The sequence below is a fragment of the Triticum aestivum genome, chromosome 5B (assembly GCF_018294505.1).
Source record: "Triticum aestivum cultivar Chinese Spring chromosome 5B, IWGSC CS RefSeq v2.1, whole genome shotgun sequence".
NCBI lineage: Eukaryota > Viridiplantae > Streptophyta > Magnoliopsida > Poales > Poaceae > Triticum > Triticum aestivum.
In genome coordinates, this window is record NC_057807.1 from 372,194,997 (window position 1) to 372,266,256 (window position 71,260).

The following is a 71,260-nucleotide window of genomic DNA, read 5'->3' on the forward strand; positions in this document are numbered from 1 at the left end:
AAGACGGCCAGCAAGGCCTGCGTTCATTCACCGGAAGAATGAAACTGTCGAGGCCCCACGGCGTATCGCACTCGGAGCCTCACCAGCTTCGGGGACTACTGTCGAAGTAATGGGTCACGGGTAGGCCAACCCGAGTCCCAGAACCTTTCAAGACATCGGGGCAGGCTGCACCCCGCGAGTCCCAAAGGCAACACAAGACAAGCCGAGTCCAAGAGGCGACTCCAGATAAAGCCGAGTCCTAGAGGCGACTCCAGATAACGCCGAGTCCCAGAGGCGACTCCAAGAGTCCCAGAGGCGGCTCTAAGAGAAGCCAGCTATGAAGAGTCGGCCAGTGATTCTATCCGTCACCTACCCTCGCCATGATAGGCGAGGCGCGGTATGGCCGTAGCATGGCCGTCACCCCCTGCTTACGAGGGGCTGGCATGGCTACAGTGTGCCGTATCGCTGGAGATCTCCAGCGTTGTACGACATTGTTGCCATGCCTGCCCTGACCTCAGCCACAGTGGGTGGCGTACTGTGGCCGCGACGGCCTACCTGTACGACTCAGAGACGGCGGACCCGCCCATCAGTGAGAACATGGGAGACGACGGATACGCCCCAAAGGCAGCCTCGTGGGAGTCGGCCCCCTGGAATCGGCCGGCCACTCCCACGGGCCCCACGAGCCATTAACCAGACAAGACGGGGCGTGGCGACAGTGATCGTCCGATAGACGGCAGCACTGTTGCCACGACCCCATGACCAAGCCTGCGTCATGAGAAGCACGGCCACAGTACCGGACTCGTCGGCGGGGCCCAGCAGTCGGCGGAGAAGACGGCGGCCTGAGAGACAGACGGCTGGGACCCGCGCCCAGCCAGATTACCGTAGTACCCCCCGGGGGGTAGGCCTATATAAACCCCCCGGGACACCCATGCAAAGGGTTCGGAATCCATTAGCCCTAGACAGACCATATAGGAAGGAGAGAGCAAGCCTCGCCTTCTCCTTCTTCCAGAAACAGCTCAAGGAGCCATCTTGTATTCACTTTGCCATAGTGACCATGCGGAAACCCCACAGAGCAGCAGTAGGGGTGTTATCTCCTCGGAGAGCCCTGAAGCTGGGTAAGATCCACCGGCGTGCATGTCTTCGCCTCATCCCGTTTCCAGGCACCGACGACGTTCTACTCGCTCCCACCATGATAAGCCATCCTTTGGCATATGTCGCACCCAACCCCCGACAACGGGCATGGTGCTCTACATGGTCCAACCCTGATCCTGCATGACAAACAGGAATTTTAGCCACACAATGCTCGTCACATTTCTATTGCACAAAAAAACAGTGCCCCAAAACAATACATAATTAAAACAGTAGAGCACTCTGAGCCTACACATATACCTCTGATTACCGCTCACGTGCACACACGTCCTGCTTAAAATCGAACCAGTACACACTTATATTTTTATGCAGTACCCCATGGGTCCCTGAAACATTTGCACAACATCCACTTGGAGCAAAAAGATTTGGATGCAACCTACCCACTCAAGGCCATGCTGAGACGGTGCAGACATTCAGCTATTATCGGTCATTCAGAATTGATCATGAATTCATCTACAATTACATCCTCAAAAATCATCTGCGATCATTTATTAGTGGATTATTCCTAAAATGTTGCCAATCATGGTGTGCACTGGAGCAAATCATAGTCACGGACAAAACCCTGAACCGCAAAAAGAAAAATCTCCACTTCACCTATTTGTCTCCAAGAACATTCCGAGCCCAGGATTATATACATCTAAACTTGTAATGCACCTCTGCTTACCGCTCATGAGCAGACATGCCCTGCTTAAAATCGAAAAGTAGACACTAATATTTTTCTGCAGTGGCCCATGGGTCCCTGAATCATTTGTTCGGCACCTACTTGCAGCGAAAAGATTTGAAGGCATATATACAACTACCTATGTAATTCAGAACAAATCAACAATTCATCCATCTACCAATGTGCCTCAAACATCATCTGTGGTAATTTAACCCAGTGGATTATTCATACAATGTTTGCCAACGGTTCGTACACCAGAAACAAATCATAGTCACATACTAGGCTGAAATGCAAACATATAACTGCTTAAACGATTCTACTAATCTCCAAATTCAAGGTTGAAGGCCTGAACCTCTAACCACAGATGCAGCAGACCAGTGACAATGAACCAAACTCGCAATCCCGGAACAATGGCTCACGCGGATTTCCCACACCACGTTAAATGAAGTTATATATAAAATAAAGTACGTAAATTGAAGGGACCTCGATTAGTTTTGAACAACAAAAGTAGAACATAGATAAGCAACCAATAAAGATGGTGTCTTGCATTACAAATTGTTGAACTCATAGGCTTGTGGAGTGGAAACAATAAGTAGCTGCTTATTTGTACATTTTTGATAATTTCTTGCAGAAATATTTTGCAATCTCATTTGTTCTTTAAATGCAAAGCGGCACTTACTTGGCTTCCTGTATATAGCATCAAACCTAAGTAAAGAGATATCAGGGGATGAATCGGGTACCTGAACAACCAAGAAACATGTGACCAACCGAAGTCGTGCCCAACGGAAATACGAGGCGACAATGGACACCAAGATCAGTAACTGAAACAGCACATAAACAATATAACGTCAATCAAGCGAAAATCATCCAAAGAAAAATCAAAGAAAAGGGGAAGAAAAAGAAAGTGGACAGCTAAAAGCCAAGGAACACACAACAAAAAGCCAAAATACCCATGAAGAAGAAACCAAAAGAGAAGAGATGCAAAAGGAGACAAAATCTAAGACAAAAAAATTGAGTGATATCAGATCCACGGGTGCAGGTGCTCACCTCAACTAAATCCACACGTGAAAGCCTCCAGGCTCACAAACCTACGGCAACCAGGGGCGGCGCCGGGGACAGTGAGGAGTGCACAGTGCTCAGGTAAATATCTGACGGCCCAAGTGCATCGAGCCCGCGATCCGACAACGAAGATCATGCTGTAAATTGGATCTGACGGCCCATAAACTCTAGTGATTGTTAGAGCTTTGTTTTATCCCCCTTGGGATGTTCTAGAAGCATCTTTTCTCCATCCCAAGAATCAGATTCTTTAATGTAAAAAATAGAATAATCTAGATTCTAGAGAGTTGAGCCAAGTGTAATATTAATGGAAGGAAATATAATTTCAAGAATGCATATTCTCCCTGCTGTTATATATTTCATTTATGACGTGCAAAGCATATACAATTTACTAATATTATAGCTATGTATAATCAAATGACTTGTATCACATGAATATATATTTCATGATGTGCAAAGCACATACAATTTACTAATATTATAGTTATAATCAACTATATAATCAACTACTGCAGGACCGCTGGATCACGCCCGATGAGAATAGCAACTAGTATCTTGTTCAGAACTCTTGACACAAAGAAAGACCGGTCCTTGGGAATGAATGTACACGAGTCATAAAGCGGCAAGTGTATGTAGCTCTTCACTCCGTGTACAACGAAGTGTCCGTCACTGTATAAGTCAGGACGAGTAATCCTCACGGAGTTCATGTCAACGACTCTGGTGACATCATCAGTGGAAGGCGACCACACAATCGTAGTCACTGATGTGAGACAAAAGCCAAACGCAGCTGTTCTAAGCCTCAAGGATGGGTACGAGGAAAGCTTCGAGACGGGATATGACCCAAGGGCCATTTGCTTGAGCAAAAGAGCACGAAGCGGGCCTCCGGAGCAAGCGGCCTCGAAGGCAGCATCCGGGACGGCGAAGACGGTGACAGGACCATGCCGGATCGCGAGCATTCTCGAGTCCACCGTAACCGGCAGCGCGGACGCCATGCGCTCGTAGCCGAACAGCCGAAGCACCTTGGCTAGATGCTCCAATTTCTCATCCATATCCACGGCCGACAATCCTGTCTTCATGACCTCCTCCAAGACAGCAGCATCGTGCTTGACCTCGCTCTCGGACGACGACTGCACTATGGGGCCTGCCGGCTCCTGGCGTGGGGAGAAGGAGAGGGACGTGATGTGCTGGGGGCCGGAGGAGGAGGGAACGGTGAGCTGCCTGCTAACATGAAGCGCAGCAACGAGGAAAGGGAGGATCATAGCAAGAAAAGTGGGGCAATTCGCCATGGCTAGCTGAACGCAGGCGGGGCGGAGGTCGGCGACGACGCGTGCGGGGCGAGGTTGAGTATGACACCCGGACGCTGGACGAAGGACAGCGTGGTGGCGCGGCGGATCTCCCAGTGGCAAGGCAGCGAAGAGTGAGGAGGGGTTCGACGGTGGAGAGGCTCACGGGATAGGCGGCGCCGGCGTCAACATGGAGCTGACCGGGGCTCGGCTACCTGGCGGCGGGGAGGTGAGTGGGTGCTGTCCCATACTTCTCCTTAGGGTTTTGACGTTCTTAAGGCCCAACTTCCTGGAGGCCCCCTTCTCCTGCTTTAAAAATTCGTCAGTACCAGCAACTTGGGCCCGGCCCATATACGTGCATTGCTCGCCTTCTGCGCCGCGCAAGGGAACTGGATGTGCCAGCCCACGATTCCGCAAGGGCAACGCGAAAAAAGACCGCCAAAAATACCTGGCGACCTCGTGCTTCCATACGGAGAGACTAACCACTAGAGCAGCTTACTGCTTGTGAATATTCACACGCGAAGTACTTAAAGAATAGAAATGTAGACGCGCAATTTATTGCGCATCACACTGTAGCGTTTATATTTTCTAATTATTTGAAAACATGTTCACATATTACAGATGAAGTTCATGTATTCAAGAAAAAGTTCATGCATTCAAAAAAAAGTTTATGAATTCAAAAGAAGTTCATCAATTTTCAAAAAAAGGTCATCAGTTTGAAAAAGTTCATCTAAATTGGAAAAAGTTCATTTATTTTGAAAAAAGGTTCATCAATTTTTTAAAAAGTTCATCAATTTTGAGAAAAAGGGTTTATCATTTTTGAAAAAAAGTTCAAAAAATGTAAAAGGCTCATCAAATTTGAAAAATATGTTCCTCAGTTTTGAAAAAGGTTCATCAATTTGAAAAAAAAAGTTCATGAGTTTCGAAAAATTCAGTTCATGGATTTAGAAAAGAAGTTCATCTATTTGAAGAAAACAATTACGAATTTGGAAAAATAACGTAGAAAAGGATAGAGAAAAAAGGAAAAAGGAAATAGAGGAATGTAGAAATGAATGAAAACATGTATATTATCACAGCTGCTGCGGTGGTCAAGTTGGTTACGCGTCTACTCCCTCCGTTCCAAAATAGATGACTCAACTTTATACCAACATTAGTACAAAGTTGAGTCATCTATTTTGAAACGGAGGGAGTATATGTGATGACCCGCGACGCTTGTTCGAATCACAGATCGTGCACATTTTTTTGCAGTTTATCTTGTGTGTTTAGGAAACAGAAAAAATGCAATATGGGCCGGCCCAACTAAGACGCGGGGTAGCTGCTGTAGGCGCCGGTTAGCGAAAAACAGTAAAAAACGGAATTGCCTGGAGCGCGAGAGCAACTAATTAACGAGTGCTCCTTCGGGAGCCTTGCAACGATCAGCGTCACTTGGCACGCTCTCGGCCATTTGCCACGTGTCGTGCTCTGGGCGCTCCCTCCGGTTTTTATTTTCTTATTTTCTCACAGGCGTTGTCGGCTTTTTGAATGGTTTTTTCTCCGGGTATTTTCGACGTTTCGGTTTTCTACTGGTCTTCCTTAGCTTTTGGGTTGAAAAAGAAATTTAAAAAAATTATATGAAAAAACGAGTTTTTTTTTCTTTCACGTTTTTGCTTTCGCGAAAGACGCACGGTTGTGTTTTCGCGAGAGTCACGGCCGTGCCTTTCAGAAACAGAAAAAAAAACATGCTTTCTGTTTTTTCTTTCCTTCCGCGAGAGGCACGGTTGTGCTTTCGCGAGAGTCACGCCCGTGCCTTACGGAAACGAAAAAAACATATTTTTTGTTTTTTTCCTTCTGCGAGAGACACGATTTTGCTTCCGCGAGAGGCACGGTTGTGCTTTCACGAGAGTCACGGTCGTGCCTTTCGGAAAAGAAAAATAAACGTGTTTTCTGTTTTTTTATTCTGCGAGAGGCACAACTGTGGCTTTCGTAAAAGGAAAAAAAACATGTTTTCTGTTTTTTTATTCCGCGAGAGGCACGGTTTTGCTTCCGCGAGAGTCACGGCCGTGCCTCTCGGAAACGAAAAAAAACGTATTTTCTGGTTTTTTCCTTCCGTGAGAGGCACGGTTTTGCTTCCGCGAGAGGCACGATTGTGTTTTTGCGAGAGTCACGGCCGTGCCTCTCAGAAACGGAAAAAAGAACATGTTTTCTGTTTTTTTCTTTCCGTTAGAGGCACGATTGTGCTTTTGCGAGAGGCACGGGTGTGCTTTCGCGAGAGGCACGGGTGTGCCTCTTTCGGAAAGGGAAAAAACCTGTGCTCCCGGGTTGTTTTTTTTGTCCGATTTTTTTGTTCGGTTTTTTTCGTGAAAAAGAAGTTCGTCAAAAGCCTATCAACATGGGATCTAGTTTTGGAGATCTCACGCGAGAAATTCAACTTGAAAACGATTCAAAATTTAGACGCACGGTTTAAGTGATAAAACATTTTGGATAAACAGATGTATCAAAAAGGAAAACTCCCGGGTTGCGACAAGTGGCGCACATGCAGCGCGCCACTTGTCGCAACTAGGGAGGTGGAAATGATTTTTTTTTTTTGAGTAACAGGTGAAAATGATAGTTATAACGAAAGTACTCCTCAACCGGTGATTTGGCGGGAGCGCCCTAGCGGAAGTTTCGAGCCATCCTGCTTCTGGGCTGCTAGTGCTACCGGGCCAGCCGTGGACGAAAAAGGAGAAATACCAACTGGCCCAATTGCGATGTACCAGCCCAGCGCCCTGTCTCCCCTGCTCCTGCCCTCCTCAGTCCTCACCCCACAAGCTCACCCCGAAGCCGAGCACCAGAAGAGAACGGCGGAGCCGTCCCTAACCCTACCGCACCTCTGTACCGGAGCCGAGAGGAGGCCGGAGCGCCAGCCCGCTGCCCCCGCGCCCTCACGCAAGCCTCGCGCCTCGTCTCGTCCCTGCGTTCTCGGCATTTCGGCAGGCACGGCTGCAGCCCGCATCAGGCAGGCAACGCGTACGGCGAGGACTGCGCACGGCGCACGCGGTACGTCCACCGATCACCAAGACTGCGCAGCACGATATCAAGTCGTTGCAGCACCGTGACCCCGTGAGTCTACTGCCTTCTCAATTTCTGCCCCCCCCCCCCCCCCCTCTCCCGTTGAGCATAGAGGATGAGCCTTAATGTATGGATTAATTCGTTGTAGCATGAGTACAATTCAACTAGAAGATGACGCACCGTTTTTCTTCTTCTTCTTCGTGAATTTCATGAATTAGAGCAATAATTTTCAGATGCTAAATGCAGTATTTATAAAATAGATGTAGTGGCAGCACTTTTACAATCCAACCTAATTATACTACATTGTAAAAAAAAGACTTAATTGTACTCTCATCATAATAATACCTTTTTAAAACCAATGACTTAACTGAAGCGGCAATTCAACAATAATGCTAGATGCCTAGATGACATCCTTAGAGGAATAAAAATGCAACTTGTACTGCTACCTGATTTTATTCTTGTCTTGATAAATAACTCTATCAAACCCATTAAAAGAAAATGTATTGATGCTCTTTCCAAGCAGCATTGAGTCAAACTTGTGTTCAGACGCACCTTGGAAAGTAACATAATTCCTCTAGGATCAGTTTTGTACAAGTTCAGTGTACTTTGCGCAGGCAAATGGCTACATAAAAGTTGAGTAAAAGAAAATAGTGAACAACAAATTTTAACGGATATAGAAACTGAGCCGTGCAATCAAGCCTCAAGATCCATGTCTTCAAGCTGAAAATCGGCGTCTTAATCATTTGGTGAATCATCATCGTCTTCATCGTTGCTCTCCATGTCTTGATCATATTCTGCCACTTCTAATTCAGCCCTCAACTCTTCATCATGCACAACTAGCCTTGTTCCTGAGTGGTTCCGAGTGTAGGTGATATAAGGGCCTACGGGTCGTGCAATAGACTCGCCAGGATCAGGATGAGCTCTCCTAGGGAAGTTGCGACTTGCTAGAGAAGTCAGCGCACCCATAGCTTCATCAACTTGAGACCAAAGTAGTGGTGTTTCACCGTCCATTACTTGAGCTTGATGTTCATGGACCATTTCAGCATTGGTATCAACCCATTCATTATACCATTGAAATTCTTCTAGGACAAGTGGATTAGGTATCGTTGATTTAGAGCCTTGCTCACGCAGATTTTGAAACCTAGCTTCAATTTTCCGGTTGTAGGAGACATATGATAGCTTGTTCAATCTCTTGTACTCTAGACGGTTTCTCCCTTTGGTGTGGATCTGCAAGCACACAAATATGCGAGAAGCTGCTGAAATTAGCCTATCAAACTAGCCAACTAATGGCTACTTACATGAGCAAATACACTCCTATTGCGCTCGCAGCCAGATGCTGAACACCATAGACTAATGATTCGCTTTGCAAGAGTTTGGAGGTCAAAAGCAAGGCCACCATAAGCACTCCACCAAAGAACTACAAAATCAGCAAGTCCAACATTAAAGAGAAGGCCAAAATAACCAGCAACTAATGGAATAATTGAGTTGAAAAAGAAGACACAAGCTGCCATAAAATTTATACTTATGAGGGCTCTTTTTGTCGTGGTCTTTAATTGACAATGGCTTCAAGAAACATTCACCTTCCGTTCGCTCATAGTCGTCAGCTTCCCTACTTATAGTTGCTTGTAGGTCATCATCGGGCTCCATCTTCCATAGCACATCATTGAACATTCAACGGAGACGGGTAGCTTGCCTTTGTTGGCCTCCCTAATACAACAACGACAAAGCCTTTAGTCTCAAACAAGTTGGGTTAGGCTACAGGTGAAACCCATAAGATCTCGCGACCAACTCATGGTTCTGGCACATGGATAGCAATCTTCCACGCACTCCTATTCATGGCTAGTTCTTTGGTGATACTCCAGTCCTTCAGATCTCTCTTTACGGACTCCTCCCATGTCAAGTTCGGTCTACCCCGACCTCTCTTGACATTATCAGCACGCTTTAGCCGTCCGCATGCGCTGGAGCTTCTGGAGGCCTGCGTTGAATATGCGCAAACCATCTCAAACGGTGTTGGACAAGCTTCTCTTTAATCGGTGCTACCCCAAGTCTATCTCGTATATCATCATTCCGGACTCCTTCCTTGTGTGGCCACACATCCATCTCAACATGCGCATCTCCGCCACATCTAACTGTTGAACGTGTCGCTTCTTAGTCGGCCAACACTCGGTGCCATACAACGTTGCGGGTCGAATCGTCGTCCTAGAGAATGCCAGAAGCTTGACGCCACTTCATCCATCCGACTTTAATTCGATGGTTCACATCTTCATCCATATCCCCATCCTTCTGCAGCATTGACCCCAAATATCGAAAGGTGTCCTTCTGAGGCACCACCTGCCATCAAGGCTAACCTTCTCCTCCTCGTGCCTAGTAGTACTAAAACCGCATCTCATGTACTCGATTTTAGCTCTACTAAGTCTGAAACCTTTCGATTCCAAGGTTTGTCTCCATAGCTCTAACTTCCTATTGGCTCGCGTCTGCATGTCATCGACTAGCATCACATCATCCGCAAAGAGCATACACCATGGGATATCTCGTTGTATATCCCTTGTGACCTCATCCATCACCAAAACTAAAAGATAAGGGCTCAAAGCTGACCCCTGGTGCAGTCCTATTTTAATCGAGAAGTCATCAGTGTTGCCATCACTTGTCCAAACACATGTCACAACATTATCGTACATGTCCTTGATGAGGGTAATGTACTTTGCTAGAACTTTGTGTTGGCCCACGACATGACATTCCGTGGTATCTTATCATTGGCCTTCTCCAAGTCAATGAACAACATATGCAGGTCCTTCTTTTGCTCCCTATATCTCTCCATAAGTTGTCGTACCAAGAAAATGGCTTCCATGGTCGACCTCCCAGGCATGAAGCCAAACTAAATTTTGGTCCCGCTTGTCATTCTTCTTAAGCGGTGCTCAGTAACTCTCTCCCATAGCTTCGTTGTATGGCTCATCAGCTTAATTCCACGATAATTAGTACAACTCTGAACACCCCCCTTGTTCTTGAAGATTGATACTAATATACTCAGTCTCCATTCTTCTGGCATCTTGTTTGCTCGAAAAATGAGATTGAAAAGCTTGGTTAGCCATACTATCGCTATTCCCCGAGGCCTCTCCACACCTCAATGGGGATACAATTAGGGCCCATCGTCTTGCCTCCTTTCATCCTTTTTAAATCCTCCTTGACCTCAGACCGCCGCACAAAACGCCTGCTGGTATCATCAAAGAGTCGCCCAGTTCAATGGTAGAGCTCTCATTCTCCCCATTGAACAGCTTGTCGAAGTACTCCCGCCATATATGCTTAGAGGCTGTTTGGGACTGCTCTGCTCCCTAAAATTCAGCTCCGCTTCAGAAAACACAAGCCAAACGGGGTAGCTCCATGATACGCCACTCCGCAAAAAAACTAGAAGTTGGGGTACAACTCCTAGTTTTGTATGAAGCTCTTCAGGGGGTGCTTCAAAAAACTCTAGAAGCTGGAGTTGGGGGGAAATTACCCACCACCGCCACCAGTAAGTGGATACACCTTCGTTTCCCCCTCTCATCCAATCAAATAGATCCTTTCCACCAAATTTCCTATTCTTGAAGCTGGAGCTAGATGGAAGCCAAACATTTTCTTTTGTAGTGCTACAACTTCTGTATGTAACTGCTCCAGTGTGAATTTAGTGGACTGAAACTGATTTTGATGAAGCAGAGCAGTCCCAAACAAACCCTTATTCTCCTTATCCTTCACTAGGAGCTGGTTTGCAACGTCCTTGATGCATTTGACTTGGTCAACATCCCTCGTCTTTCTCTCTCGGATCTTGGCCATCTTATAGATGTCCCTTTCGCCTTCCTTCGTGTCTAACTGCTGGTAGAGGTCCTCATATGCCCGACCCCTCGCTTCACTCACAGCTCTCTTTGTAGCCTTCTTCGCCATCTTGTACTTCTCTATATTGTTTGCACTCCTATACAAGTATAGGCGTCTGAAACAATCTTTCTGGACATCATCATTCCACCACCAGGTATCTTTAGCTTTGCTTCTACTTCCCCAGGACACTCCAAACTCCTTTGAGTCCACCTTACGGATGCAAATCGCCATCTTCATCAACATATTGTCCGCATCCCCTCCTTCCTCCCAAGGGCCCTCCTTAATGACCCTCTCCTTGAACGCCTGTGCTACCTCCCCCCTGAGCTTCCACCACTTCGTTCTAGCGACTTTGGCATGCTTATCCCGCCGGACATGAATCCGAAAGCGGAAGTCAACAACCACAAGCTTATGCTGAGGGACAACACTCTCTCCAGGTATCACCTTACAATCTAGGCACGCACGCGTGTCTTCTCTTCTCGAGAGGATGAAATCAATCTGGCTAGAGTGTTGACCACTACTAAAAGTCACTAGATGTGATTCTCTCTTTTTAAAGAGGGTCTTAGTTACGATCATGTCGTAGACTAGAGCAAAGCTTAAGATATCTTCTCCTTCTTGATTCCTGATGCGATAGCCAAAGCCCCCATGCACCCCTTCAAAACATGTGTTAGATGTGTACCCATGTGGCCATTGAGGTATTCTCCTATGAAGATCTTCTCGCCAATCAGTACACTCCTAACCATGTCCTCCAGGCCTTCCCAGAACTCCCTCTCGGTTTTCTCATTGTGGCCTACTTGCGGGGCATACACGCTGATAACATTGAGAACTAAGTCCCAACTACCAGCTTGACCAAGATAATCCGGTCCACACGTTTCTTGACGTCTACCACTCCATATTTGAGGCTCTTCTTGATCAAGATGCCTACTCCAGTTCTTCGGGTCCACCCCGTCCTCTCTTGACATTATCTGCACGCTTTAGCCGTCCGCTATGCACTGGAGCTTCTGGAGGCCTGCGCTGAATATGCCCAAACCATCTCATATGATGTTGGACAAGCTTCTATCCAATCGGTGCTACCCCAACTCTATCTCGTATATCATTCCGGACCCCATCCTTGTGTGGCCACACATCCATCTCAACATGCGCATCTCCGCCACACCTAAGTGTTAAACATGTCGCCTTTTAGTCAGCCAACACTCGACGCCATACAACATTGCGGGTTGAATTGCCGTCCTATAGAACCTGCCTTTTATCTTTTGTGCCAGTCTCTTGTCACGGAAAACGCCAGAAGCTTGTCGCACTTCATCCATCCAACTTTGATTTGATGGTTCACATCTTCATCAATATCCCCATCCTTCTGCAGCATTGACCCCAAATATCAAAAGGTGTCCTTCTGAGGCACCACCTGCCCATCAAGGATAACCTCCTCCTCATGCCTAGTAGTACTAAAACCGCACCTCATGTACTTGGTTTTACTTCTATGAAGTCTAAAACCTTTCGATTCCAAGGTTTGTCAACATAGCTCTAGCTTCCTATTAACCCCCGTCCGACTATCATTGACTAGCACCACATCATCCACAAAGAGCATGCACCATGAGATATCTCCTTGTATATCCCTTGTGACCTCATCCATCACCAAAGCAAAAAAGATAAGGGCTCAAAGCTGACCCCTGGCGCAGTCCATTTTTCATGCATTCCAAAAGAAATATCTGCAAATATTGCATATTAATCATAATACTTGCATGTGATCTGTCAAGTATTAGGATTAATATGCAATATTTGTAGATATTTCTTTTGCAATGCATGAAAAATGGACTGCACCAGGGGTCTGCTCTGCCGATTTTATTCTGTGATAAGTTGGCATAAAAGCTAAATAATTCACTGTCTTGCTAAGCCATCGTACATATTAGAGAGAACTAGTCATATTTGTAGAAGAAAAGGTCGATGGATGAAGTATGGAATCTATCCAGGTTTATTGTCGTGGTGGGCGCACGGCAGATGCCAAGGGATGGCTAAAGAGAGGAGGAGGCTCGAGGGCACTGGTGAGCTCCAGAGGCGAGGTCGGCATGAGCGAGCGCGGGACGCAAGACATACCCAGGTTCGGGGCTCTCCGGAGAGATAACACCCCTAGTCCTGCCGAGTGTGGTTTATGTGTAACAGTACAGAGTTGCTCCTAGAGCTGTATGGAGGAAGAAGGAAGGCAGGCCAAGGCTTAGGCTGCTCCCTCTCCTGGTGGGTGGCTAGTTTAGTTGATCTGGTGTTCGCTATGGTTCTCGTCGTGCGTGTGAGTTGCCCGCATGCATGAGGGCTCCTGGGAGGTTTTATAGGCCAACCCCCCAGGGATACAATGGCAATGTTACAAGGCTATGGGGCCGGGTTGTCAGTGTCCGGGAAGCCGGTGCTGGGACCCGCCGGGTTCTCCGGGCGCGGGCCCCGCATGTCTAGGGGCACTGTTTACCGTCTTGGCGATCGTCAGGGAGTGGCTGGGTTGAGTCTGCTACAGTGGCACTCTGTCAGGTCGTCGCTTACTGGCGTCAGCAGTGACGACGGGTGCACTGTTGCCATGCTGGCCCTGGTCAGCGGGTAGGTGGGGCACTGTTGCCACGCCCCGGCTGACCAGAGGCATGGGCGGGTCACTGTGGCCTTGCTCACCGTGAATGGAGGCTCGTCCCATTGTACGGTCGGGATAGGACGGGAGCTGACCCGAGGCCGGGTTGAGGAACACGCCAAAGGGGGAGATGGCTTGTTGGAGAAGTCTTGGTGTTCCGGGTTCGGCCGCCTTGTGCCGGCCGTTGGGGCCAGGTTGAGGAGTCCGGCCAGGTCGAAGAGTTCGGCCCGGTTGAGGGGCTTGGCTGGGTTGAGCAACCCGGCCAAACGTGAGCCGGATTGAGGGGCGATGCTGGCCCCGTTGTTTTCAAGAAGGATTCGGGTTCCGTTGCCTGCCCGGGATTCATCCTCCCGATAGTAGTCCCCGAAGTTGTGAAGGTCCGCCATCTTCGGGTGGGAGGGCCTTCGCAGTTTTCCCCCTGAGGAGGTGAATTTTGCGACCGCCGGGTCCGGCAACACCCACTGTGTGCCGGCTTCCAGAAGCCGGATCGCGGCATCCCAGCGGAGGTGGGAAACCGAGGAGTTGATCGAATCTTGAGGCAATCTTTTGGGCTTCGTGCGGGCGCCACGTGGCGCCTGGAAGCCGGAGGGGCCTGACAGGCCACGCGCGCGACAGGACAGGGCGACGTGCTTCGCCGCCCCGCACCCTCGGCCCATGCGTGCGGATTTATTGCAGCGTCCGCGAGTCGGTTGCCATTCTCGAGGCAGTTATTGCGTGCGTACGTGCGCACTTATTGCGGGGGAGTGGGAGGGGCGAGCGCAAACGATCCTACTTCCCCACGTTTCGAACCGTGGCTTATAAATTGGGGGGAAGGGGAGCGGCGGAAGTCATTCTCGCTCGCGCTCCCCTGCCTCTTCATCCTCTCTCTGCTCCTTGCGACCGCCGTGCGCTGCGACACCCGCCGCTCCGAGCAAAGCTCCGTCGCCACTCTTCTGCATTCCTTTTCTATGTCTTCGCCGATGGCGCTTCCCTCGGGCTCGTGGATGGGCTCGACCGTCACCACGGATGACATCACGTATCTCCGCACCACCAGGCGCTTGCCGGGGGAGACGGAGGTCGCCGTGCGCCTGCCGTAGGGCGAGCGGGAGCCGCGGCCCAAGGGCACCGAGCGCGTGGTGTTCTACCCGCACTCCAAGCGCGGGTTCGGCCTTCCTGCGAGCAGCTTCTTCCGCAACTTCCTGGAGTTCTTCGGGCTCCAGCCCCATCATCTTGGCGCGGGCGCCATCGTGCAACTCTCTGGCTTCGTCACCCTCTGCGAGGGGTACCTGGGGGTCGAGCCCTCAATTGATCTCTGGGTGCGCTTCTTCTCCTTGTAGTAGCAGGGGCCGAAGGTCGGCGAGATGTCCGACTGCGCGGCCGCCGTCATCTACAAGCGGTCGGGCGCTGACTACCCCAAGATGCCGCTGGAGGACTCTGCCAAGAAGTGGCACAACTCCTGCGTCCGCAACCTTGGCGCGGACCGCATCAACCTGCCGCCCTTCGTCGACGCGCTGTCGCGGGCGAAACAGAACTGGGGCTATTATCCCCGGCACCTGTCACAGGAGGTGCTCAATCTGTGCCAGGGTGTCAGAGATGAGGGAGCGGGAGGTGCTCACTGAGACCGACCTCAACACCGCTTTCATCAGGCGTCGGGTGTTGCCGCTGCAGCAGCACACCCACATCATCGGTCAGATGGCCGGACTCCAGGACCCCAACCGCATGTCGAACTTGCGCCTGGGGGCGGACCAGGTCGCCCGTTGGGTCAACGACATCTCCAAGGCCGGGCTGCGGGACGACTGGGAGTTCGGGAAGTCTTCGTACAGCCAGGCGAACCCGGTGCCCGTGGTGAGTCCCTGGTCTCCATACTTTGCTACCGCCCATCTTCTTGTTCGTCCCGACGCGACGCAGGAGGTGCTTCTGAACGCCATCTGGCATCCATATGATCGGCCTGGGCGGGGGTTGAGGGAGGCGGCGACGACGCCGTCTTGGAGGAGGTGCCACGGATGGCGCTGGAGGGAGCGCCTCGGGCGCTGCCGGGCGGGGCACTGCTGGTGGTGGCGCCGCAGGCCACTTTGGCTGTTGAGCCAGCGAGGGTGCCGGAGAAGGCGCCGGCCGCGGAAGAGGCGGTCAGCGGAGAGTACACCCTGGTCCCTAGGCCAGGGGGACGCCGGGTCGCCGGGTCGCAGCCGGCTTGAGGCGGGACCAGTGAGGTATTCTTCGGGCCCCTGACCCAGGAGGAGGCGCCGATGGCCGCCATGAGCCGGCGCCTGCGGGGCCGGACGGACAGGATCCAGGCCTTCGCCCAGGCCGAGGTGGAGCAGACGCGGGAGTTGGAGCGCGCCGTGCTCGTAAGTTCTCCCTTGTCCTCTGTTTTTCTTTTTTACTGCTTCTTCTGTGTGGGGGCGCGCTAGCGCACCCACTGGGTGTAGCCCCCGAGATTCGGGCCAACTACGTAGTAGTTGGGTCGAATCTTAAACTGTCATCTTGCGCTGATCATCGCTTCTTGCAGCAACTGGATTCCTACCGAGTCAGCGTCTTCAACCGGCTCCTGGACAAGCACCGACAACTCAAGGAGTAGTTTGCCGCCAAGGAGGAGGAGCTCCGCCTTTCCGCAGGTATTTTTCTTGTGTGCTGCTTTTAGTGAGGGCGCGCTAGCGCACCCACTGGGTGTAGCCCCCGAGATTCGGGCCAACTGCATAGTAGTTGGGTTGAATCTTAAAGTGGTCCTTTGTTTCTAAGTTTTTCTTTTGCAGCCGAGGTGTTGTCTCGGAAGACCCAACTGTTTCGAGCCGGCTTCCATTACGACCGGCTTGTTGCCGATGCCGGCCGGCTTGAGGCCGAGGTGGCGAAGGCGAAGGCGGAGGCGACAGGAGCCCGGTTGGCGCTTGATGATGCCAGCCAGCTGCAGGAGCGGCTGGTGGGCGACAAGAGCCGTCTTGAGGCCGAGGTGGAGCGTCTCAAGGCGGAAGCCGCCAAGGTCGTGGAGGCATAGCGGGCCCTTGCCGAGGCTGATGAGCAACGCGGCAAGCTGGCCGACGACAAGGGCCATCTCCAGGCCGAGGTGGAGCTCCTGAAGGCGCTGGTGGCCGCGGCGGAGCAGGACCGTCAGGGGGAAACCCGTCGCCGCGAGGAGTCCGAGAAGGCGGCCGAGGCCAAGGACGCCGAGTTGGAGGCGGCCCTTGCCAAGGTGGCCGACTTGGAGAAGACGCTCCAGGAGCGTGACCGCACCATTGCCAGGGAGCGGCGCGGTACGTTGCTTGAAGCGTAGCACCTGGAAGAGTCCTTCCCCAGTAAGTGCTTTCCTTGGGTTCTGCCGGGCTGGAATCCTGGCTTCTTTTCCTTGGTGATTGTTCTGACTTGCTCTACTTCTTGACAGGGGCCTTCCCGGAGACGTGCCAGCTGGCGGAGGAAGCCGTGCGCTTTCAGCGAGACCCGCAGGGAGTGGTCGGCTCCGGGACCGACCCGCAGGTGGCTTGGACCTTCCCGGATATCGTGACCGCCGCCGAGGCTCATCTGCGAGACTTGGGCGAGCAGATGGGGCGGCTCACTGAGGCTGGCGTAGTGATGATGGCGGCCCTATGGCCGGGCTCCCTTGCGCCAAACAACTTCACGCGGTTGTCGCGGTGGTTGGACGCGGGCCCGGGCCGGCTCCACGAGTGGCGCGTTTCTGCCGCCCGTGCCGGCGCTGAGATGGCGCTCAGGTTTGCGATGTCTTGGCATCCGGATCTGTCGCTGGATGCATTGATGGGCTAGTGAGCCAGCGCGGAGAACCAGCTGCGGGCAGAGGCCGGACGGATCGCGCCCGGGCCAGCTACATTGCCGGGTTCGCTTTTCACGATGAGTTCCAGCCGGAGCGGGCAAGACGGCGGAGTCGTGCCTGCTGACGACCGCGGCCTGCTTCTGAACGACCCGGAGGGCAGCTCCGAGGAGACGGGTGTCTACGGCGACGCAGATGCCGAGGAGGAAGACACCGGCACCTCGGCGAACCCGGAGGCCACCGAGGGGGAGTCGGCAGCTGCGCGACCCGGTGCTGGGGGTGCTTGAAGCTGTCCTGTTTAACTTAGTAGAGCTTTCCATTAGGTAGTAGGTCCACCCACCCACTGGGGGTATTCGGGTGTAATGAACTCTGGCCTTGGGCCTGTCTTTTAAATTTGTGATGTATATATTTCGTGGGTGCTTGCGTTTTTGCCTTTTGTCTTTTGAGCCGTTTTCTTGCGACTTTCCCCTCTTGGGCTCCCCCCTGCGAGTCTGACGGCCGAGGCTCCAGTCCGTGACAAGGAGTTCGGTCTTTGAGAGGAGCGTGCGGTATTTAGGCTTTCAAAATGTTGAGCGCGAGCGAAACACCCACTGGGCCAGCTGGCGACAATCCGGCGAAGCCGGTTGGCGCGGTAACTTAAAGTGGCGGGGCCGGGTTGGGCAATCTGGCGGTCCTTGACTTAGTATTCGTGGTGCGCTGGTGCTTTGGCCCGTTGTGCTTGCTAGCCGACAGCCGAAGCTGGTTCTGTGGCCTAGGGCGAAGTGGAGGGCCGCGACGACCTCAATGCGTCAGGAACCACTAAGGAAGGCGGGGGGTGGCGACCAAGCCGGCCAGCCCCCGAGCCCCCGGGTCGAGCAAGTCGAATCGGTGGTGGGGTAGATTTAAGAGAGAAAAAATGCACAAGTGCGGGAGACACAATAGCTTGGTCGAAAAGGGCAGCCCTCGAGCGTCGTTCGAGGACTCCATGGTTTTCATACGATTACAAAAGGCTGTGCACACAGCTAACTGTAAAACTGGTGGAGGAGTTCTGCGTTCCATGGCCGGCTCGTTTCTTCGCCGGCAGTGTCTTTCTTGCGCTTGTTTGACTTGCGGGCGTCGATGAGGTAGTAGGCGCTGCGGTCGCACAATGCCTTGCTGACGATGAAGGGGCCCTCCCATGGGGGGCAGCTTGTGCTGGTCGGCTTGCTGCTGGACGAGTCGGAGGACAAGGTCTCCCTCATGAAATGCGAGGGGCTTGATCTTCTTGTTGTGGTAGTGCCTCAGGCCTTGCTGGTAGATGGCTGACCGGCTTAGCGCCAAGAGGCGTGTACATCGCAACGCGCGACGAGTCGAACTCGACGTCAATCGGGATGACGGCTTTGGCTCCGTAGACGAGGAAGAACGGGGTGAACCCGGTCGACCAGTTTGGCGTGGTGCGGAGGCTCCAGAGGACGGCCGGCAACTCGTCGAGCCAGTAGCCGGGCGAGCGGATGAGCGGCTCGATGAGCCGCGGCTTGATACCAGATAGGATGAGGCCGTTGGCCCGCTCGACCTGGCCGTTGGACTGCGGATGTGCAACGGAAGCCAGGTCGAGGCGAATGCCGGAGACGGAGCAGTATTGCACGACCGCGCCCTTGGCGAAGCTGGTGCCGTTGTCCGTGATGATGCTGTTCGGCATGCCGTAGCGTACCGCGATGTCTTTGACGAACCGGACGGCTGTCGACCCGTCCAGCTTCTTGATCGGTCGTACTTCAATCCACTTGGTGAACTTGTCCACTGCTACCAGCAAATGCGTCATGCCGCCGCGGGCGGTCTTGAAGGGCCCCACCATGTCGTGTCCCCAGACCGCAAAAGGCCAGGCGATTAGGATGATCTGGAGTGCCGAGGCCGGCTGGTGGCTGCGCTTGCTGAAGCGCTGGCATCCCTCGCACTTGAGGACAAGCGACTCGGCGTCTTGAAGGGCCGTGGGCCAGTAGAAACCATGGCGGAAAGCCTTGGCCACCAGGGATCATGAAGCAGCGTGGTGCCCGCACTCGTCCTAGTGTATGTCGAGGAGGATCTCAATGCCCTGGTCCTGCTCGACGCAACGCTGGAACACGCTGGTGGAGCTGCGCTTGACGAGCTCGTTGTTGATGATGTAGGTGGACACCCGCCGCTGCACTTGCCGGGCCTTGGTCTCGTCCATGGGGAGAACCCGTTCTCCAGAAACTCAAGATGGGCAGGGCCCATGATGGAGCCGTCACCACGGCGAAGACGGCCACCATGGCGGGTTCCGGGGCGGCAGCCCCCGAGCCGGGGTTGGGGACGGCGGCGGCCGGGTTGAGGATGACGGCGGCCGGGTCGACGACTGCAGTGCTGGAAGGTGGCGCCGGCGTTCTTCAGGTCGAACGACATGATGATGTAGCAGTACGCCCCAAAGGGCGTGATGAAGGACGTCTTCAGGGTGTCGGCCGAGTCCAGCTTTATCTGGTGATAGCTGGAGTAAGCATCCAGGAAGGACAGGAGCTCACAGCCGGCGGTGGAGTCGATGACTTGATCGATCCGCGGGAGGGCGAACGGATCCTCGGGGCAGGCCTTGTTTAGGCTGGTGTAGTCAATACACATGCGCCAGGTCTTGTTCTTCTTCAGGAGGAGGACTGGTTTGGCCAGCCACTCGGGGTGAAACACTTTCATGATGAAGCCGGCCGCCAGAAGCTTGGCGACCTCTTCATCAATGGTTCTTCTCTTCTCCTCTGAAGAAACGTCGTAGGGGTTGGCGGACAGGCTTGGCGTCCTTGCGGACGTGGAGTTTGTGCTCGGCGTACTTTCTCGGGATACCCGGCATGTCCTTTGGGGTCAATGCGAAAATATCCCGATTCTCACGGAGAAGTCGACAAGCTCGCCTTTCTATTTGCTGTCGAGGCGGGTGCCTACGACAACGTACTTGCTGCAGCTTGGATCTTTCGGGTTCAGCTTCACCTTCTCGGTTTCCTTGGAGGGCTTGAACGAGGCCTCGTCGGCCGGCTCCTCGGCCGGAATCGGCACGGCCAGCATCTCGCTGGCTAGGGCGACGATTCGGTCGAGGTGGCGCCGCTCCTCGGTTATGACCAGCGACTCGGCCAGTTTGGCGCCATCTCGGGTGCACTCCAGGGACTTGCGATAATCGCCAGCGATGGTGATGAGGTCCTTCGGACCCGGCAGCTTCATCTTTAGGTAAGCGTAGTGGGGGACCGCCATGAACTTGGCGAGCGCGGGCCGGCCCAGTAGCGCATGGTACGCACTAGACACATCCACCACCTCGAACCAGAGCGGCTTGTGTCGGAAGTGGTCGCTGGTGCCGAACAGGACGTCGAGCCGGATCCGGCCGATCGGAGAGCAAGAGAGGCCGGGAACGATGCCGTGGAAGATCGTCCGGGTCGGCTCCAGGTCTTTGGCCTCGAGGCCGAGCTTAGTCATGGTGTCGCGGTAGAGGATGTTGATGCTGCTGCCGCCGTCGATGAGAACCCGGGAGAACTTGTACGTTCACCGAGGCGCGACGATGGTGGGGTTGAGGACGAGGGCGTAGCCACCTGGGTTCGGCATGACAGCCGGGTGGTCTTCCGGAGTCCAAGTGACCGGGCGCTCCGACCAGTGCATGTATTCCGGCTTGGCCGGGATGACGATGTTCACTTCCTGCCGGAGCAGGCGCTCGCTACGCTTGTCGTCACCGAGGCTGGTGAAGACGACGTAGGTCGCGTTCTGGGCAGGATAGACGTCGTCGCGCTTCGCGCCGCCAGGCGGAGGAGGCAGAGGCGGCTGCCCCGCTCCCGGAGCCGGGGCCGGAGGAGGCGGGATGTCGCCCCTCATGAGGCGCTTGGTGATGGCGCATTGCCGAAGCGTGTGTGTGGATGGCCTTGCGCCGCTGTGATGCTTGCAGGGAGTGTCAAGCATCTCCTTGAAACTCATGGCGGGCCGCCACACCGTCTTGCCGGTCTGCCGGCGTTTGGCGGCCGGGTCGGCCGCGGGCGCATGCTCGGCGGCCGTGACAAGCCGATTGTCGTAGCGCTGGGCCGGCTGGTCGGCCTTGCGCTTGTTGTTCTGCTGGTTGTGCTGCTGCCGGCTGCCTTCGCCGACCGGCTTCGGAAGGGGGAACCGGCTTTGCTTTGCCGGCTTCGTCCAACGCCACCTGGATCTTCATGGCGGAGTCGGCGTTGGCGTACTTGTCCGCTGTCACCATGAGCGCGGCCATGGTGGCCGACTCGGAGTGTAAGAGCTTGTGCTTGAGGAGGGTACCATCTCGGCACCCGTTGACGAAGTACTGGATTGCTTGGACTTCATGGACGCCCTCGCAGCTGTTCCGGAGCTCGGTCCAGCGTGCAAGGTACTCGCGGCCGGTTTCCATCGGCCCCTGCATGCACACGACGAGCTGGTTGGGACGGTCGGGTCGCCGGTAGGTCCCGGTGAAGTTGCGTACGAAGGCTTGCTCAAAATCGACCCACGCATTGATGCTGCCCACCGGCAAGCTGTTCAACCATGTGCGGACCGACCACTGGAGCATGAGCGGCGCGTAGCGCACGACGAGCCAGTGGTTGCCTCCCGCGATGCCGATGGCGGTGGTGTACCAGTCCTCCGGCTTGACGGTGTCGTTGTACTTGAGGGTGTCACGGGGGAGCGTGAACCCTTTGGGAAAGGGCTCGTCCTGGATGCGTGCGCCGAAGCACGCCGGCCCGACAGCGCCGCTCTCCTCCAGCTCCAGGGAAAGGGCGAGCCGGTCGAGGCGGTGGCGGGCGTTGGTGTCGTTGATGCCGCGCGGGCCCAGCCGGCCGGCGACCGCGCCACGGGCCAGGTCGACCAAAGCCGGACGTCGGTCGGGTTGCAGGGGAGGGTCATGACGGCGCCGATCTTCCAGGGCCGTCTTGTCACCCAAGCTGCCGGCAATCGTCGGGGCGGGGTTGCGCCCGGTCCGGCTACAGCCGGAGTGCGCCTTGCCGGGTGGTGAAGACGCTGTGTTCTGCTGGTCGCCGGGACCGTCGGCGCGGGCGGAGCTGGATCCAGCCGGCTTGGCGAGTTGGTTGAGGCGGTCCTGCTGCGCGTTGGCCGCATCGAGGAGGTCGTTCACCCGCTTCAGGCGGTCTTTCAGCTCTTCGCCCGCAAGCTGATGCAGGCCGACTACAGCCGCTTGGGCGGCATGCATGTTCTTCACGGGAATTTCGTAGACGGGGGATGGCGCCGAAGGCGCGGCCGATCGCGACGCCCCGGGTCCGTATGTCGGCGACCCGGCTTGGCTCGGCCTCGGCAGGCGTGAAGCCGTAGGCAGCGTTGCGCTCCAGCTGAGCGGAGTCCAGGCGACGCTGCGTGGCGGCGAGCGTCTCGGTCAGGTCCACCAGGCGCTAGCGGTCCTCCTCGACCCAAGTCCGGGCATCGGCGATGTTGGAGGCGTCGACGTCGGTGGCGATGGGGACGCGAAGGCTCTGCATCATGGCGCGCAACGGGTTGGGCGAGCCGGCCCGATCCGCTGGACGAGGAGGAGGCACCGGTGTCGGTGATGAAGACCTCCACACAGAGGTCCATTGCCCCGGCAGGAGCGTTGCCGCCGAGGGAAAGGGGGAGTCGGAGAAGTCAAGTACCTCGCTAGGGTACTCGTCGGCCGCGGGCGCATCGAAGATGCGCAGCGTGGCGAAGGAGGCGGCGAGCGCGTCGATGACATCGTCCGCCAGCGTGACGGGCTCGTCGGAGTCGGAGGGGAGCCCCGTCTGGAGCATGCTTCCGGCCAGGACCTCGAGCTGCCCCACGGTGGGCGCCAACTGTCATGGTGGGCGCACGGCAGATGCCAAGGGATGGCTAAAGAGAGAAGAAGGCTCGAGGGCACTGGTGGGCTCCAGAGGCGAGGTCATCAAGAGCGAGCGCGGGACGCAAGACATACCCAGGTTCGGGGCTCTTCGGAGAGATAACACCCTTAGTCCTGCCGAGTATGGTTTATGTGTAACAGTACAGAGTTGCTCCTAGAGCTGTATCGAGGAAGAAGGAAGGCAGGCTAAGGCTTAGGCTACTCCTGGTGGGTGGCTAGTTTAGTTGATCTGGTGTTCGCTACGGTTCTCGTCGTGCGTGTGAGTTGCCCGCATGCATGAGGGCTCCTAGGGGGTTTTATAGGCCAACCCCTGGGATACAATGGTAATGTTACAAGGCCGTGGGTCCGGTTTGTCAGTGTCCGGGAAGCCGGTGCTGGGACCCGCCGGGTGTCAGGACTCGCCGGGTTCTCCGGGCACGGGCCCCACATGCCTAGAGGCACTGTTTGTCGTCTTGTCGATCGTTAGGGAGTGGCCGGGTTGAGTCTCTACAGTGGCGCTCCGTTAGGTCGCCGCTTGTTGGCGTCAGCAGTGACGACAGGTGCACTGTTGCCATGCTGGCCCTGGTCAGCGGGTAGGTGGGGCACTGTTGCCACGCCCCGGCTGACCAGAGGCATGGGCGGGTCACTGTGGCCTTGCTCATCCGTGAATGGAGACTCGTCCCATCGTACGGCCGGGATGGGACGAGAGCTGACCCGAGGCCAGGTTGAGGAACACGCAAAGAGGGAGCTGGCTTGTTGGAGAAGTCTTGGTGTGCCGGGTGTTGGGGATATACATAACAGGTAGGCCCACGAAGGGTCGAAATATCATGAAGCATGGGGTCCACACAACATGTGGGTCCAGGTCAATTTCATACAGACACACTATCCACTCGGATAAGCAGCATACTATCCACTCGACCAAGCAACATACCATCCACTCGGATGACGGTTCACCACTCGACCGTACGACTCACTCGGATATACGAAGACCAGCAGGCAGCAAGGCAGTCGGCATCTTTCTAATAGTGAGGGCTTAATAGCGGGCTGGCATTATGGCATTCATACCCCACTTTGTAACATAGGAGGTGAGGGGGTGGCGCACTCTATATAAGCCACCCCCACCACTAGACTTGGGGGGGCTTTTTCTTCCACCTCTCTCTCTTTTCACCATTAGTCTCATGACTTAGCTCAGGCATGGGGATCCGTTCCTCTCTCACACACACATATTGTAATCTCCGGATATATACTCAGATAAAACAAAGCCTCTCCGGAGCACGAGACGTAGGGTTGTTATCTCCACCGTGAGAGGCCCGAACTCGCTAAAACCACTGTGTCACCCATATGCATCTCGATAGATCATGCTCCGTTCTCCTACCCCTCTCTTACTGTCAGACTTAGAACCACGACAGTTGGCGCCCACCGTGGGGCATGGTGTCTATCGAGCCATGATGCAAATGGTTTTATTTCTTCGATCTTTGTCCGTCGATCAACAATCCTCAATGGAGGGTTTGATCCAGGATGTTCCGGACATCACTCCATTTACAGGAGGATAAAATGCTCCTACAAAAGGATCAGGGAGTTGCTCATCTCAAACTTATCCTCTTTACAATCAAACATTACAATGATCTAACAATGGTTTATTCTTCTTATGTATGCACACGAGCTTATACAAAAGGACACCTCCTTTTGTTTCGATTGGTGGCTCGGCTCCTGGACGATAAAGCGTCGTCGTCCGCTCATCATCATTTGCGAACTCATCTGCGACGCCATCGCCGAGTGCCCGCACACACACAACCGCTAAAGCTCGGCCTGGTTCCCCGACCGGCTGAGCACGACGGCCGGCGGTCGACCCAGTTCCTCGGGCGACAAGGCGCTGCTGCCGGCAATCCGCCAAATTCCGCGGGTGTCGAAGCACGACTCCGACCGGCGCACGGCTCCGGCTCCCCGAGCAGTGAAGCACGATCACCAGCGCTCGCGTCAGCCTCGCCCATGGCTGCGTCGACCCGCGACTGGACTGCGGCCAGCTGCTCATCCTCCCTCGTCAGCTTCTCCAGCGTGGTGGCTGTGGCACGCGCGCGGATCCGCCCGTCGCTCCTCCGGGTGCGCGGTTCTTCGCTCCATCGCCGTTTGCTGGCCATGGTTTTCCTTTCTCCTTTAACCATGCAAGGTGAGTGGGCCATCTCCTCCTTGATTACCTGCATGCAGGTTAATGCGGTGTACAGGCAACGGAAGGGCGTGGTGATCTCCAACGTCAAATTAATTGGCTGCCTCATTAAGCGGCCAATTAATGGATTACTAACGCCACTTATCTGATTGCTAGGCCGCGGACCCTAGTTAATTCGTGCATGCATGCATGTATGACTGACCATCAGGCCTTGAATTTCCTGGCCGTGCTTGCTAGTAACTTGCAGGGTCACCCGATGAATCTTCCTCTCAGACAGCTGCGAACCCGATTCGTCCAGAGTTCACACAGATGAATCCAATCGGATGCAGACTCAAGTTCACTAGGCCATGGACCCTAGTTCACTCGGCCGCCTATGCGTCGTCGCTGGACGCGTCTTCATCGCTCAGCTGCCCGTGCACCGTTGCTCAGCTGGACGCGTCTTCATCACTCAGCGGCCCGCGCATCGCCATTCTACGGTGTCCCTCGCCAACCACGCGGCGACAACCGCGGCGGTGGGTGCACGGACCGGACGCAGCACCAATGTCGAGGCTGCCCACGTCTCTGATCACAACATGACGGGAGCCACCGGGTCTCCGCCCGCACGCAGCCTCGCACTCGGATTCATCTCAGCCACCTCACCTTGTGATGGATCCGCGCCAAAAACTGCCGCCGCCATGGCTGATCAGATTAATTCGGCACTAGACGTGGACAAACTTCCCCCACGCGCTTTGGATTCGGTCTGCCTGCAAGCGATGAAGCCGCCCACCTCCATCAAATGGGATAGTGCTTGTGGGCACATCCATGCCAAACCTCACCGAGGCCTCCAAGCCCAGCACTCCGCGTCGGCCTGCCCAGCCAGCTCCACACCGACCAGATCGCAGCACAGTTGTGATTTCCTCGGACCAGCGGGTGCACTCGGATGAGGAACTCCACTCGGACTGCACTCACTCGACTGTGAAGCCCATGGGTTCACTCGGCCGGTTCGCCTGGTACTACTTGGTCGGCTAACATCCAGAACATCATCGACAACAACAGCGGCAGTTACGGCGGCCGGTCCGCATCACCTTTGTTCCAAGAACGGCTCGGCTCTCGAACGGTGACGCGCCTCTACTTCACCAGGACGCCCCGCGCATCGTCACTCCGGGCCACGCGTCTACATCATCCGGACGCTCCGCGCGTCGCCACTCTGCGGGACGCGTCTACGTCACTCGGACGCCTCGCTCGTCGCCACTGCGGCACGCGCCTCTACTTCACCAGGACGCCCCGCGCATCGTCACTCCGGGCCACGCGTCTACATCATCCGGACGCTCCGCGTGTCGCCACTCTGCGGGACGCGTCTACGTCACTCGGACACCTCGCTCGTCGCCACTGCGGCACGCGCCTCTACTTCACCAGGACGCCCCGCGCATCGTCACTCCGGGCCACGCGTCTACATCATCCGGACGCTCCGCGCGTCGCCACTCTGCGGGACGCGTCTACGTCACTCGGACGCCTCGCTCGTCGCCACTGCAGCACGCGCCTCTACTTCACCAGGATGCCCCACGCATCGTCACTCCGCGGCACACGTCTACATCATCCGGACGCTCCGCGCGTCGCCACTCTGCGGGACGCGTCTACGTCACTCGGACGCCTCGCATCAGTTGGTCACCTCATCACCACTCGACCGCTCCGGGCCTCGTCAATCGGTTGGTCACCTCATCACCACTCGGTAACCCCGCGACACAGTTTTTACAATCTCATAAATGATTGTTATTCTTTTTATATGCTCTCAATCCCCCAGTGGGTGACTTAGTTGCGAATTCGTCTCGCCTAAGTTTAAAAAAATCCTACCGAGTGGAGAGCAACCCTCCCACTCGGGGGCTTAGCTGCAGTCCAGTACTCACCTAAGTTTCAAAAAAATCCTGCCGAGTGGAGAGCAACCCTCCCACTCGGGGGCTTAGCTGCAGTCCAGTACTCGCCTAAGTTTCAAAAAAAATCCTACCGAGTGGAGAGCAAACCTCCCACTCGGGGGCTTAGCTGCAGTCCAGTACTCGCCTAAGTTTCAAAAAATCCTACCGAGTGGAGAGCAACCCTCCCACTCGGGGGCTTAGCTGCAGTCCAGTACTCGCCTAAGTTTCAAAAAAATCCTACCGAGTGGAGAGAAAACCTCCCACTCGGGGGCTTAGCTGCAGTCCAGTACTCGCCTAAGTTTCAAAAAAATCCTGCCGAGTGGAGAGCAACCCTCCCACTCGGGGGCTTAGCTGCAGTCCAGTACTCGCCTAAGTTTCAAAAAATCCTACCGAGTGGAGAGCAACCCTCCCACTCGGGGGCTTAGATGCAGTCCAGTACTCGCCTAAGTTTAAAAACACGATACAGGTTGGTCACCTCATAACCACTCGGCCGCCCCGTGCGTCGCCACTCAGATGGTCACCTCATAACCACTCGGCCGCCCCGTGCGTCGCCACTCGGTTGGTCACCTCATCACCACTCGGCCGCCCCGTGCGTCGCCACTCGGTTGGTCACCTCATCACCACTCGGCCGCCCCGTGCGTCGCCTCGGCCCACTCCACGGGCCGGCCACAGGTTGGTCACCTCATAACCACTCGGCCGCCCCGTGCGTCGCCACTCGGTTGGTCACCTCATCACCACTCGGCCGCCCCGTGTGTTGCCACTCGGTTGGTCACCTCATCACCACTCGGCCGCCCCGTGCGTCGCCACTCGGTTGGTCACCTCATCACCACTCGGCCACCCCGTGCGTCGCCACCAGGTTGGTCACCTCATAACCACTCGGCCGCCCCGTGCGTCGCCGCCAGGTTGGTCACCTCATAACCACTCGGCCGCCCCGTGCGTCGCCACTCGGTTGGTCACCTCATCACCACTCGACCGCCCCGTGTGTTGCCACTCGGTTGGTCACCTCATCACCACTCGGCCGCCCCGTGCGTCGCCACTCGGTTGGTCACCTCATCACCACTCGGCCGCCCCGTGCGTCGCCACCAGGTTGGTCACCTCATAACCACTCGGCCGCCCCGTGCGTCCGCCAACAGGTTGGTCACCTCATAACCACTCAGCCGCCCCGTGCGTCGCCTCTCGGTTGGTCACCTCATCACCACTCGGCCGCCCCGTGCGTTGCCGCTCGGTTGGTCACCTCATCACCACTCGGCCGCCCCGTGCGTTGCCGCTCAGTTGGTCACCTCATCACCACTCGGCCGCCCCGTGCGTCGCCACCAGGTTGGTCACCTCATAACCACTCGGCCGCCCCGTGCGTCGCCAACAGGTTGGTCACCTCATAACCACTCGGCCGCCCCGTGCGTCGCCACTCGGTTGGTCACCTCATCACCACTCGGCCGCCCCGTGCGTTGCCGCTCGGTTCGTCACCTCATCACCACTCGGCCGCCCCGTGCGTCGCCACTCGGTTGGTCACCTCATCACCACTCGGCCGCCCCGCGCGTCGCCACTCGGTTGGTCACCTCATCACCACTCGGCCGCCCCGCGCGTCGCCACTAAGGTTGGTCACCTCATCACCACTCGGCCGTCCCGTGCATCGCCACTCGGTTGGTCACCTCATCACCACTCGGCCGCCCCGCGCGCCTTCAGACAGCTAAGTCATTTTACATTCTGTTATTTTCGTCTTCCCGAGTATTCCGTAATTCACACATCACGTTTACTCGGAGGCCACGCCACCAAGTGTACCTCTACGCTCGGTTGCTTATTTTCACATACTTGCTTAGTACTGGTTATGTGACTCCCAAGTCCAACTTCCATTTTTTCGCATACATCATTTACGAACACCAGGTATCGTTCTTCATTTCGAGTTTGCATCGGTCCTCCTGGGCTGCAACTCAGTCGAAACACTACACTTCCGTTTTATTTGAGCTAGTATCCCAATGAGTTCAGTCGGATCCGCCGCTTCGACAAGTTCGAACGGATCCTTCGGTCTTTCAGACTCTTGCTGGTTAACCAGCAAGCCCCTTGCACTCCCAGCGGGTGTCTATGGGTGTTATTCACACAAATCATTTCAGCACACATCAAATTTCCTCAAGAAATTATTGTGTTGACTTGTGCCATTTTTTACACAAGTTACGCGATCACTCGACAGCCTTACGCGCCAACTTCATCGCTGCTCGGACTCGGTCACCATACTGATCCTAGCGCACCACAACACTGACCTTGTCCCTCTGTTGACTTCAAACACGTCCGACCAACCCCTCTATGAAATTCTCTTCATCGTATCAATGATATAGACCTCGTCGGGCATGAGACAGATAAGTCCCTTTCATAATTAAACTTCACACTTCACTCTTTTGCGAGTTTGCCTCTTTCGAGCATCACTCGGAAGCTTCTCCTTATCTTTACCCAAATCCGACTCGATGAATTGCAAATCATCCATTCAAGACTATATTTCTCATAGTCCGGCATGTCCGTTGTCGAAGCCTGTAGTATGCTCGGGGGCTACGCCGCACTCGGGGGCTGCACCTCATTTGAAATGACACTCGCCTGAGTGGTCGAGTACTTCATCACCAGTCAGATCCTTCACTTCAACAAGTGCATTCGATCCGCCACTTGGACAAGTTTTATAATCACCCAGATGCTCTGCACACCATCTTCTTTCCTACTCAGACTCAGTTGTCACGACGGTCTTGTTGCGTCGCAACCACACCAAACTCGTCACTACATAAGCTTCGAAAGCATTCGACTAAGTCCTCCGAGGACCATTTTCACCGTCCGGTGACACACGACTTCGCCTTAGCCGCTTCGTGCGCCGCCACTCGGTTGTGCACGTCTTCACCACTCGGCTGCCCCGTGCATCTTCACTTGGCTACATATGTAGTCCTACATTCGACCACTTCACACGTCATCACCATTCGGCCGCCCCACGCGTCGCCACTCGGTTGCGCGCGTCTTCACCACTCGACCGCTCCGTGCATCGTCACTCGGTTGTACACATCATCGCCCCTCTGCCGCCTCGCGCGTCACCATCAGTTGGACATGTCTTTACCTCTACACCCCAACACGGGAATGGCTAAGTTACTCATATGGTCAAACCTCATATCACACTCTGTAGCAAGTTTACCTCCTTCGAGCATCACTCGGGGGCTACGCACGGTAGTTGGCCATGTCACCCTCAGAGGTTACGCCCATTTGGTCAACCTGTTGATCACATCAGGAATATTCTTCTGACCATACATGCTCGGTTCGCCGAAGATCTATAAGTGAAGCACATCCACTTGGATAAATACCCCTTTCATGCAAAAGGGTAAAAATGAAGCACCATCACTGAATCGTACATGCTACCTTACTCGTCGAACATCGTTCGTACAACCACCTCGTTACGCATCCATCCGATTGATTCAATTCCAGACAAAGATATTTGCTGTGCCAACTGCCTGGAGGTTTACCGAGAGACTTAAACCCTCTGCCAGACTCATCTAGTCCGACAGAGGCTCGGGGACTACACCCAGTGGGTGCACTCAGCGTGCCCCCACTGGAAGAGAACTCAGAAAGAAACATTTTGCTCGATGCAAACCCATCTCCAGTATTACTCGACCTCCGAGTCAGAGAAGAACAAGTTCGATCAGTACCAGCTAAGAAGAGTTTTAGTTCTCTCATACCCCCGCCGACTGCCCGCAGTCGACGGCGGTCTCGGGAACTACACCCAGTGGGTGCACTCAGCGTGCCCCCACTGGAGTAATCTCCACTCGGTACGGCCTGACCAGTCCGAGTGATGAACAACAACAAAAAGACAGGCTCTAAGACTCCCGCCGACTGCCCGCAGTCGACGGCAGTCTCGGGGACTACACCCAGTGGGTGCACTCAGCGTGCCCCCACTGGAATGGTATCCACTCGGAACGGTCCGCCCAACCCGAGTGACGGCCAAACAACAAAAAAGACACGTTCCAGGCGTGAAGAAATTCCGAGTAATCAGTTACTCGATGTAGGCCCAGCTCCAAATCACTCCAAAAAAATATTCTATAAGGCGAGTTTAACGCTCCTCCATGGACCTGTTTTGAGCCTTCTTCTAGGACTCAAAGTGTGAAACTCACAAGTGTGGATCTGAAACCGACTCGTATTGACGTTCCTCCGGGATAAGAATGGCATCTCTCTAAAAGAGCAGTCCATGTGTCAATCTGGTTGCACGGATTTAATGACACGCCCATACTCAGATCACGAGTTAAACCTCTCCCGAGAGATGAACGAATGTCACCAAGTTGCTCCTCACAGACACTTACCTCGATTAGTCGGGAAGCATGGTGCCGGAATCCATTGAGATTTTGTTCAAACCTTGGTTGTCTGAAAGCGCGGCGACATGTACCGAGTATTTCTGTAATCACTCGGACCAAACTGTGTCTTACACCAACTCGTTCTGCAAAATCGCAATCGATTCGGGGGCTAATGTTGGGGATATACATAACAGGTAGGCCCACGAAGGGTCGAAATATCATGAAGCATGGGGTCCACACAACATGTGGGTCCAGGTCAATTTCATACAGACACACTATCCACTCGGATAAGCAGCATACTATCCACTCGACCAAGCAACATACCATCCACTCGGATGACGGTTCACCACTCGACCGTACGACTCACTCGGATATACGAAGACCAGCAGGCAGCAAGGCAGTCGGCATCTTTCTAATAGTGAGGGCTTAATAGCGGGCTGGCATTATGGCATTCATACCCCACTTTGTAACATAGGAGGTGAGGGGGTGGCGCACTCTATATAAGCCACCCCCCACCACTAGACTTGGGGGGGCTTTTTCTTCCACCTCTCTCTCTTTTCACCATTAGTCTCATGACTTAGCTCAGGCATGGGGATCCGTTCCTCTCTCACACACACATATTGTAATCTCCGGATATATACTTAGATAAAACAAAGCCTCTCCGGAGCACGAGACGTAGGGTTGTTATCTCCACCGTGAGAGGCCCGAACTCGCTAAAACCACCGTGTCACCCATATGCATCTCGATAGATCATGCTCCGTTCTCCTACCCCTCTCTTACTGTCAGACTTAGAACCACGACACCGGGTTCGGCCGCCTTGTGCCGGCAGTTGTGGCCGGGTTGAGGAGTCCGGCCGGGTCGAAGAGTTCGGTCGGGTCGAGGGGCTTGGCCGGGTTAAGCAACCCGGCCAAGCGTGAGCCGGATTGAGTAGCGATGCTGGCCCTGTTGTTTTCGAAAAGGTTCCGGGTTCCGTTGGCTGCCTCGGGTTCACCCCCCGACAGTTATCTTATCAAGCTGCACTGCACATGAACGGCAAGCCGTCTAACCTGCACCTAATTAGGCACACTAAAGAATAACTATCAAAACTCTTTTCACTGGTTGGACAGACTCGGACAGACTCACAAGCGCTCAAACAAACAAACCAAAACAAAACAAATCAAGCTAATTAGGCTACCACGCCATACAAAGAGAAACCGATCTGTCCCACCAAACAAAGCCTCAACCTCCCCGTGTCTGGCTCTCAATCTCTCAATCATATCAGTATTAATCTCTTCAATCTCTCAGCACCCAGCACATATTAGACATGTGTCTGCGCAGCCCCAGCATGCGGGTGCGCAGCTGCAACTCCCGCATGACCACCGTGCCGGTCTTCACACCACTGACCCGCCTCTAACCACGCTCCCACTGGCCACCCCGCCGCCGCCCACAATGCATCACCCCCGGTTGTGGCGCCTCCAACGGAGGCCAAGCTTGCCCCTGCCGCCACATCCCCTCGATTTCTTTGCCTTCGGCTCTCTCGCCCGTGTTTCACACGCATACCTCTCTTTCCCCAACTTTTCTTATACAGATATGACTACTTCTCTCTAGACCAGGTATGCACATCACTTGTAATGGGCCATACGTGTTGGTAAGGAAGGTTAACAGTGTGGGCCCCATGTTCTCCAAAGCCCACGACGAACCAGGGAGCTTAGAGTTTGTAGGGATTTAAGAATAATATGTAGTTTTGTTGTCGTTATATTTTGAAAGTTATGGTTTGAACCAAGCACCAAAACAAATGGCAGTGGCCTCAGAATTAATGCAAGATTTCTTTTTCTCTGTGCAGGTCGCTGCCTCTGATGTCCCTCACTTAACTACATCCTAATAAAGGCCAAAAGAACGATGAACAAGCCTGCGGCTGTTTCCTTGATAATCCTTCTTATCTTGGGCTCCAACTACGTGCAGGATCGTGCCCGGCTTAACGCCCTGATCCAAAATGTAGGTTGGTTTTTCGGTATCACCCTAAAAAGCTGTATTCTATATGGTCTTCAAGAGATTAGGAAATGGATATGCGGAGCGGAGAGCTCTGGATTTGTGGATGGTTTTCCACTGGATATCAACTTAAATGATGAGAACCCAATAATCTTCGAGGGAAGTGGTATTGGCAACTGGATAGCTCATGTGATAATTAGAACGATGAAGGACTACCACAAGTTATGCAAAGAGAATGTACGAGGTGGCTGCTGTTGTGGTCGTAATGGTCGCAATTGTTGTTGTTATTGTTAGATGAGTCCGATTAGATATCCGAGGCAGAAGGAAATATTATGTGTATTAGGTCCGCATGACAAGTATGGACAGTGACCCTCCTTGGTGTTTTCCCATTTTGCAACGCATGGCTGATTAATTTGTTCCTGTGATGTGTAAGTTGTTGCCTTACCTCGTCGTAAGGACTTATAATAGTTAAGGCAAGTTCAATGAATCATAGCTTTGGTTATAATCAGTTGCATGAGAGCTTTCTGGTAATGGCACTCTTTTGTTATTCCATCTAGGAGGAATCCTGCATATTTTCCATTCTGTCAAACATCTCTTGTTGCCCCTTTTTTATATGATATAATATGCACTGAGCAGAATTGTGGCTGGAGGAAATGCTATGCTACCCTTCTTATCTTCTTACATATTAGAAGTGGTATTTCCTTCTTGCATATTCTTTTGCTTCGGGACACATAAATCTTAAAAGAAGTTGTACAAGAATGTTGTATCATAGTTCAGTTTTATGTGTTAACTATTCAGCTTTATAAGCGTTCAACTCTTCTGCAAACTGATGTTCAGTTTTACACTCAATATTGGCCGCTAATCGCCATATGCTTTGGAAATGCCTTTTAAATTATTACATATTTTTCTGTTCCATCATTTTTAGCTTGATGCACAACTGAGAAAACTAAAAAGATATCTGGTGGACAACAAATACATACCATTTCAGTGCTAGGTGTTGTATAACTTTGGCAGATTTTTGCATGTAGATTCCATTGATGCGAATTTGTTTTTTTTGTATTTTTGCATAAAAGGTTATAGTAATTGTCTTTAGCTTATAACAATAATAATGTTTTCTCTCTTATCTTTCTATGTGTTCACCAAGGCTAGAATAGTTTTGTCTGGATTAGTATAGTTTTTTTCTTTCTCTTTTTGGGTTTTTGTCAGCAAGAGCTGGGATGTGTGGTTCTTAGAATAATATCTTTTTCAGGGTTTACAAATGTTAATATATTTTTTTCTAGCTTATAGAGCTGGACTTATGGCGCAATGTCTGAATGATGCCTTAGATGGAACTGAAATGGTTGGCTGTTACTCTTCAAAAGCCTAGCTCAGTTGTTTCATGCTCGGTATTGAAGATGGCAAAGATAAATACCACTCGGAACCTAGGTGTAGATGAATCTGATATGCGAAAAATAATTTAGCAACTCAGGGAAAAGTCAAAAAATTCCGAAAACTGATACGCGAACATTCATAAACAGTGCACCCCTTTTGCTGCTGTAACTCCAAAAAACTGGAGGTGGGACAGTGTTCTATGTCTGCTCGGTATACAATATTTGCTGATGTCTTGATGTCACACCTTCATAATTGGCTTCTGGTAGTTTCAAAAAAAAAAATGGCGTCTGGTGATTTCCCATTGATAACTCGATCTGTCTTGATAACTCAATAACGAAGCTTCATGTGAGAGCGAATCCACACAACGCATCACAACAGTGATTTAACGGGTACGAGTAAATTGCAAAAAACCACCATAATTGGGGACCTTAATTCAAAAAACCACCACCATTCGATTTCTTTTCAAAAAACCGCCAACTTTGTGCTGACAGTTTTCAAAAAACACTGATATGTCAGTAAACGCATGTTGACATCGCTTCTGACAGATGGGGCCGCTGCAAGTGCTGATGTGGCAAAATTAACATGACACCGTTGCACCTGCCCGTTACACTAGAAGAAGGGGGCCACTCGTCAGTGTCTCATGCATCTCACGGCATGGACGCTGGTGCCCAACCAGGGAGGCAGGCGAGGTCAACGGCGAGCAGCGCCGCTCCAGCTCCGGCAAGCGCCGTCGCTGGATAAAGCCCGAATCCAAGACGAGGTCAAAATCCCCCAAGCCGTGCGCCGCTCAGGAGCCGCATCAAGCGAACCCGCAGCCGGTGTGTGACGCCGCCCCATCTGTGTCAGCCGCCTCCCGCACATGGACTGGCTCCGGTGCCGCGGCCGAGATCCGGCGTCTGCCGTCAGAGCAGCAGCTAGCCAGCTGCGAGGCACCTCCTGCTCGGGGTGGTGGCGCACAATGGAGCAGAAGCCGCTCCCAGGTCGCCGGAGTCGCCCTCGCCCACCTCCTTGATCTGCTCCCAGGTGGTGGCGCCGGAGCCCCTCCCGTCGAGGTCGCCATGCCGGCGGCGCACGTGCCCGGCGAGGCGTGCCCGGAGCCGAGCTGCCGGAGGGATTACCGCCAGCGACGCGCCCAATCTGTGCCCGCCGTCAGGATCCTGCGCACGCACGGTCCAGCTCCGGTGCCCGCAGCCGAGATCCGGTGACAGCGGCCGGGATCCGGCGTCCCGTATCCCCGGCTGCGGCCGGTCCTGCGAGCCCCGGCGACGCCGCGCCGCTATTTGCTTGTCGGGATCCAGCGCACGCACGGGCTGCCACAGCCTGGACGTGCTTTTATATATTTTTTGTTTCAATGACAGTCGGACCCCACTTGTGTAATAAAAGAGTTACTTATTCAGCAACAATTCCATCTCCCATGTCCGTCACCGTCACGCCATGTCATCAGATACAGCGGGCCCTACTTGTCAGATTCAGCGTCAACGCTGTAAGTTATGCTATTAGTGTTTTTTGCAAAATAATTACTGAATACCGGATGTTTTTTGAAAAAAAGTCGAATAGTGGTGGTTTTTTGAATTAGGGTCGCCAATTATAATGTTTTTTTGCAATTTACTCAACGGGTACAGTTACTAAAAGCTCTAAATCTGCACGCGTTCGCCGAAGCAAACTAACGCAACCATCAACAAGGTGGCTATTCCAGCTCACGAGGTTGAGCCGAGGCTGCCTGCGATGTCGATGACGAAGCGGTAGCGGACGTCGTTCTTCGCGAGCCGCTCGAGCGCCGTGTTGACGTAGTCCATCTTGATCACCTCCACCTCCGCGGTGATGCCGTGCTTTGCCGCGAATTCCAACATGGCCTGGCAGTCCCTCATGCCGCCGACGCAGTTCCCGGCGATGCCCTTCCCTCCCGGCACGATGGCGTACGCCGGCAGCTCCAGCGGCTTGGTCGGCCCGCCCACGAACACCATCTGCCCCATCGGCTTCATCAGCGCGAACAGCGGCGAGATCGGGTGCCACGCCGACACCGTGTCGAGGATGCCGTCCATGGTGCCCACCGCCGCCTGCATCTGCTCGGGGTCCCGGCTCACCAGGAACTCGTCCGCGCCCAGCCGCTCCAGCGCCTCCTCGCGCTTCCCGGGCGAGGTGCTGATGACGGTGACCCGCATCCCGAACGCCTTGCCGAACTTGACGGCGACGTGGCCGAGGCCCCCGAGGCCGACGACGCCCAGGTGCTTCCCCGGCGCGTTCAGGCCGAAGCGCATCATCGGGCTGTACACCGTGACGCCGGCGCAGAGCAGCGGCGCGGCCTTGTCCAGCGGCAGCCCGTCTGGGACGCGGACCACGTAGTCCTCGTTCACGAGCATGACGTCGGAGAAGCCTCCCTGGGTGACCGCGCCGCCGTGCTCGGGGTCGATGCCGTTGGAGGTGAGCACCATGCTGGAGCAATAGTTCTCGTAGCCGTTGCCGCAGCTCTCGCAGGAGCGGCACGACCCGACAAAGTAGCCCACGCCCACCGTGTCGCCGGCCTTGAACTTGCTGACGCCGCTGCCGACGCTGGTCACCACGCCCAGGATCTCGTGCCTGCCCAAGGCCATTATCTCACTCCAGCACCACGTAAAATTTGTTCCATCATGTTGAGGGATTTAATTACCCGGGAACAACGGGGTACATGGCGGTGCCCCACTCGTTCTTGATGGTGTAGAGGTCAGTGTGGCAGATCCCGCAGTAGAGCACCTTGATCGTCACATCATCATCTTTTTGAGCCCTGAAATGTAATTAACTGTCAGTGACCCCACCAGCTGACTGACCTCCCAGCTGAACATAGCAATCCAGCAAAGGACCACAACCGCAAGACGACTATCTCATTCTGTAAGTGCAACCAACTTAAGATGTCTGAAGTCTCTGAACTTAGCAACCAAAATCGTAGAAAACGCCTGATTTAACATTTTGTCAATGTGTTTCTAAAAAAAGAAACGTTTTGTCCATGTGTGTTGATAACTTTTGGGTTTTTTGCCTTCTTTATTTTTGTACAAGACTCAAGCTGTAACATTCACGAAATCCTCTGATTCTATTATATACTCCTACCTTTGTCTCAAAAAAAATTATACTCCTACCTTTCAATCCTAAGAGCATGGTTAATAATATAGCTAGCTGCTGGCTATATGATGTTGCCATGTCACATATAGTCAAGCTTATAGCCAACAAGTACAATAACTAGATATAAATATGTACTACTTTGTTGATACATGGCCCACCCCAGTCTCTCACAAAGTACCTAGGAGCACGTGCTGCAGCTGGCTGTTAACTAGTAGCCCGCTTCTCTTCTCTCTTCTCTTCTCTCTCTTCCAAGTAAGCAAGAATATAATATTTAATGTCTTACAGCCTGCCTACATCACCTTATTATACTTGCTCTAACAGAACATGCTATATCTCGAGAGCCTAGACTGAACTCATTAACTAGCAACTGTATATCTCTAGGACACATACTCCCTCCGTCCACGAATAAGTGTACATCTAGCTTTTGTCTTAAGTCAAAGTTTTAATACTTTGACCAAATTCTTAGGAAAGAGTAAAAGCATTTATGGCACCAAATTAGTATCACTAGATTCGTTTTGAAATATACTTTCATAATATATCAATTTGATGTCATATATGTTACTAGTATTTTTTATAAAGTTGGTCAAAATTTTAAAACTTTGACTTAGAACAAAACCTAAATGTACACTTACTCACGGACGGATGGAGTATGCACACTCTGACACGCACCTTCTTGAGAAGTCGAACGGGGAGAGGACACCGGAGGCGTCCCTGGCCGCCCAGCCGAGCGCCGCGCTGCCTTGCGCCGCCTCCTGCGCCCCCACCTCCTTGGCCACCGCCTTCGCCATGTGCGGCCGCAGGGCTCTTGACGGCGACGCAGCAGCGACGCCGACGCTGCTCGCCAGATGCCTGGGCTCAGCGGGCGAGAACCGGGCGCCGAGCTCGCCGGGGAAGAAGGACAGGGGAAGAACCGAGCTGCTCAGGTGAAAATGATGCGACATGACGGCACAGCCCCGCTGTACGGTGACGAGATGTTTGATGACGCCCTGCGATTTTTTGGTGCGCACTAGATACTTTGGGTGGTGAGCAGGAATTTGAGTGAGGCTGAGAGTGACCGTGCTGCTGTGGAGCTAGCTGCGCATGTGCTGAGTAGTGCATCGCGTGTAGTACTACTCGCGAGCTTATTGGTCACGTAGGATAAGAGGAATCCGTGGCCGAGGGAGCAGAGCAGGGCGGGTACTTTCTCAGTTTAGGGACCGGGAGTAACCAGAAACAAGAGTATCGTATGTGAAGACAGGAAAGGAAAAGCGACGTAAACGAGATCACGTTTCTTCCGTGTCGGCCGTGGCTACACCTACACTGTTACCGGTTTTACTCCTGCGCGACCGACCGCTACAGCGCTCAATCCTAATCTTTTCTCCCCCCCTGATTCCAACAGTGGGGGCCCGGGCGCGTGGCACTTTCCCCCCTCAATTAACCAAAACAGGAAAGATTTGCGCCTGTCGGAAACCGATCGTTCCAGCGCGCGCGCGGGGAATAGCATCGCCCCACTGTTATCATAATCTCTACTTCTAATGAAGCAATTGCTGAATAGTCCGCGTGATTTATTTTCGCTGGTTTATTTTTGTCATCCCATCATCGTTTTTTTTCCGTCACCATCCCGTCTCTGCCAAAAAAACCTTCGCGAAAAAAACCCCACCCCGCACGAAACGAAGAAAACCCCGATCAACTCCGCTCCTCTCGATCTCCCACAGGAGACGACGCCGCCGCTGCCACCCCAGAGAAGATGCTGTCGCGGATGTCCGGGATTGACGTCTCTCGCTCTCGCGATCTCGCTGCAGCCGACGAACGGGATCGCAACCGCCGCCATCGCGGATCCCTTCGGACGGAGTGAGTCCCCTGATCATTTGCTACCTCGATGGAAACCACGCCCTAGCCGCCATCACGGATCCCTTTGCCGGTGACGAGGTGCTAGAGGAGTCGCCGCCGCCTTCATTGTGGACCACCGGGTCGCCTTCAGGACACCGCTGCCGAGGTCCACCATCGCCGCCGTCGAGGTCCGAGAGGGGCATGACCCTAGGGAGATCTTCGCCGGGGTTGCCGCCACCGCCGCCGACGTCGCCTGCCCAAGGTGAGATCCCAGCGCCTGTCTCCTCCTCTCCTTGCAGCGTTATGCTCTGTCACGAGGCTGGCGGGTGCGTCGATGGATGGAGAGGAAAGGTACGGTGCCGTTGATCCGTCCTGCCTGCGGATTCATTGGACATGTCTTGGTGGTGTGAGCACTCATCTGGTTGCTCTGTCCTTCAAGTTTCAAGGCGGATTCAGGGTCAGTGGGTTGGGACGAATCGACCGCTGTTGTCATGTGAGATCATGGTAATGTAGAAATGCAAGGTAAATGTAATTGTTGTATAATAACGCCCTTGTGTTCTTATGGATCACCTTAGGCAGAGTCTCCATGTAAGCTTCTGGAACATCCATCTCCATGAGAACATCAGCATTGATGGCATTGTTGCCTTCAGGACTTGGTTGCCAAGCTCCTTCTGGTGTAGAAGCCATCTCCTCGTCGAGTCTGACAGACCCTCGGGAGGGACCTTCACTGTATCTACTAATGCCTATCTGTATTTATTTATCTACAAATGCGTTGTACTGTTGTGCTTTTGTTAAGAAGATACATGCATGGCAGGGGGAAGTTGAGCGAGCACGGCAAAGCCAAAGAGAGGCAGAAAGCAAGATATCTTCCTTGGAGGTACCATTTAATTCATAAGATATCAAAGAATCAGTTGTCAAGTAATAGCTCAAAGTTTAGGTGATAAAAATGCTAATATGATGATCAGGTCAGGTATAATATCACAGAAAATGTAAAAAGTATGATTGGAGTTGTTTTCATTGTAGTAATAGAATGCTTTATCTTGCACCATTATTTATTGAACATCTTTATTTGTAGGATGTAGGCTGAGTTTCAGAAGATGAGAGTTGAAATGACTGGAATGAGAACAAAAAAAAAATGGTAGCTTGGTCTTGACGACTATAGTTTCAATTCCTTATTTGAGTCTAGCTCAGGTGTTTCATAGACTTTTAAAAATATCTATTCTTGAACCTTACTGAAGTGGGCCTCCTTCTGAGGAAAAAAAGTCTATGAATGGATCATTTGAAAAACAAGATGCTACAGTTCCTTAAAAGTGAAATTGCTTGCCAAATATAGTAACAGGTAACTCCAATATTTGTTGGAATGAGATAGCGTATGCCAGGTGAATATTTCTAGATTTACCTGTTAGGATTAGTCTGTTATGTTTCCCTCTAATTTTTTATTGCTTAGCTAGGGTAGATATTTTTAGTCTGTCATATTTCCCTTGATTTTTTTATTGCTTAGCTAGGGTAGATATTTGTTTCCAGGTGTTACAACATGGCTTAGCACCAACTACATCAACGTTGCTCTGCTCCAATTCTTACCGTCCCACATCTCAAAGAATTTGCCTGGTAGTCCCTATCATGAAAAAAAGTAGAACAATTTCTAGCTTTCATATGTATTTGTTTTTGCCGTAATGTTTAAGAACGAAGCATTGATCAAGGTCCCACAAAGGTTATGTAGTGATATTCATGATGTTCTATACGCTAATTGGATGCAAGTGACATGTGTTCTTCTCCTTTTCAATTTCTCTTATCTCAGGTTTGATCTTCTTCTAATTGAAAGGATGGAATTCACGCACTTTGATGGAACGATTTGTGATGTGTGTATATTTGTTCAGAAATACACATTTAAATTTGGTTAGTTTCTTCACAAACACACACCCACATGCATAGAACTTAAGCATGTTCTTTTCTTCACGTAATTGTGTTAATAACGGTAAATCATAACTTTGTGCACTGATGGATGCATAATTAACATAATACGAGTACTTGTTACTTGAATATTGTTGTCATTCCTTCTCTCTGATGGTGTCCTGTCTTAAGTTGAGTTAGGTCAGTGGGTTAGAATATTATTTGCATACCAGCAAATATAAAAATCTTATTTGTGCATCCACTATAACAGAACATGTCAATATGCCAATATGTATAAAAGAAAACTTTTGGTCTGGTGGTACGGTATTTATGTTGCTCCATGTGTTCTAGTTAATTCTGTTTGAAGAAAAGCATATGCTAATTTCAAGTTTTGAACTAAGCGTTATAGATATAATAATGGGCATGGACAAACTTAAATGTCAAGAATTTGTTTTTTAAAGATGTCAAGAATTAAATATATTATATTTCGGATTGATAAAATTATTTGTTTTGAGCATGCATGCAATTCTAATATCCATATGATGAAATTTTATACTCGCTAAAAAATTTAAACCTTCAATATTCTTCTGCATGTTTGCTTGGAATTAGACTGGTCCATTATAGCATCTTAATTCTCATAAAATACAATATTTATTTTCCAGATATCTATTGATGGTATTCCTATATGTATGCAGATCATTAGTTGTCACTTGGGATGGGTGTGATCTACAAATTTGACCTGGGAATGAATGGCTATGTATTGGTTATGCCGATAGGATGATAAAGGTTCGGTGTATAGCCTGCATTCCTGTCTTGCAAGTTTAAGTTGAATTCATGTAGTAGTTATCACAACCTGTATTGGCACTGTTAATTTCTTAGAGTCTTATTTTTACAGGTGCCTGCAATTTGTATTGTTTTATGCATCTATTTGTATGATGCAATATGTTCCAGTTTTGGGAATCTTGTTGGACTTAGCTGGACAGCTATTGTGATGTTGATGCACAATTACCATAATCTACTATTATCCGAATTGCTTTAGGCAAGGAAGAAGGTGGATGGGGCGCCGAGGAACATGATAAGGAAGAGGTTGGATGAGAGAGGAGGAGAAGAGTGGGGTGAAGGAGGAGATGGAGGGAAAGAGGGACAAGGACACGGTGACGGAGTTTCTTGAGGCGGAGGGTGGGAGCTTCTTGGAGATGTTGGACTTCTGCCTGTCCTAGCTTGTTGCTGCCTTGCTGGGTAGGGGCCAATCTGTCCTCATGAGGTCGTTGTCAAATTCCTCACCGAGACTTCGGTGATGCTGGGACAACTCAAGTATGAAATGTTATGGTAGTTTGTTTGGGAAATTGTAAATTCTTGTGCATGTGGGGTAGAGTAAATTGGCAAATAAGGTGGGGCAGTGGGAGGATTTGTCAACCAATTTCATAGTCTTATTATAATTGGGGGTTAGGTTAGCATATTGTACAACAACTCACGTCTAAAAGAAAATTTTAAGGTGCTGGCTTGTTATCCCATTTTTCATTAGCACATTTAACCAATTGCTAGCGCAAGTTTATTTTCATCTATATAAGTTTGCTCTTTCATTGTTCCCGGTTCTCCTTTTGCTAGGACGACAATTTATGGAATATTTACTAGCTATATTATGAATGGGAGTTGGTGGACAGCAGTGGCGGTGGTGTCACATGTCCTCATCTGAAAAATGGATCACAGTAATCATATAGAACTGGAAGCATACCAAGGTAATTTGTATTTTACTTTGTTCCTATATCCAGAACTGTCTTTGTAGGAAAATATTACTGACCAGGATTAAAATCCACTACAAAAATCATCTGATAAATATTTTATAATTTTAATATACGAGGTTGATTAGAGAGACAAGAGGTTAGATCAATATCACGCCCACAACATGGCCAAGGGACGGGGCGGGTGTATATGATGCCTTGATCTCTTATGGCGTAGGGCGGCTGAGATACAATGAAGGCGGTGTAATATGCACGAGCGGCATGAGGAATCTCAAGGTACATGTCTAACATGATCAGTGTTGGACCACTTGAATATTTATGCGTTGCAACACACGGGCAATGACTCAGGAGACATCAGATTCGCCTTCTTAGCTCCGGAGGTGTCACGGGCGGTGCACGCCTCATCCCCATTTGTTGGCGGTGGTGGATCGACACAAACATGGGGGGGAGGGTCAGAGTGGGGTGGTTGGCAGGGACTCCTCCTTGGCGATCCATGGGGAAGTACGGTGTGAAGGAGAGAGGGCGTCATGGCGAAGGTGAGGTGGGTGTGCCCCGATTTTAAAGGAGAGGACTCCAGCGAGAAATGTCCCACTACAGCGAGAAACCGAGCCGAAAAAGGAGGGTCCAACATAAAAAGGGAAGGGTGCATCATGGGGTGGAGTTTTTGTGTTGGGACCGCGTGTGACAGATAACATGGCTGATAGTACAGACAACCACATTTCTCCACCACATATGGGCTGGATTTGGGGGAGCTCGGACCGTCCAGCGGTTGAATTTTGGGGAGCCCCTTGAGCGTCCGTTTGATATCTGAACATGCCCGTAGCAACGACCTTGGAAATCGCCTTTATAATTTGCTTGATTCATGTATATGCATTGTAGCCCGTAGCAACGCACGAGCATTCTTCTAGACATAAATGGATGAGGGGTAGAGTACCGAGCTTGAGACGGGAAGGCGATGAAGTGGCTGGCCACAACGTGACAAGCCGAGACGAGGTGGAGGCCTGATGGTTCTAGGTGTTGGTGGGTTGCCGGCGTCGGAGAAGAAGTGTGTGTGTGGGAGGGGGGGGGGGGGTAGGCGGATGGGCTCTGGTGTGGCATCAACACGGCAGAGTTGTCGGGTAGGGCGGGGCGGCGACATGTGGTTTGGGTGGGTCCGAGGAGGGTTCAACATGAGCAATGAAGAAATAAAAAGAAGAAGAAGATCGCTCCAAAATCAAGTGACAATTTATAAATTATCATGTAACTTCATCAGCGAAATTATCATGTTGGAACCGTGTTTGGTGGCTGCTACGACCCGTGCACACGAGAGGCCCGATGGTGACCACAACTGGGCAATGTTGCGAATGGTGATGCGGATGCTGGAACCAACAAACGATTTTGCTAGAACCGAGCTGCAACCAAGTTGCGGAATGTTGGAACCTTCACCAATGAAATTGCCACCATAGGTATTTTCTGGATGCTCTAACTGGCAAAGGATTTTGCTGCATCCACTCCGCGGCCGCGGGTGAAGGAGCTGCCACCACTACTGACGGTGTTATGACAATGGAACAGAGCTACAATCATCGTCGGCGATTCTATGGTGGCGGGGGGAGGGGGCGTTTCTCCTGTGCGTGCTGCAACGACTTCATCGGATTTTTCATATCTGAAATGGCCAACATGATGCAACAGGAAGGGAGGAAGAGGGAAGAGTTGCGACAACGATGAGGGTGGCAAGGTGCGACCTGCGGCGAGGTCGGTAGCCATTGAGGGTGGCTCATGAGGGGCCACGACCCACACTGGACGCATGCATGAGAGGAGCGTTGTTGACACAGTGTGGGAGACATATCGCGATAGGAGGCAAGGGTGAAAAAGGGTGGATCGCAACCGTTTGGATGTGCTCGATTTAACGACTGGTATGCATGTTTGAATAGTACCTATGTTATACAGGGAGTAATGTAGGATGAAGTGAAACATGGAGGACATGACATCGTGGCAGAGTTAGCTGAGACATGTCAGGGGCGATGTTGAGGCCAGCGGCAGTAGAAATGACCAAATGGGGTTCCTTATTAGCGCTAGCGAGGAGGCTGATGGATTTCGTGGAGCAATGCAATGTTGTAGCAACAACATATTGGGTTCCATTTTCTGATGGAGAAGAACTGATGAACGGTGTGTGCATGATTCCTTTGTTCGTTAATTTAATGCTTTCCTTTGTTCATTCATTTAATCCTTCCTTATTCCACTCAACTCAGATTCATTTACTTTTGCACCTACCCAAGGTTTGAGGGATCGAGAAATTTAATGACATTACTTGCAACGAGGAATATCATATATTAGTTTTTTCAGTAAAACATGATCATGATGAACTAGGAAGATTTTTAAAATGCCCGTAGCAACGCACGGCCATTCTACTAGTTTTCATAGTAGTTCAAAGGATAGCTAGTCAGGGATTGTTAGATCGGAGGGATTTTTTTTTTGAACAGATATATCGAGGAGGAAAAATGCCCACCTGAATATGTTGCCACTCAACCAGCAGAGTACACATTGCATGAGAGAATCAAGCTGGGAAGAGAGGTAGAGCTGCCAGGACCTAGCAACGCCCTTTAACGAAATGTTCCAATAGCAACTTTGACGGGCCGATCCAAACGGACGGCATTTTTGTCCGCTTTTTGTGCGTTTGGGTCGGCCGCCCGCCCGGTGTCCGTCCTCTTTTAGATTTGGATCGGCAGTGCGTCCAACACGTCGATCCATTTTTTGACCGCACGCGCTTAGATCGTGCCAGCGGCCATGTCGTCGCTCTGGTTTTGGCGCTCCAGCGCACGGGAAAGGTTCGCGCGCGGGGGAAAATCGGCCTAGCGCACGCTGGTTTTGGCGCTCCAGAGCGCGGGAAAGGTTCACGCGCTTGTTTTGGCGCGCCGCGGCCGACGCTCATTATAAGAAGGCGCTCCCTCCATACTCAATCCGCCGCCCACTCGTCTCGCCCTCTCTCACTAGTCTCGCCGCCTCTGCGCCACCATGTCGATGCGCCGCCTCGGCGCTTCGGATTTTCGCGGAGTCCGCGAGCGCTGCTCCGTCGCCTTCTCCTCTGAGATCTTGTTTGGCGAGAAACGCCTCATCCACGGCACCTTCGACACCGCAGAGCAGGCGGCCCGCATGTACGACGCGGCGGCGTGGCGCCTCCGGCGGCCTAGTCGGGAGATGAATTTTCCCGACGTGTCGAGCCAGCGGGCGCAGTATCTCGCGCCTCTTCTGCGGCTTTTCACCGACGAGGATCATCGCGTCCACCGGAGGCGGCAGCGTCGCCTCGCCATCGCCTAGATGGACGTGGAAGTCTTGGTGGTGTGGCGCGAACGCTTCCCGCACGACATCATCGACGAGCGCCAGTTCTACGAGCAAAGGAAGACGGAGAGAGGCGAGGAGGACGGAGCGAGCCGCCTATCGGGGGGACAAGCGTGCGCGGAAGCAACCCGCTCAATTGAGACTGAAGCTGCGAGAAACATCAGGGTGGGACTTCGAGGACGAGCAGACTGCTGACACCTACATTCAGACGTCGGAGGAGGACATTACTGAGTCGGAGTCGGAAACCGACGAGTAGTTGATTTTTTTTCTTTTATCTGTGTACACAAGAACTATCTATGCATCCTTTTTCCTTCAAAAAAAATGACCGGCGCCGTCGGCAACGAAGTAGGCGGTGGAGGGTGTGCGCCACAGACCAGCGGACCCGGGAAGAAGAGAGGGCGAGTGCGCGCGCGTCCGTCTTGTGTCCGCGCCGACGCAAATCCCGCTCAAAAATGTGCTGGGAATAGGTCGGCAGGCGGACGAAAGCGGACGCGCTTCCGTTTGGATCGGCGCGTTGGACCGACTTTTCTGTCCGCGCCGATCCAAACGGACGGCGGCAGACGAAATGGGTCGCCCCATCAAAGTTGCTCCAAGTGAGATTGGATTTTCAACACCCGGATGTCTATACACCCCACTATCACAACCATCCATGCGGAACCCAGCTCATCGAGATCTGCATCACGTCCTGTACCAATTGTTTGATTAGCAGGTCTAGGAGTTTGTTCAGTGCGGGAGCCTGAAGATATTTAGATCACATCTGGGCAGCGCCTGGTCCGTGACAGACCGGTCAACATCAGGGTTGTGTTGTCGCCATGCTCGAAAAAACGATAGACCTGTTGGCTCATGGTTTAAATAAACGAAAAGACGTCACATGCCTTGAACAGCAGCGGTTACTACTACACGTAGTTTTTTAAAAATCGAATGTACCACTCCAAATCTGAGGGCTATGTTGTATGATAAAAATAGCCTAAAATCTTTAAAGTGCGCGCGCACTAAATAAACGAACCGGGCGGCCGCTTCCTGGCCGCACGATCACGCAAGCGGTCATGCCCAGGTGCGCCAGGTGCCACCTGGTCTGGATTGGCCCCGCGTCGCGGTCGTGGGCGGTTTGTCCATATCCGGACGTGGGGAGGCCCACATGTAAGCCATAGAGGAGGGAGGAGAGGGGGTCGTGGGCGGCGGTTTCCAAATATGTGCCTGAAATCCCTCGCCCGCAGCGGTGCTCCCTCCCCATCCCATCTCTCGCCCTCGTCTTCGTCCTCGCCAGCCTCTTCGTCGAACGGGCGCGATACAGGGAGTCGCGGCGGAGTCCTCAGGTCGGCGGCGGCTTGTGGGAGAGTTATTTCTGAAACGGAAGCCATTCAGGAGACTTGGAGTAGACGTCAGGGAAGCTTCGAGGAAGCCATGAGGGTCCAGGGCGCGCTCTACCCCCCTGGGAGCTCCCCTCACCCTCGTGGGCCCCTCGTGGCACCCCTGACCGACTTCTTTCGCCTATATATATCCATATACCCCAAAACATCAAGGAGCACAATAGATCGGGAGTTCCGCCGCCGCAAGCCTCTGTAGCCACCAAAAACCAATCGGGACCCTGTTCCGGCACCCTGGCGGAGGGGGGATCCCTCACTGGTGGCCATCTTCATCATCCCGACGCTCTCCATGATGAGGAAGGAGTAGTTCATCCACGGGGCTGAGGGTATGTACCAGTAGCTATGTGTTTGATCTCTCTCTCTCGTGTCCTTGATTCAGCAAGATCTTGATGTACCGCGAGCTTTGCTATTATAATTGGATCTTATGATGTTTCTCCTCCTCTACTCTCTTGTAATGGATTGAGTTTTCCTTTTGAAGTTATCTTATCGGATTGAGTCTTTAAGGATTTGAGAACACTTGATGTATGTCTTGTATGTGCTTATCTGTGATGACAATGGGATATTCACGTGATCTACTTGATATATGTTTTGGTGATCAACTTGCGGGTTCTGTGACCTTGTGAACTTATGCATAGGGGTTGACACAGGTTTTCGTCTTGACTCTCCGGTAGAAACTTTGGGGCACTCTTTGAAGTTCTATGTGTTGGTTGAATAGATGAATCTGAGATTGTGTGATGCATACCGTATAATCATACCCACGGATACTTGAGGTGACATTGGAGTATCTAGGTGATATTAGGGTTTTGGTTGATTTGTGTCTTAAGGTGTTATTCTAGTATGAACTCTAGGATAGATCGAACGGAAAGAATATGTCAGCGGGATGAACCCCGGGCAGGCAATGAAACCCGGATCTATTTCAAAAACAGCGGGGCCCGCATCGCCCCGCAAACCGGTGTGCGCCAGGCCGGGTCGCTCGACCCGGCAAGGACCGTAACCCGGCCAAGACCCTCGACTCGGCAAGGTACGTCGACCCGGCCGCAGCATCTAGCGCAAGGCACCTCAACCCGGCGCAACCGTGGCTTCCCCAGTAAGCCATCCACCCGTGGCGTCCACGGCAACCCAGCCATGGGTCAGCTCCCATCCCATCTAGGCCGTACGATGGGACGAGACCTCAATCACCGATGACCAAGACTATAGTGCTCCCGCCCATGCCTGTGGTCAGCCGGAGCGTGGCAACAGTGCCCCTTACCTGCCCGCTGACCAGGGCTGGCATGGCAACAGTGTTCCCGCCCCCACCGCTGACGACGGCAAGCGGCGGCCTGACGGAGAACACTGTGCGCGGCTCGACTCGGCCACGCCATGACGATCGACAAGACGGCGCACAGTCCCCCTAGGTACGTGGGGCCCGCACCTAGGGGAACCCGGCGAACCACAAGCCCACAAGCGGGACCCAGCCCGGTACCCCAGACACCGACAATACGGACCCACCGACTCAGCACATTACCATTGTAACCCTGGGTGGGTTGATCTATAAAACCCCCCAGGAGCCCATGCCTACAGAGGCAATGCGAGGCATGCGATGCGAAGCAATACGAGATAAGAGGCAAGAAAGAGAATCCCAGGCAAGCATAGGACTAGCCACTGCATAGCAACACCAAGGAGAAGGAGCAGCCAAAGCGTTGGCCAGCCTCCTTCCTCCCTCACACAGCTCCAGGAGCAACATTGTACTATCGACCATCCAACTAAACTCGGCAGGACTAGGGGTGTTATCTCTCCGGAGAGCCCCGAACCTGGGTATGTCCGGCGTCCCGCGCCCGCGCATATCAACCTCGCCTCTGGAGCCCACCAGCGCCCTCGAGCCTCCTCCTCTCTTTAGCCATCGCTTGGCATCTTCTGTGCCCACCACGATAGTTGGCGCCCACCATGGGGCAGCTCGAGGAGCTGGTCGGAAGCATGCTTCGGACGGGGCCCTTCTCCTACTTCGACGAGTCCGTCGCTCTGGCGAACGATGTCATCAGCGCGCTCGCCGCCTCCTTCACCGTGCTGTGCATCTCCGACGCACTCGCGACCGACGAGTACCCCAGCGAGGTGCTCAGCTACTCCGACTCCCTGCTCTCTCTCAGCGGCGGATTCACTGTCGGGGCGATGGACGCCCACGTGGAGGTCTTCGTCACCGGCGATGGCGCCTCTTCCTCGTCGAGCAAGGAGAGAAGAGTCGCCGAAGCCGCGGACACCACGGCACGGACGGAGCCGTCCGACCCGCTGTGCCCCGCGATGTAGAGCCTCCGCATCCCCATCGGCACCGACGTCGATGCCACCAACATCGCTGAAGCCCGAACCCAGCTCGAGGACAGGCGCCAGCAGATGCTGGACCTGTCCGAGACGCTGGCCGCCACTAGGCGTCGCCTGGAAGCTACTCAGATGGAGCACGACGCCGCCCACGGACTCACACCCGCCGCGGCCGAGCTGAGCCAGGCCGCCGATACTCGCGCCCGGGAAGGAGCGATCGCCCGGGCCTTCGGCACAGTCCGGACGGTCTGCGAGACCCCAGTCAAGAACATGCGCGCTGCGGAGGCAGCCGCGGTCGGCCTCGACCAACTCGCGGGCGACGAGCTCAAGGAGCGCATCGGGCGGATGCGCAAGCTCCTCCACGCCGCCAACACCCAACATGATCGCCTCAACCAGCTCGCCAAGCCGGCCGGCTCCAGCTCCGCCCGCCTTGGCGGGCCCGGCGAACTCCTGCAGACGGCCTCCTCGCCGCCCGGCGAGGCACACTCCGGCCAAGCCCGGACCCGGCGCAACCCGGCCGGCACCGCCGCCGACGCTCTGGGCAACGAGCCCGCCCCAGAGACCCAGCACGGACCCGGCCAGCATGGCCGGCGTCCGGCTCCAGCCGACCCGGCCCCTCGGGGCCTGGCCGCTAGTCGACTCGGCCCGCGCGCTATCGACGACGCTGACGCGCGCCACCGCCTCGATCAGCTCGCTCGCTCCTTGGAGGTGGAGGAGAGCGGCGCTATTGGGCTGGCGTGCTTCGGCCCACACATCCGGGAGGAGCCCTTCCCCAAGGGGTTCGTGCTGCCCCGCGACACCCCCAAGTACAATGGGACCATGAAGCCAGAAGACTGGCTCACCGACTACACCACGGCCATTGGCATCACAGGTGCCAATCGTGGTCTCACCATGCGCTACGCACCGCTCATGCTTCAAGGATCGGCTCGCACATGGTTGAACAGCCTGCCGATGGGCAGCATCAATGCATGGGTCAATTTCGAGGAAGCATTTGTCCGCAACTTCACGGGGACGTACAATCGGCCCGGTCGCCCCAGCCAGCTCGCCATGTGCGTGCAGGGGCCGACGGAGACCGGCCGCGAGTACCTCGCACGCTGGACCGAGCTCCGGAACAGCTGCGAGGGCGTCCATGAAGTCCAGGCGATCCAATACTTTGTCAGCGGGTGCCGAGACGGCACCCTCCTCAAGCACAAGCTTCTATGCTCCGAGCCGGCCACCATGGCCGCGCTCATGGTGACGGCGGACAAGTACACCAACACGGATTCCGCCAAGAAGATCCAGGTGGCGCTGGATGAAGCCGGCAAGACGAAGCCGGTCCCTCCACTGAAGCCGACCGGCGAAAGCAGCCGGCAGCAGCATCACCAGAACAACAAGCGCAAGGCCGACCAGCCGGCGCAACGTCACGACAACCGGCTCGTCGCGGCCGCCGAGCCCGCGGCGGACCCGGCAGCGAAGCGCCGGCAGACCGGCAAGATGGCATGGCAACCTGCCATGAGCTTTGAAGAGATGCTCGACGCCCCATGCAAGCACCACAGCGGCGCAAGACCCTCCACGCACACACTTCGACAGTGCGCCATCACCAAGCGCATCATGAGGGGCGACGTTCCGCCTCCTCCGGCTCCGGCTCCGGCTCAGGGCGCGGGGCAGCCGCCCCCGCCTCCATCGCCGGCGGGATGCGAAACGACGCCTACCCGGACCAGAACGCGGCCTACGTCGTCTTCACCAGCCTCGGCGATGACAAGCGCAGCGAGCGCCTCCTCCGGCAGGAGGTGAACACCGTCATCCCGGCCAAGACGGACTTCATGCATTGGTCGGATCGTCCGATCACCTGGACCCGGGAGGATCACCCGGCAGTCATGCCGAGTTCGGGTGGGTACGCCCTCGTCCTCAACCCTACCATCGTCGCGTGGCACACCTGCAAGTTCTCCCGAGTCCTCATCAACGGCGGCAGCAGCATCAACATCCTCTACCGCGACACGATGACCAAGCTCGGCCTCAAGACCGAGGACCTGGAGCCAACCCGGACAGTCTTCCACGGCATCGTACCCGGCCTCTCCTGTTCACCCATTGGCCGGGTGTCGTGGATTTGTCACGGCAGATGTCCTAGTGTGAGAACTTAGTCGTGAGGCCAACGCATCTATGTGGTAGCTGGAGAGGGGTTGAGCGAAATCGAGGGACGCAACACGCAAGAAAAAGATTTAGACAGCTTCGGGCCCCGGGAAACATCATCCGGTAAAACCCTACATGCTGTTTGTGGCTAGGTCTCATTATCATCACGAGGGAGTGGCCATAAACCGGCTCTCCTCTAGTTGTGTCTAGCCCTAGAGATTGTTTCTTGCTTGTCCCTCTTTGGGGAGCCCTGCCCCTCCTTATATATGTTGAATAGGTGGTTTACATGAACCGTTCCTAGTTGGATTAGGACTACTCTATTACAAGTGGAGTCCTAGTCTTGCTTCCTTTGTAGTAGAATACTCCTTATGTCTTCCTCTTAAACCGGCCCACCATAACATGAGCTGGCCTTTCATGAACCGCCCGTTGGGCCACCGGGTCTTGTCGCTCCTCTGACCCGCCTGCCGGATTACCAATGAACCGTAAAGCGCCAGGTCCAAGTGGGTCGCCAGTGAATCACCAAACTCCAGTTGGGTCATACATCCGGCGGTTTATACCGTGGGGCATATCACCGACATTAGCCCCAGTTTAATTTGGATTCATCCATGTTAAACTGATCTGCAACATAAACACAAGAACAAATTTGTCGGGTTGTAATCCGGTTTAAATATTCTTATAAACCGGCACTTGATCATCCTTAATTCCTTGTCATTTCTTCCTTCTGAAAAATCCGAGTCAATATACCAGCTTCATAATCAATTTGCTTGCAGAAGATATTTTGTAAATAAAGAATCCATTTGAATCGGCCTTCAATGCTCTGACTTTACAAAAATATTGGACTTCAAATATTCAACTGATATTCAGCCGGTTTGAAAATGTAGAACTTGCCGGTTTATGATTACCACCATTATCAGGTTATAAAAACTGATACTTCCGGGTCATGATTGTTGCCAACGCCGGTTCATCATTGTTGATGACGCTAGGTTGCAGACACAGGGTCGTAATGATTGGTGACGCCGAGTCATTCTAGTTTGCTCAAAACAGAGAATTTGAAAATAGTTCTTCGATAATAATATAATACCTGTAGCCCCCAAGTCTTGAGCAGAACAAAGTGATGGCTTAAGACTTGCTTTAATATCAATATTGCCACTTTTTGAAGAAATCCATGTTGTTCATCCCAGTCACTAGTAAAAACTGGATTTCCATATATGTAGCCCCCAAGTGCCGGGTTGTCATGCTTGCAGCAACCTGGGACTTGAAATTGCCTTATGCTCATAAAAACTTCAACCAGTGTAGCCCCCAAGGGCTGGGTCATTATGCAATAATGAGCAGGGACTTGGTAGGTATAATCATGTAAATTTGAGCAATGATGTGTAGCCCCCAAGGGCCGGCTCAGTAAGATAATATTGAGCTGGGACTTGATATAACTTCAATGAAAATAACATCATATGATGTAACCCCCATCATGGGACTTGAATCCATGTCTGCAAGGTTAAGAGCCTTGTGCTTTACCAACTGAGCAGTGGAACCCTCAATATAATGAATAAAAAGCTTTGTACCTTGAATTGTTGACAAGAGCAATTGGTAGCCCCCAAGGGCCGGCTCATTATAATGTGATGAGTCGGGTCTTCAATAAGATGAGCAAAAAATGACTTTGCATTAGCCCCCAAGTGTCATGGTGCATGCTTGCAACGACATGAGACTTGCATATTTGATGTAATCTCAACTTGAATAATGTAGCCCCAAGTGCCGGGTTGTAAGCTTGCAGCGACTCGGGATTATTCCTTCAATTGTAGAATAAATCATATCCATTGATAATATGATAGCCATTGCGCCAAAGCGACTTTGAAAACCTTGATCATAATACTGGCTATTGATAACCATAAGAAAATGCAGCCATGTTGGCTATTTGAAGATTTGAATAATATAATCCAATGATTTATGAGCGCATGATTCCAATGGTGCAATCCAAATATATACTGGCGACTTATAGTCCAAAGCCAGGCCGGGTTAACAAACACCGGATAATTTCTCATCATATACTGGCGACTTACTGTCTTAAAGCCAGGCCGGGTTAATAAACGCCGGTGATTTATAATTATGCTTTATTCAACCTGTTTCTGCATACAACAAGTTTGAAGTGTCCTGGCGGTTTATCGCCGGACGGGTCATAATGCCCAACATATAACTCGGGTTTATAACCAAGGCTGCACTTAAGAATAATCAGATATGAATAATATCATACCTATGACATTGAATCACATCGTTGGTTTGCCAACTTTTTGTAGTAAGGGTGATAACCCAAATCTTGAGTACCCCACCATGCCTTGCTGGTGTATAATGAAGCCATGCCGGGTTATAATAAACACCGGATGATCATACTGGCGACTTGTAGTCAAAGCCAGGCCGGATTAAGAGATGCCGGTTCATAATGGATTATGTGCTAACAGCTGATAACTGTAAGCCATGCCGGGTTAAGAAACACCGGGTTGATGTAATGACATATGGTCTGGCCGGGTCAGTAGACACCGGTTGAACTTAGAACTTTATCAATAGAGATAAAACTTGCAAAAAACAAAATCAAATAAAACTTGTAGTCGAGGCTTTTCGAGGGCTGCCAGGCCGCTGAGTTAAACCATTTGACAAAGCCTTTTAAGATGGGCCTCCAACTAACCAATCGTCGTTTTAACTTTGACAAGTTCAGGGTCTCTATGAGAGTAACTTGTCAAACGTTCGGCGGGTCATGCCAGGATTACCTGGATAGGAGTGGCTTACTTGATGAAGGCAGGTTAACCCGGGGTTTTAGGTGAATACACCAGGCTTCCAAGCCGTGGGTCGATACCCAATTATAAGGGTCCTTTCAAACCCTTTGTTACTTTACACAAAGAGCCCCCAAGTAACTTTGTGAGCTGTGCTCAATGGGTGCCTATGTTTGAGTTATGTGTAGCAACAAAACTCTCTTTGGCCCCTTGGGTGTGAAGCTCCCAAGCTTTGCTGTGGCGTGATATCCGGATTGATGGACAAGACTCCGCTTTGCAAGCAGAAGCCCCCATGTGATATATTTCTGAGCTGTGCTCGCCGGGTGCCTATGTTTGAGTTGTGATGTGCAACAAACTCTCTTTGGCCCCTGATGATAATATTGTCTTGATAGTCACATCAAGAGGGTAGTAACGCCATGTTCTCTTTGGTGGATACACCTATGTTTGAACAGGAAGCCCCCAAGTAATCATATGAAGATGAGCCCATAAGGCAGGATACCCATGTTTGAACCGCGCATCAGGGCAGCAGGTCCTCTTCGGCAACCTTTAACTTTTTTGCAAGAGATAAATTCTTCTTGAACCGGGATTTTGAACCAGATATTGAGAGCTTCAAAGCTTTGTGGGAGATAGCTTTCCCTTGAACCGGATAGTAAACCTGAATCTTCATTTTTAGCCGGAAATTTTCTGACAACCTTTAAACTCGAACTTGCAAGAAGTTAATTCCTTTTTGAACCGGAAATTCTTAAACCGGAGTTGAGAGCTTCAGAGCTTTGTGGGAGATAGATTTCCCTTGAACCGGATTGTAAAACGGTTATTTGAGAGCTTCAATGAGACTGACTTCCTTTGAAACGGATTTTGAACCAGAATCCTTTCTGATGACCTGTCCTGGCGTTCTTACATTCGCTTAAACTGGCAAGGCTTGCTGAGTCATACCATTGTAGCCCCCGAGTCTCAAAGGTGACTCAAGGAGTTGACTTGAGACTCTCCATATTTGACCGTTATATATACATGCATAACTTGTATATCATTGGTGTTGATAGCACAATGTGAATCCATAGAAAGTTGAGGTGACTACGACGGGTTATAAACGATCCCGCATGAGCCGTGTCAGCAACTCAGCCAATGATTCCTTCCAACTGGTGATTTGAAGTTAACCAAACTGTAGTGGCGGCAGCGCCTGCCCGTTGAACAACCCAGTGCAAACGGCGGTTGGGAGTATATGATAATTTGCCTCCATTTTGTTGAAAGAAAAACCGGGCTACCCAAGTTGTGACTTGTTCATACTCAATAAATAGCTCATGCAGACAGGTGCGGCCCGGTATGTTGATATAGACCAGGCCGCGAGAGACGGATGACAAGGACGACCACAACATCAGAGGTGGCTCAAATAGATGAACCGGCCGCGGTGTTGTAAACTGACGCGGACGGGCGAGTTAACCACGTCGTTTTGATGTAGTGAACAATTGTCCAGGCCGGAAATAATCTGCCATGAAATTGACGATCGCTAGGTGTAGTTGAAGTCGCTCACGGGTGAATCGGCCGCGGCATGGTAAACCGGTGTGGACGGGTGAGTCGGCCGCGGCGTTTGTAAGTCAGCGCGAACTCGTGAACCGGCCGCGAGGGCGGACGGGCGAGTTGTCCGTGGCGTTGTAAGGCAGTGCGGACGGGTGAGTCGGCCGGTCGTTGATGTAAACCGGACCGTGATACACGTGTCCATGAAGCTGCGCGGCATAGACGAACGTGCCTCCGCGGTATAATGCCACCCTTTTTCTTTTAATAGCCGTCCTGCATAAAAATATTACAGGCCAAAATAACTGTTGTCGGATGATTTAACATGTACTGATAAAAAACATTAGAAAAATAACACCTGGTATTTTTTATCGAATGAACACGGACGCTGACGTTAGATAATGCATAGTGCTGCTATTGTGGATGCCCACTGAGCTTGCATCGACGCTTCCGTTGGCCTTGGCGAACGCGGATGTTGTATTTAGATGGAAATATCCTGCACCCCTGTCCTGTCTCACGCCCACATACTCAGCACAATACTCCGTCCGTTCTGCTGCTCCATACTTATAGTGCAGCAATTCAGCAGAGGCGGCTCAGGGCACAACAGTCCAAGGCCATGGCACGCGCAACCGGGGCAGCCGTCTTGGGAAAAAATCGGAGCAACAGTGGGTCAGCAGCCGGCGGCTCGCGGTAGTAGAGCAACGGTGGAACAAAACCGCAACGGCTCGAGCGCAGTCCGGTGGTGAAGGTGGCGCCGGCTTGAAACGGTGCTAGCAAGGGGAGGTGAGTTGCGTCAGAGGCAACAACATAGGTGACGGGGGCACGGGTCACAGCTAGCGCGGACGGGTCGCGGCGAGCTGATCCGGGGTGGCGCGAAGCCCGTGGAGCACTCCACCGGAGCAACGGCGGGTGGCTTGGCCCCGTTGTGGTTGAGGTGGATCGGCGAGCGACTTAGAGTCCAGCAGAGCCGGAGCTGGGTGACTTTGAGAAAAAAGTAGAAGACGACCAGGCAGGTTCTTCCTCCTCTTCCGGGTCAAGTTTCTCCTTCTCTCTCTATTTTTTTTAACTGATGATCTCAGGGCTGACATACAGTCAGCCGGCTCTTGTAGCAGTTGTCGGAGTAGTACTCAAGTAGAGTGCTTTCATCACGTGCTATTCGAGTCCCTGTGGATTTGACTTGAGTGCGTTCTAGTAGCATTTGAGCCGATGCACACCATTAGCCTTTGAGGTAATGCACTAATTCACACGGGAAATTTATTGACTACTGCCTCGGGACTTGATCTGCCAGCTGCGATTTGATGGGAGTAGATGAGTAGGAATCGATCAGGTGTGCTCGTGACGCTCCGTCACGCCAGGGTGGCCGTTAGCGGATCACGGATTACCTTTCCTCAAAATCCCAGACGATCTCGTCGGGCACGGTGTAGAACGGCGCAATAGCAGAAAACTGATTTGTTTCGGATTTGATGGTCCGCCGGGTCACATACGGCAGCGCTGGCGACGTAACCCTAATATCTCTAGATCTTTCAACTTGCATCTGCCAATCTCCAAATTTAATCATAATTCTGAACATAAAACCGATGAACATGCCAGCTCTGTCCAAGGCTATCTCACGCCGGGTTATCCTGCGCGCCTTCGTGCTGGCGCTTTTTTCATCTGATATATTGCGAGCTTCTCGATCCCTGAAGAGATCCCTCCAAGAACTCAACACCCCCATGCGCAGCCCCATGGTGGGCGCCAACTGTCGTGGATTTTTCACGGCAGATGTCCTAGTGTGAGGACTTAGTCGTGAGGCCAACACATCTATGTGGTAGCTTGAGAGGGGTTGAGCGGAATCGAGAGACGCAACACGCAAGACAAAGATTTAGACAGCTTCGGGCCCCGGGAAACATCATCCGGTAAAACCCTACATGCTGTTTGTGGCTAGGTCTCATTATCATCACGAGGGAGTCACCGTAAACCAGCTCTCCTCTAGTTGTGTCTAGCCCTAGAGATTGTTTCTTGCTTGTCCCTCTTTGGGGAGCCCTGCCCCTCCTTATATGTTGAAGGGGCGGTTTACATGAACCGTTCCTAGTTGGATTAGGACTACTCTATTACAAGTGGAGTCCTAGTCTTGCTTCCTTTGTAGTAGAATACTCCTTATGTCTTCCTCTTAAACCGGCCCACCATAACATGAGTAGGCCTTTCATGAACCGCCCGTTGGGCTACCGGGTCTTGTCGCTCCTCTGACCCGCCTGCCGGATTACCAATTTTACGTAAACCGCCAGGTCCAAGTGGGTCGCCAGTGAATCGCCAAACTCCGGCTGGGTCACACATCTGGCGGTTTATACCGCGGGGTATATCCCCGACACCGGGTCTGGCTCGATGTCCTGTTCGGTGACAACAGCCACTTCCGACGCGAACCGATCTGGTTCGAGGTGGTGGACCTGTCCAGCGCGTATCATGCGCTGCTGGGACGGCCCGCGCTCGCCAAATTCATGGTGGTTCATGATACGTCAATTTTGCATCATGCTTTTATGTCAATATTTATTGCATTATGGGCTGCTATTTCACGTTATGTCACAATACTTATGGCTGTTCTCTCTTATTTTATAAGGTTTACATGAAGAGGGAGAATGCCGACAGCTAGAATTCTGGGCTGGAAAAGGAGCAAATATTGGAGGTCTATTCTACGCAACTCCAAAAGTCCTGAAACTCCACGGAATACCTTGAAATAAATAAAGAAAAATCGTCGCCAAAGATGAAGGCCAGGGGGCCCACACCCTGCTCACGAGGGTGGGGGGCGCCCCCCTGGGCGCGCCCCCCTACCTCGTGGGTCCCCCGATGGCTCTCCGGCGCCCATCTTCTCCTATATGAAGTCTTTCGATGAGAAAAAAATAAGAAGCAACCTTTCGGGACGAGACTCCGCCGCCACGAGGCGGAACCTTGGCGGAACCAATCTAGGGCTCTGGCAGAGCTGTTCTGCCGGGGACACTTCCCTCCGGGAGGGGGAAATCATCACCATCATCATCACCAACGCTCCTCTCATCGGGAGAGGTCAATCTCCATCAACATCTTCACCAGCACCATCTCATCTCCAAACCCTAGTTCATCTCTTGTATCTAATTCTTGTCTCCAAGTCCGGGATTGGTGCTAGTAGTTTGCTAGTAGTGTTGATTACTCCTTGTAGTTGATGCTAGTTGGTTTATTTGGTGGAAGATCATATGTTCAGATCCTTTATGCATATTATTACCCCTCTGATTATGAACATGAATATGCTTTGTGAGTAACTACGTTTGTTCCTGAGGACAAGGGAGAAGTCTTGCTATTAGTAGTCATGTGAATTTGGTATTCGTTCGATATTTTGATAGGATGTATGTTGTCTAGCCTCTAGTGGTGTTATGTGAACGTCGACTACATAACACTTCACCATTATTTGGGCCTAGAGGAAGGCATTGGGAAGTAATAAGTAGATGATGGGTTGCTAGAGTGACAGAAGCTTAAACCCTAGTTTATGTGTTGCTTCGTAAGGGGCTGATTTGGATCCATATGTTTCATGCTATGGTTAGGTTTACCTTAATACTTTTGTTGTAGTTGCGGATGCTTGCAATAGAGGTTAATCATAAGTGGGATGCTTGTCCAAGTAAGGGCAGTACCCAAGCACCGGTCCACCCACATATCAAATTATCAAAGTACCGAACGCGAATCATATGAGCGTGATGAAAACTAGCTTGACGATATTCCCATGTGTCCTCGGGAGCACTTTTCCTATTATAAGAGTTTGTCCAGGCTTGTCCTTTGCTACAAAAAAGGATTGGGCCACCTTGCTGCACCTTATTTACTTTTGTTACTTGTTGCTCGTTACAATTTATCTTATCACAAAACTATCTGTTACCACTTATTTCAGTACTTGCAGAGAATACCTTGCTGAAAACCGCTTATCATTTCCTTCTGCTCGTCGTTGGGTTTGACACTCTTACTTATCGAAAGGACTACGATAGATCCCCTATACTTGTGGGTCATCAAGATTTTTTTCTGGTGCCGTTGCCGGGGAGTGAAGCGCCTTTGGTAGGTGGAATTTGGTAAGGAAAAATTTATTTAGTGTGCTGAAATTTTCCGTCACTTGTTACTATGGAAAGTAATTGTCTGAGGGGCTTGTTCGGGGTATCTTCACCCCGTCCAGTAGAGCAAATAGTTGCTCCTCAACCTACTCAACCTACTGAAACTATTGAAAATGAAACTCCTTTTGAGATTCCTTCGGGTTTGATGGAAAAACTGCTAGCTAATACTTTTACAAGAGATGGAACAAAGCATCCCGATGAACATCTACGCTATGTGGATGATGTTTGTGGACTATTTAAGCTTGCAGGTATACCCGATGATGTTGTTAAGAAGAAGGCTTTCCCTTTATCTTTAAAGGGAGATGCATTGACATGGTATAGGCTATGTGATGATACGAGATCCTGGAACTATAAAAGATTGAAGCTGGAATTTCATCAAAAGTATTACCCTATGCATCTTATTCATCATGATCGCAATTATATATATAATTTTTGGCCTCGCGAAGGAGAAAGCATTGCTCAAGCTTGGGGGAGGCTTAAATCAATGTTATATTCATGCCCCAATCATGAGCTCGTGAGAGAAGTAATTATGCAAAGTTTTTATGCTCGGCTTTCTGATAACAATCGCACCATGCTCGATACTTCTTGTGCTGGCTCCTTTATGATGAAGACTATTGAATTCAGATGGAATTTATTGGATAGAATTAAACGCAACTATGAAGATTGGGACCTCGACGAAGGTAAGGAGTCAGGTATGACACCTAAGTTTGATTGTGTTAAATCTTTTATGGATACCGATATTTTCCGTAAGCTTAGCACTAAATATGGACTTGACTCTGAAATAGTAGCTTCTTTCTGTGAATCTTTTGCTACTTATGTTAATCTCCCCAAGGAGAAGTGGTTTAAATATCATCCTCCCATAGAAGTAAAAGTAGCTGCACCTATTAAAGTTGAAGAAAAGATTGTCACTTATAATGATCCTATTGTTCCCACTTCTTATGTTGAGAAACCACCTTTCCCTGTTAGAATGAAGGATCATGCTAAAGCTTCAACTGTTGTTCATAAAAGCAATATTAGAACGTATACACCTCCTGATAAAGTCAAAGAAGAACCTAATATTGCTATTGTTAAAGATCTCTTGTCTGACAATATTGATGGGCATGTTATTCAATTCTATGGTGAAACTGCCAGAATTGCTAAACCTTGTGATAAAGATAAACATAGACATGTAGTAGGCATGCCTGTTATTTCTGTTAAAATAGGAGATCATTGTTATCATGGCTTGTGTGATATGGGTGCTAGTGCTTGTGTTATACCCATTGACTTATACAAAGAAATTATGCATGATATTGCACCTGCTGAGTTAGAAGATATTGATGTTACAATTAAACTTGTCAATAGAGATACTATATCTGCAATGGGAATTGTTAGAGATGTTGAAGTCTTGTGTGGAAAAACCAAATATCCCGCTGATTTCCTTGTTCTTGGTTCTCCACAAGATAGCTTTTGTCCCATTATATTTGGTAGACCCTTCTTGAATATTGTTAATGCTAAGATAGACTGCAAAAAGAATGTTGTTACTATTGGCTTGGATGATATGGTTCATGAGTTTGATTTTTCTAAATTTAGTAAACAACATCGTGAGGAAGAATTGCCTAGTAAAGATGAGATTATTGGTCTTGCCTCTATTGTTGTACCTCCTAGTGATCCTTTAGAACAATATTTGCTAGACCATGAAAATGATATGTTCATGAATGAAAGAAGGAAAATAGATGAAGTATTCTTTAAACAGGAACCTATTTTGCAACACAATTTGCCTGTTGAATCCTAGGGGATCCTCCTCCACCCAAGGGTGATCCCGTGTTTGAGCTTAAACCGTTGCCTGATAATCTTAAATATGCTTATCTTGATGAAAAGAAAATATATCCTGTCATTATTAGTGCTAACCTTTCAGAGCATGAAGAAGAAAGATTATTGAAAACTTTAAAGAAGCACCGTGCCTCTATCGGATATACTCTGGATGATCTTAAGGGCATCAGTCCCACTCTATGCCAACATAAAATAAATTTGGAAGCGGATGCCAAACCAGTTTGTGATCCTGAACGACGTTTGAATCCTAAAATGAAAGAAGTGGTAAGAAAAGAAATACTCAAGCTTCTGGAGGCAGGTATAATTTATTCCGTTGCTGATAGTCAGTGGGTAAGTCCTGTCCATTGTGTCCCTAAGAAGGGAGGTATTAATGATAAAGATGAATTGATTCCGCAAAGAATTATCACAGGCTATAGGATGGTAACCGATTTCCGCAAATTAATTAAAGTTACTAAGAAAGATCATTACCCCTTACCTTTTATTGATCAAATGCTAGAAAGATTATGCAAACATACACATTATTGCTTTCTAGATGGTTATTCTGGTTTCTCTCAAATACCTGTGTCAGCTAAGGATCAATCAAAGACTACTTTTACATGCCCTTTTGGTACTTTTGCTTATAGACGTATGCCTTTTGGTTTATGTAATGCGCCTGCTACCTTTCAAAGATGCATGATGGCTATATTCTCTGACTTTTGCGAGAAAATTTGTGAGGTTTTCATGGACGAATTTTCCGTCTATGGTTCCTCTTTTGATGATTGCTTAAGCAATCTTGATCGAGTTTTGCAGAGATGTGAAGAAACTAATCTTGTCTTGAATTGGGAAAAGTGCCACTTTATGGTTAATGAAGGTATTGTCTTGGGGCACAAAGTTTCTGAAAGAGGTATTGAAGTTGATAAGGCCAAGGTTGATCCTATTGAAACGATGCCATGTCCCAAGGACATCAAAGGTATAAGAAGTTTCCTTGGTCATGCCGGATATTATAGGAGGTTCATTAAGGACTTCTCAAAAATCTCTCGGCCTCTGACTAATTTATTACAAAAAGATGTACCATTTGTCTTTGATGATGATTGTGTAGAAGCATTTGAAATACTTAAGAAAGCATTAGTGTCTGCACCTGTTGTTCAGCCACATGATTGGAATTTACCCTTTGAAATTATGTGTGATGCTAGTGATTATGTTGTAGGTGCTGTTCTAAGGAAATGAGTTGATAAGAAATTAAATGTTATCCATTATGCTAGTAAGACTCTAGAAAATGCTCAAAGAAATTATGCTACTACCGAAAAGGAACTTTTAGCAGTTGTATTTGCTTGTGATAAATTCAGACCCTATATTGTTGATTCTAAAGTAACTATTCACACAGATCATGCTGCTATTAAATATCTTATGGAAAAGAAGGATGCAAAACCTAGACTTATTAGATGGGTTCTCCTGCTTCAAGAATTTGATTTGCATATTGTTGATAGAAAAGGAGCTGAGAACCCCGTTGCAGATAACTTATCTAGGTTAGAGAATGTTCTTGATGACCCACTACCTATTGATGATAGCTTCCCTGATGAGCAATTAAATGTCATAAGCACTTCTCATAGCACTCCATGGTATGCTGATTATGCTAATTATATTGTCGCTAAATTTATCCCACCTAGCTTCACATACCAACAAAAGAAAAAGTTTTTCTATGACTTGCGACATTACTTTTGGGATGACCCACATCTTTATAAAGAAGGAGTAGATGGTGTCATTAGACGTTGTGTACTTGAGCATGAACAGGAACAGATCCTACGCAAGTGTCACTCCAAAGCTTATGGAGGACACCATGCTGGGGATAGAACTGCACATAAGGTATTGCAATCTGGTTTTGATTGGCCTACTCTCTTCAAGGATGCCCGTAAGTTTGTTTTGTCTTGCGATGAATGTCAAAGAATTGGTAATATTAGTAGACGTCAAGAAATGCCTATGAATTATTCACTTGTTATTGAACCATTTGATGTTTGGGGCTTTGATTATATGGGACCTTTTCCTGCCTCTAATGGATACACACATATTTTAGTTGATGTTGATTACGTTACTAAGTGGGTAGAAGCTATTCCAACTAGTAGTGCTGATCATAACACTTCTATTAAAATGCTTAAGGAAGTTATTTTTCCGAGGTTTGGAGTCCCCAGATATTTAATGACTGACGGTGGTTCACACTTTATTCATGGTGCTTTCCATAAGATGCTTGCTAAATATGACGTTAATCATAGGATTGCATCTCCTTATCACCCGCAGTCTAGTGGTCCGGTAGAGTTGAGCATTAGAGAGCTCAAATTAATTTTGCAAAAGACTATTAATAGGTCTAGAAAGAATTGGTCCAAGAAACTTGATGATGCATTATGGGCCTATAGAACTGCATATAAAAATCCTATGGGTATGTCTCCGTATAAAATGGTTCATGGAAAAGCTTGTCACTTACCTCTCGAACTAGAACACAAGGCATATTGGGCTATTAAAGAGCTCAACTATGATTTCAAACTTACCGGTGAGAAGAGGTTATTTGATATTAGTTCACTTGATGAATGGAGAACCCAAGCTTATGAAAATGCCAAGTTGTTTAAAGAAAAAGTTAAAAGATGGCATGACAAAAAGATACAAAAGCGTGAGTTTAATGTAGGTGATTATGTATTGCTATACAACTCTCGTTTAAGATTTTTTGCAGGAAAACTTCTCTCCAAATGGGAAGGTCCCTACGTTATCGAGGAGGTCTATCGTTCCGGTGCCATAAAATCAACAACATCGCATGCACAAATTCAAAGGTGGTAAACGGTCAAAGGATCAAACACTATATCTCAGGTAATCCTATAAATGTTGAAACTAATATTATTGAAACCGTAACCCCGAAGGAATACATAAGGGACACCTTCCAGAATGTTCCAGACTCCAAAAAGGAATAGGTATGTGTTACGGTAAGTAAACTGACTCCCAAAAAATTTTTAAGGCAATATTTCTCCGTTTTGGAATATTTAGAAAAATAGAAAAATAAGTAGCAGTCCGGGGAGGACACGAGGCCTCCACGAGGGTGGAGGGCTCGCCCTACCCCCCTGGGCGCGCCCCCTACCTCGTGAGCACCTCGTGTGCCCTCCAGACTCCGTTTCCTTGCACGTACGTATTTTGGTCGGTAAAAATTCATTATATATACTCCCGAAGGTTTTGACTCTTGTATCACGCAAATCTCCCCTGTTCTTGTTTCGAGCTGTTTTTCTGACAGGTCTAGATCATCATGACGGCCCCAAGTGCTTCCAAGGACAAGTTCTTCGAGAAGGTGATCAACCCTTACCTCGCGGAGGTGCTGCGACACCCTCAACCATTGAGATGCGTGATGGGTTGCTGCACATCCGCGATGTTGAGGGACCAAAGGGAACCAGAAGCATGGAGTCGAGGCTCGAAGCAATGGAGCAACACGTTTTCAAATGTCAGGGGATGGTGGAGCGTGGAATCAATTCTAGCCACAAGATGCTCGCGGAGTTCACCAACAACTACGAGTCGGACGCTAAGAATACCGAGGAGGCCATCTTTAAGCTACAAGAGAAGATCGAGCACCTCCAAGCCCAAATTTATGATTTGCAAAATCAAAACTGTGAGTATGAATATATATTCAAAAGGATGAGTTTGGCTGCAGATTTGAGGATTCCGGAGACTCGATCGTCCTTCTATGATGGTGAGCCTATGCCATGGAAGTTGGACGACAAACCTGCATCATCAACAATACCTCCACCACCAACAACAAAGAAGGAGACATAATCACATGGGTATGGGCACTCCCCTTGGCAACTGCCAAGCTTGGGGGAGGTGCCCTGGTATCGTATCACCATCGCAATTCCTATCTTCACCGTATATCTTAGTTTGATCCTATTAGTAGTATCTTGATTTAGTAGAATAAAGTCATGGCATGATCTAGTTTTGAGTTTTGCTTTATGATCCTTCTTTGTAATCGAGTCCGTGAGCTATATAATAAAGATTAGTGTTGAGTCAAGGGCTTGATTGTTTTGCCATGATCTTGGGTGATTAGAAGAAAAAGAACAAAAAGAATCAAAGAGTTCATTTTGATCTTAGTGAAAGTAATGACTTCACATAGAGAGTATGATGATTAAAAGTTGTTGGGAGTTGGCAAATATAGCTTTGGTCACCGTTGCAATTAATAGGAAGTAATAAGGAAAGAGAGGTTTCACATATAGATACATTATCATTGACATCTTTTATGATTGGGAGCACTCATTAAAATATGACATGCTAAAGAGTTGAGGTTGGACAAGGAAGACAACATAATGAGTTGTGTTTTCTTACATCCGAGATAAAGTATGTTGTCATGGATCCTCTACCATGTTGAGCTTGCCTTTCCCCCTCATGCTAGCCAAATTCTTAGCACCAAGTAGAAATACTACTTGTGCTTCCAAATACCCTTAAACCAGTTTTGCTATGAGAGTCCACCATATCTACCTATGGATTGAGTAAGATCCTTCAAGTAAGTTGTCATCGGTGCAAGCAATAAAAATTGCTCTCTAAATATGCATGACTTATTAGTGCAGAGAAATAAGCTTTGTACGAACTTGTTGTGGATGCAATAAAAGCGACGGACTGCATAATAAAGGTCCACATGCAAGGGGCAATATAAAGTGACGTTCTTTTGCATTAAGATTTTGTGCATCAACCCTAAACGCGCATGACAACCTCTGCTTCCCTCTGCGAAGGGCCTATCTTTTATTATTATCCTTTACCTTATGCAAGAGTCACGGTGATCTTCACCTTTCCTTTTTCATTTGATCCTTTGGCAAGCTCAGCATGTTGGAAAGAGTATGATATATATATCTAATTGGATGTAGGGGAGCATGAATTATTATTGTTGACATTACCCTTGAGGTAAAAGGTTGTGGGGCAAAACTATAAGCCCCTATCTTTCTATGTGTCCGACTAAAACTCCGTAACCACAAGTATCGCGTGAGTGCTAGCAATTATGAAGGACTAAGTGATAGTTGAGTATGTGGACTTGCTTTTAAGCTCTGACATAGACTCTTTCCGATGTTATGATAAATTGCAATTGCTTCCATGACTAAGGGTATAATTTGTTAGTGCCCAATAAGGTTTCTGATTCATGCTTTGGCTTTGTGAAAAGATCATCACTTGAACATGAGTAATCGTATGACAAAATCTATATATGTTGCTGTTATGAAATAATCATGATGCCTTCATGTCCGTATTTTGCTTTTATCGACGCCTCTACCTCTAAACATGAGGACATATTTATTGTTATCGGCTTTTCGCTTGAGGACAAGCGAGGTCTAAGCTTGGGGGAGTTGATACGTCCATTTTGCATCATGCTTTTATGACAATATTTATTGCATTATGGGCTGCTATTTCACATTATGTCACAATACTTATGGCTATTCTCTCTTATTTTACAAGGTTTACATGAAGAGGGAGAATGCCGGCAGCTGGAATTCTGGGCTGGAAAAGGAGCAAATATTGGAGGTCTATTCTACGCAACTCCAAACGTCCTGAAACTCCATGGAATACCTTGAAATAAATAAAGAAAAATCGTCGCCAAAGATGAAGGCCAGGGGGCCCACACCCTGCTCACGAGGGTGGGGGGCGCCCCCCTGGGCGCGCCCCCTACCTCATGGGCCCCCTGGTGGCTCTCCGACACCCATCTTCTCCTATATGAAGTCTTTCGATGAGAAAAAAATAAGAAGCAACCTTTCGGGACGAGACTCCGCCGCCACGAGGCGGAACCTTGGCGGAACCAATCTAGGGCTCTAGCAGAGCTGTTCTGCCGGGGACACTTCCCTCCGAGAGGGGGAAATCATCACCACCGTCATCACCAGTGCTCCTCTCATCGGGAGAGGGAAATATCCATCAACATCTTCACTAGCACCATCTCATCTCCAAACCCTAGTTCATCTCTTGTATCCAATTCTTGTCTCCAAGTCCGGGATTGGTGCTAGTAGTTTGCTAGTAGTGTTGATTACTCCTTGTAGTTGATGCTAGTTGGTTTATTTGGTGGAAGATCATATGTTCAGATCCTTTATGCATATTATTACCCCTCTGATTATGAACATGAATATGCTTTATGAGTAATTACGTTTGTTCCTAAGGACAAGGGAGAAGTCTTGCTATTAGTAGTCATGTGAATCTGGTATTCGTTCGATATTTTGATAGGATGTATGTTGTCTAGCCTCTAGTGGTGTTATGTGAACGTCGACTACATAACACTTCACCATTATTTGGGCCTAGAGGAAGGCATTGGGAAGTAATAAGTAGATGATGGGTTGCTAGAGTGACAGAAGCTTAAACCCTAGTTTATGCGTTGCTTCGTAAGGGGATGATTTGGATCCATATGTTTCATGCTATGGTTAGGTTTACCTTAATACTTTTGTTGTAGTTGCGGATGCTTGCAATAGAGGTTAATCATAAGTGGGATTCTTGTCCAAGTAAGGGCAGTACCCAAGCACCGGTCCACCCACGTATCAAATTATCAAAGTACCGAACGCGAATCATATGAGCGTGATGAAAACTAGCTTGACGATATTCCCATGTGTCCTCGGGAGCGCTTTTCCTATTATAAGAGTTTGTCTAGGCTTGTCCTTTGCTACAAAAAAGGATTGGGCCACCTTGCTGCACCTTATTTACTTTTGTTACTTGTTGCTCATTACAATTTATCTTAGCACAAAACTATCTGTTACCACTTATTTCAGTACTTGCAGAGAATACCTTGCTGAAAACCGCTTATCATTTCCTTCTACTCCTCGTTGGGTTCGACACTCTTACTTATCAAAGGACTACGATAGATCCTCTATACTTGTGGGTCATCAGTTCCTCACTACGCATACCTGAAGATGAAGATGACGGGTCCCAAGGGCCTCATTACCATCACTGGCGACTACCGCAAGTCTCTAGAGTGCGCCCGAGACAGCACCAAGCTGGCTGAGTCGCTGGTCATCGCCGAGGAGCGGCATCAGCTCGACCGGATCGTCGCCCTGGCCGGTGACGCCTCCGCTGCGTCGATCCCGACCCTGGACCCGACCGATGAGGCTGCCTTCAAGACCTCCAAGGAAACCAAGAAAGTGAAGCTGAACCCGAAAGACCCCAGCTGCAGCAAGTACGTTCTCGTAGGCGCCCGCCTCGACAGCAAATAGGAAAGCGAGCTCATCGACTTCCTCCGTGAGAATCGGGATATCTTCGCATGGACCCCCAAAGACATGCCGGGTATCCCGAGGAAGTACGCCGAGCACAAACTCCATGTCTGCAAGGACGCCAAGCCTGTCCGTCAACCCCTCCGTCGGTTTTCCTAGAGAAGAGAAGAACCATTGGTGAAGAGGTCGCCAAGCTCTTGGCGGCCGGCTTCATAATGGAAGTGTTTCACCCCGAGTGGTTGGCCAACCCAGTCCTCGTCCTAAAGAAGAACAAGACCTGGCGCATATGTATCAACTACACCAGCCTCAACAAGGCCTGTCCCAAGGATCCGTTCGCTCTCCCGCGGATCGACCAAGTCATCGACTCGACCGCCGGGTGCAAGCTGATGTCCTTCCTGGACGCCTACTTCGGCTATCACCAGATCAAGCTGGACCCGGCCGATGCCCTGAAGACGTCCTTCATCACGCCCTTTGGGGTGTACTGCTACATCACCATGTCATTCGTCTTGAAGAATACTGGCGCCACCTTCCAACTCTGCATGCAGAATGCTTGCTACCGCAACTCGGCCACAACATCCACGTGTACGTGGACGATATCATGGTGAAGACCAAGCAGCACCTCACGCTCCTCGACAATCTAAAGGAAACATTCGCCAACCTCCACGAATACAAGGTCAAGCTCAACCCGGAAAAGTGCATCTTCGGCGTCCCAGCCGGAAAGCTTCTCGGCTTCCTCGTCTCGGAACACGGCATCGAGGCGAACCCGGAGAAGATCAAGGTCATCGAGCGCATGCGCAAGCCAACCCGGCTGCACGATGTCCAGAAGTTCACAGGCTGCCTGACCTCAGTCAACCGGTTTCTAAGCCGGCTGGGCGAGAAGGCACTGCCCCTGTACCAGCTAATGAAGAAAACAAGCCCGTTCGAGTGGAACAGCAAGGCGGATGAAGCTTTCCAAGACCTCAAGCGCATGCTCTCCATCGCACTAGTCCTGGCCGCACCAACCGACAAGGAGCCGCTGTTGCTCTACATAGCCGCGACCTCGCGGGCGGTCAGCACGGTGCTGGTGGTCGAGCGACCAGAGAAGGGCAAGATCCAGGCCGTCTAGCGCCTGGTCTACTACCTGAGCGAAGTGCTCTCCACCTCCAAGCAGAACTACCCGCACTACCAGAAGATGTGTTACGGCGTGTACCTCACCGCCAAGAAGCTGAAGCAGTACTTTCAAGAACACACCGTCACCGTCGTCAGCACGGCGCCTATCGGAGAAATCATCGGGTGCCGGGATGCCTCTGGCCGGTTTGCCAAGTGGGCGATCCAGCTAGCCGGCCACACCATCCTCTACGAGCCCCGCACCACGATCAAGTCTTAGGCCCTGACCGATTTCCTCGTCGACTGGACCGAGACCCAGAACCTGCCGCCGCCACCCGACTTGATGCATTGGCGCATGCACTTCGACGGGTCAAAGATGCGACTAGGCTTAGGGGCCGGCATTGTACTGTCATCTCCA

The 71,260-nt window shown here is 51.0% G+C and overlaps 2 protein-coding genes and 1 long non-coding RNA gene across 8 annotated transcripts; 2 read left to right on the forward strand and 1 right to left on the reverse strand.

Annotated features, from left to right (window-relative positions):
* The first annotated feature begins 6,877 nt into the window (after positions 1–6,877).
* Positions 6,878–33,933, forward strand: LOC123111912 (uncharacterized). Of its 3 annotated transcripts, none has more exons than XM_044532792.1 (3): positions 7,258–15,930; positions 16,092–16,197; positions 33,286–33,933. In XM_044532792.1, exon 1 carries the CDS (start codon positions 14,609–14,611, stop codon positions 15,809–15,811), a length of 1,203 nt encoding a protein of 400 aa, XP_044388727.1. In that variant the 5' UTR covers positions 7,258–14,608; the 3' UTR covers positions 15,812–15,930; positions 16,092–16,197; positions 33,286–33,933. The 3 variants fall into 3 exon arrangements, 2 of the variants coding, with proteins under 2 accessions (XP_044388727.1, XP_044388728.1); XM_044532793.1 differs by lacking the exon at positions 33,286–33,933 and adding an exon at positions 16,336–19,270; XR_006454892.1 differs by lacking the exons at positions 7,258–15,930; positions 16,092–16,197 and adding an exon at positions 6,878–7,206.
* Positions 33,934–36,332: 2,399 nt separating this feature from the next.
* Positions 36,333–38,965, reverse strand: LOC123111914 (probable cinnamyl alcohol dehydrogenase 8D). The gene is made up of 3 exons (XM_044532794.1): positions 38,565–38,965; positions 37,450–37,563; positions 36,333–37,379 (listed from the first exon to the last, which is right to left on the reverse strand). Exons 1-3 carry the CDS (start codon positions 38,834–38,836, stop codon positions 36,500–36,502), a joined length of 1,266 nt encoding a protein of 421 aa, XP_044388729.1. The 5' UTR covers positions 38,837–38,965; the 3' UTR covers positions 36,333–36,499.
* A 587-nt stretch (positions 38,966–39,552) lies between these two features.
* On the forward strand, positions 39,553–43,202 carry LOC123116144 (uncharacterized). Of its 4 annotated transcripts, XR_006456964.1 has the most exons (6): positions 39,553–40,433; positions 40,519–40,581; positions 40,780–40,842; positions 41,503–41,600; positions 42,290–42,380; positions 42,490–43,202. It is a non-coding gene; the product is annotated as an uncharacterized lncRNA (long non-coding RNA). The 4 variants fall into 4 exon arrangements; XR_006456963.1 differs by having other exon boundaries at positions 40,780–41,600; XR_006456960.1 differs by lacking the exon at positions 40,780–40,842.
* Positions 43,203–71,260: the final 28,058 nt, after the last annotated feature.

Excerpts from the sequence above, each read along its gene's own strand:
- LOC123111912 (XM_044532792.1), top strand. The coding sequence starts at position 14,609 with ATGACATCACGTATCTCCGCACCACCAGGCGCTTGCCGGGGGAGACGG.
- LOC123111914 (XM_044532794.1), bottom strand. The coding sequence starts at position 38,836 with ATGTCGCATCATTTTCACCTGAGCAGCTCGGTTCTTCCCCTGTCCTTC. Across the intron at positions 37,564-38,564 it reads CCGTTCGACTTCTCAAGAAG|GGCTCAAAAAGATGATGATG; the intron begins GTGCGTGTCAGA and ends ATTACATTTCAG. Across the intron at positions 37,380-37,449 it reads ATGTACCCCGTTGTTCCCGG|GCACGAGATCCTGGGCGTGG; the intron begins GTAATTAAATCC and ends GGCCTTGGGCAG.